Raw genomic sequence first — 72,089 nt, forward strand, 5'->3', positions numbered from 1 at the left:
AACGCGAACGCGGTAACAGATACGCTGATAGAAGACGCGATAACTATGACCGAGAGGAGAAACGCAGAGATAGCTACCCCCGGGACCGGTACGACCGAGACGAATCCCCGGAATACGAACGACGCAGAGAAGAGAGGCGACAAGGGAACCGAAATTTCCAACGGAATCAGAAGCGTGGATTTTTCCTAAGAGAGGAACGTCGGGAGGCAGCGAGGAATGACAACCCGGTATCGGTACCGGATAACCAAAAAACCGAAGACGACCGCCGAAGCATACCCACCCTCCAAACCGGGGACAAAGGAGAAACGAGCAACAGTCACAAGGTGTACTGTTATTACTGCCGTAAGGAAGGCCATTATAGTAACCAATGCCCAAGCAAAACCAATGACAAGCAGCCGGCAGTCAACATGGTTACAGCCGAAATAACAAAAGTACAGCAGGTCACAACCCGGTCAAAGGGAAAGACCGCCGAGTGGGAAGCCCAGGAGGCAATCAGAAAACAACTGGCGCAATGGGTCAAGGAGGCCAATGAACAGAATGCGGCAGAAGTAAGAGACCAAAATATGCCAAAAGACGAAGAAATCATCCAGCCAGGAGAAAACCCGACGTGGCAAGCGCTACAGGACTCTCAAATCGTGTTGTCGTTAGCATGGCTACTACAGTTGGTGCCACGGTTTACGGCAGACTTACAGGCATCCATGAGCAAACCGAAGCCAACGCCAGCACCGGCATTCTTCTCCAATCCGGAGGAAGGACCAGCGGTGGTCGATAGAAGCAGCCCGGCGATCACGGCAATCGTGAAAGGAAAGGAAATTGCTGGAACGATTATTGACGGAGGCTCCGGGGTAAATGTCATCAGCCGACAGACATGCGAGAACCTGGGCATCCGGGAATGGGAACCATGCCCCTTCTGGTTACGCATGGCGGATACCAGCTCAGTCCGACCGACCGGGCTTATCCGGGATTTGGAAGTAACGATCGGAGGCCACGTATTCCGGATATCGGCCGTAGTGCTACAGCTGAATGTACAAGGCGCGTACCCCCTACTGCTAGGACGACCATGGCTGCGAACGGCGCATATCAAGCAGAATTGGCAAAAGAACATGATCACATTCCGGCGAGGGAAAATAAAGGTACGAGTAACGACGCAACCACGGGTGATCACCAGTAAGGAAGCAACTCCATTGTATGCGGAAAGCATCAACATGTTGGAGGGATTACCGGACGAGGAAGTCGAGCGGTACCTCGAGGAACACCCACGAATAGTCCCACTATTTGAGGTGGATATCACGGCGGCAGTAGAACCGTACATTACGATGCCGGATGAACCGGACCAAGCAGCGATCCGGGAACTGCGACAAGCACAGGAATCCCTAGAGAGGGAAATGACGATATCCCAGAGGGTAAAAGCATCCCAACTAGAGGAGGTGGACCTCGGCACAACAGACAAGCCCCGACCGGTAAATGTCGCAAAGGAATTGCCGAAGGAAGAAAAGAAGGCAATGGTAGCATTATTAATAGACTTCAAGGATGTGTTCGCGTGGTCGTACGAAGACATGCGAGGGCTGGACCCCCAGCTCTATCAGCACCAAATTCACCTAAGTACGGACGCGAAACCGATCGCTCAACGCAGGTACCGGATGAATCCGAATTATGCGGCGAAGGTGAAGGAGGAAATTGATAAGCTCCTCCGGGTCGGATTTATCCGACCGGTCAAGCAGGCAACTTGGCTGAGTCCGATAGTGGTGGTCCCGAAAAAGAACGGCAAAATCCGGGTATGCGTGGACTATTGCAAACTAAATGCCGCAACAGTGACCGATGCGTTTCCACTACCATTTACGGATGGGGTGTTAGATGCGGTAGCCGGCCACGAAGTTTACAGCTTCCTGGATGGATTTAGCGGCTACAACCAAATACGAATGAACCCGGCCGACCAGGAGAAGACAGCGTTCGTTACGGAATGGGGAGTGTTCGTCGCAGTCGTGATGATGTTCGGACTAAAGACGGCTCCAGCGACCTTTCAAAGGATAATAATGGAAATTTTTGGGGAATATATCCCCGGTTTTATGCAGGTCTTCCTTGACGATTTCGCGGTCTACAGCCGGCACGAAGAGCATCTCGATCACCTCCGGCTGTGCTTGGAGAAGTGCCGCGAGTACCGGTTGAGTCTGAACCCGGCCAAGTGTGTCTTTGGAGTGGCAAGCGGCAACTTACTAGGGCACCCGCACCAAATAACGCGGTAGATCCGGATAAAGTCAAGGCGATTCTCGAGGCACCCGCACCAAATAACGCAAAGGCTTTAAGCCGGTTCCTGGGCCAAATAAGGTGGCATAGCCGGATGATACGGCACCTCGCAGACTTTGCTACACCATTACATACCGCCGTACACAGGGTACCCTTCCTATGGGCGGAGACGGAGGAGGAAGCCTACCAAGCGTTGAAGGTTATGCTGTCGCAAGCTCCGGTGGTGCAACCGCCGGATTGGGGTAAAAGCTTTCACGTCTTCGTCGACGCGTCGGACGTAGCAATCGGCAACGTTCTGATGCAACTCACGGAGCCGAAATGGTACCGACCGGTGTACTACGCAAGCCGGAAACTCTCAAAAGCCGAACGGAACTACTCCACGACGGAACGCGAGGCATTGGTAATGGTGTATAGTGTCACAAAGTACAGGCACTATCTGCTCGGAAGGAAGTTTTCCTTCCATGTCGACCATTCGGCACTACTCTACCTGGTCTCGAAGGCATCCTTGACGGGAAAAATTGCACGATGGACACTGCTGTTACAGGAATTTGAATTCGACATTTTCCACCGACCCGGGGCGCAGCATGCGGTAGCGGACTACCTAAGCAGACTCAAATCCGGAGAAGCAGGGGACGGCGTCCAGGATGAGTTCCCCAACGCCGAGTTGTTCCGGATCACGACAAAACCGGCAACGGATGCAACGGTAGCCGATGAAGACACGTGGCTAACTGAGATGCATCAGTTCCTGAGCACCGGAGTACCCCCGGAGAACATGGACCGCGATGAAAGGAAAAGGGTAGCAGTAAGAAGCAGACATTTCTGCTTGGTTGGAGACACCCTCTATCACAAGGGGGCAGATTGCATCTGGAGACGAGCAGTGCGGAGCGATGAGAAGGATTTAATCCTCAGGGAAGTCCACTGTGGAATTGCTGGCGGGCATTATGCCGGCGGGCATTATGCCGGCGACGCAACCGCTCGGAAAATATGGCAGAGAGGACTGTGGTGGCCCACCACCCTAAAAGATGCCGTGAAGTATAGCAGAGAATGCGATTTGTGTCAACGGCTGGGCCAACCCACGGAGCAGGCCCGGATGCCACACCACCCGGTTTTGCCTTTGGAACCGTTTCAAAAGTGGGGTTTGGACTTTGTCGGTCCCTTCAAGCCACCGGCAATGCGAACCGGAAATCGGTATGTCATAGTGGCGACCGACTATTGCACCAATTGGGTAGAAGCAAAGGCCTTACTGGACAACACGGCCGCGTCCACGACAAAGTTTCTGTACGAGTGCATATGGTGCCGGTATGGATGCCCGATCAAGCTTATAAGTGACCAAGGAGGACATTTTCTGGGGCAGGTAGTAGAAAGCCTGACGTCATTTTACGTGGTGGTACATAAAAGGAGTACTCCCTACTACCCTCAAGCCAATGGACTAGCGGAATCAACGAACAAAACTCTGCAGAACATCCTACGAAAAATCGTCAACGAGAACCGGACCGACTGGGATACGAAATTGCAAAGCGCGCTATGGGCGTACCGAACAACGTATAAAACCAGCATCCGGAGAACCCCGTTCCGACTAGCATTCGGTTTAGAAGCGGTCATGCCGGTAGAGTTCCAGATCCCCAGCTTACGGATCCAGGTAAAGGAGCGCTTAAGTGAGAAGGAGTCCGAACGAATCCGGCTGGCGACGTTGTTGGAATTAGAAGAAAACCGAATAGCCAGCTTACTACAACTCGAACTGGAGCAAAGGAGGAGAAAAACTTTCGTGGACCGACACCGGCATGGCAACGAAAAGGAGTTCGAAGTCGGGAAACCGGTGCTACTATTCCAGACACGGATGGGGAACATGCCGGGAAAGTTGCGGTTTCGGTGGACCGGACCGTTCTGGATCACCAAGGAGTACAATGGGTCGTATCAGCTCGGCACGTTGTCTGGAGATGTCATCGGTAAGTGGGCAAATGGGTTTCGGCTAAAGCCGTATAAGGGAAATATGCCAGCCAACCCGTTCAAGCAAAACCCGAAAATCCGGCAAGATGAGGAACCGACACCGATAGACGCTGCCGAAGATATCCGGACCGAGAAAGAACCGACACCGATACTACCAAAGACTATCCCGGAAAACCGACAAAAGGATCCGGTATTAGTGTGAACCGACCCGAACAAATCGGGGGGGACCAGAAAATGACGTGGTCCAAACAAAGAAAAAAAAAAAAGACGTGGGCAAAATCGACGCGAATCATAGTAGTGATGGGGAGATCACAAGAGGTGGGAGCGCCACCATGCAACGAAGAGGCGCCATGCAGTAAAGAAGGACGTGCGCGTACTTGCTATTTAAAGCAGGGAACGTGGGCACTCACACGCGGCAAGCAAGAAGGACATACTAATTATGGCGGGAGATGAACATGCGCGGGAAACGAAAGAGGGCGGCTCGAGGCAAAAGCCACTATATAAGACACAGGCCTGCGAAGGACTTAATTTTTACGAATTTTCCTACACACAGGCGCAGAAGCACAGAGGAGCGATCCGACGCACAGCGCACACACAGCCTGATCCCGAACAACAGACAACAGAAGAAGATTTCGAAACAATGGTACTGTCGGAGGAGGCACGCCAATGGATGAGGGAGAACGGGTTAAAAGGATTGTTGCGGATCGCCGACGCTCCACCACACGCAGAACCAGAGCAGGCGGCAGCATCGATTGATTTATCAGAAATCACGGAAGGAGCGGTGCAGGCGCTCACGGGGATAAAAGCAGGAGGACTTCAAACAATCGAAAACCCTTCAAGTGAAATCCTGTTCGAGTATTTCGGTGAGTATTCTATCAGCAGCAAGGCGTACCGAACACAGGGCGGAGAGAACCTGTTGTTCGGAGAAGTGGCCCGCGCCATGATGGAATACGGATTTGTGAATCCTCGTCCCCCGGCCATAGCCAGGTACCGGGCAGCGTTCTTAATTGCAGCGTACGAAGGATTACAAGTGGACTGGCACCATTTCATAACAGAAGGATTGAAGGAGGCCATCAAGAATCTTGTGGAAGGAAAAAAGCCATGGGCCGGGATAGCACAATGGCTAACGGTTTTAGTCCCACCGGTGCTCCCCATCAAACAAAAGAAAAGAGGTCGGCAGGAGACGACGCCAAAAAAGATCACAAAGCGCCGACAGATCCTGGAGAAACACACCCTCGGATAGACCCAACAAGAAGCAGAACAGCGGGGGGAAGGACCATCCCGACAGCAACAGGAACCGGCAACAAAGGCAAAACTGGCAGGAAAAGGCAAAGGGAAATCAGCCGAGGAGGAACCGGTAGCGCTCAAACCAATCAATATAACGCTGCGACGGCCGGAACCGGAACCAGAGGTCTTTATACAAAAGGTCTGTCTGGTAGCCGCACCGGAGGAGGAAGCTGAAACAGAAGACTCATCCGAACCACTAGTAAGACTCCCAGCAAGACAAGGTCGGGAGAGACGGGCGAAAGGACCGGCCCCACCACTTGACAAAACTCAGCAGAGGGCGAAAGGACCACCTCCAGTAGCCGAGGCGGAAGCAGTACCGGAACCCGTACCAAGGGAAGCAGCACCGACACCGGTTTTGCCGGACTTCAGAGAACCGATCATCCTAGAGAAGAGGAATGAACAAGCGCTGGAGCCAGAGAAAAGGCCAGAAAAACAGCCTGAGTTAAGGAGTAGAAGTGAGCAAGGCCACCTCGACACATGAAGCACCAAGCCACAATGGCTGAGATGGCTTTCGGAGCAGTTATCGGGAGTAGCGGACCAGTTAGAGGAAGAAGAAACGTGTAGGCAACAGCTGACGCATACAACAACTCAGGAGTTGGTCGCGCTCCGAACACAGATCGAGGAAATGCAAGGGGAGCTGTTGCAGGCAAGGGAAGGAATTCAACAAGCACAAGTTGTCACCGAGCCGGTCGGGACAACAAGGAAGCAATCAGAACCGGAACCGGAACCGGTACCCTTGCAAACCGGCCCTGAGACCGAAAAAATAATAGAAACCTTACGAGAGGAGTTAAAAGCTTAGGAGGCATTAAGGGAAAAAGAAAGGGAGCAGCGGAAAGCGGTGGAGGACGACAGACGAAAAATGGAAGAAGGCCTCCGGAAAGGCCGAGCCACTAATGACCGACTGCAAGAAGAAAAAGAGAAGCTGCAAAAGGAGAAGGACCGACTGCGTCGACATGCCGAGCAGGAGATAGAACGACTGCAGGAAGAACTCCGACAACAGAAGGACCAGGACGACCGGTTAAGAGCTCAGGCAAACCGACGCCTAAAGCAGAAGATGGAGGACTTCGACCGTCTCTACCGAGATGACAAGCAGGCCGAGTTGGACAACAAGAAACAGGCAGCAGACTACGACCGGCAAATAGAAAAGCTGAAAGAACAGCTCAAAGAGACCCGATTAGACCTGGCTAAGGCAATGGATGAGGTCAGTGCCAAAAAGGAAGCATTGTCGGCGGAAATAACCCAAGCAACGGAGAGAAGGAAGGAATTAGAGGCGCTAAGGCGGGAAAAGCTGGATCTGACTAAGATCAGGAATGAAGAAAAGGAAAGATCGACCTTCACGATCAACAAACTGCAAAGTACCTATGAAAAGCAGAAAGCGGATTACGAGGCCCAGGCTCAGATAATGGCTGACATTATAAAACGGGCAAGGAAGGAAAAGCAAGAAGCTTATGCGCATGCTAAGGCAGGGGTTGACCGGATCAAGCTCATCATGTCAGGTTGGAGTACCCGAGCTCAGGCAAGCATCAACGAAAGTACGGAAAAGCTATGGAAGGAGTGGTCACAACAGGCAGCCGAGCTGCAGACACTCCGAGCGGATGCCGAGAATCGGAGGAAGACCGGTGACAAGTTCTACAAGATGGATGAAGAAAGTATCTTCGCCATTCGGGAAGAATTGTCGGAGGATTTCTACGCTTTAGCGGAAGAACATCTCAAAGAAATCCGAGGGTTGGTAGAGAGGTTGGATGACGGGCAGCTCGCAACTCAGTTGGAGTTGGAGAAATACGAGCAGGACCGGTTACGACAGGAAGCCAAGGAAAGAACGACGCCAATCACTATAAGTGAGGGAGAACGACCGGCTGAAGTTGAACCAACCGACACCGAACAACCCCGACAAGGAATACTCGAAGAAGAACTTCCGTTCGAAGGAAATCAAGAAGAGCAGGAGCAGACCGATGCCGGAGAAGAAGAAGAGCTGAGACCGGAAGACACCAGAGCCGGAGAGGAAGGCGTACCGAGCCGACCAGTCGACACCGGAGAAAGCGACACTGGTAACAGAACAGAGCCTGGAACGGAGGGAGAACAGGAAGAACCCGGACGAAGCGGTGAGGAAGCACCGGCACCACAGAATCAAGTAGAGCCGGAGCAGCAAATTTTTACGGAACAGCCAACCCAACCGGAGGTCGGAGACCAGGCAGGCAAGGAACAGGAATTGGAGGAAGAAGCACCACTTGACACCATCGAGCAAAGTGTGCTTGATATTTTGGAGGAAGAATGAGGCCGGGAGTGGATTCGAAGTGCAAGGCACTTTCCCACGGGCGTGCCATGTGTTGGCCGGTCAGAAGAGCAAGGACAAGTGGGAAGGCGGAGTCGGATCGGATAATAGGAAGTAAATAATAGTAGAATTATTATTCGGAGGGACGGATCCGGTACAGTTGTACCGATCCAGATCCGGACCGATTCGGATGTCGGTTGCCTAAGCGCACCGATTGTAACCTTGTCGGGTGCCTATAAAAGGATCTGATGATTTGTAAAGGGTTTGACGGAAGTAATACAATAGTAATTATTGCGTGTTTATCTGTATCTTTGTATTGTTTACCGTCTGTGCTTAATTGTAATCATCTTACACGTGTAACCTAGCATCCAATCCTTACCACCCCTTTGGAGAAGTGTCGGATAGACACCTGTGTTGAGGCTAGTCCGGCCAGGCATACAACATTGTTGTTCTTTTCTCCGAATTATTTTGAATATAGTTTGGTGTTTCTGCTCTCTCTCTCTCTCCCTCCCTCCCTCCCTCTCTCTCTCCCTCCCTCTCTCTCTTTCTCTGTGATTTCTGTGATTTACCGAATTGTCGTACTTTCGAACCGTGTACTCTGTGTTCTTACGCATACGCTTCCGCACACGTATTATTTGACATGGTATCAGAGTGTGAGGGTTGAGACTTCTCTGCAGCTGACATAAAAGCTTGCGATAAAGACAGAGTTAAGTTATTGTCTTCAGAAAGGATAAGACAACAATATGGACAGAGGAATGGGAAGCTTGCTCCCGACTGAGAAGCTTGACAGGAGCAACTATGCATCTTGGTCATACAAGATGCACCAGTACCTGCTTGGCCATGGCTACTTGAGTTAATGATGCAACACCTGAATCAACACACAGAGACGTTTCGGCTTGGGAACAAGCAGCAAGTAGAGTTCTTTACTGCTTCGCGTCCTGTGTGAGCGATCAACTCTTGAGCTACATTCAGGATGCTAAGACGCCAAAGGACGCATGCGTGAATCTCAAGAGGATTTTCGCCGCTAGCACAACGACCAGGAAGCTACAGCTCAGGTAGGAGCTTAGCAATGTCTGACAGAAAGCTCTGTCTGTGGCCGATAACGCGACCCGAATAAAGGAGATTTGTGACTCTCTCATGTCCATCAACGTGAACGTCGAGGAGGACGAAATGGTGCAGGTTTGTCTTGGTGGGTTAGTGTCAAAGTTCGGAGTGTTCTGGATGGCGGTCTGCACAAGGGAGTTTACGCCTTCGTTCTTTGAGCTTCAATCGATGTGCTTGTGGAGGAAAATCGCGTGGGTGCATCAACGAGTATGCACACCAATAGCAAGATGTTGTACACAGAGGAAGATAGGCCCCGTAGTCGTGGTGGACGAGGTAGATCGGCGCGTAATGGAGGCGGCCGAAAAGAGCAAAACGTGCAGCAACACCAACTTCCATTCCCCAATGAGCGTAATTGTAGTCGAAATCCATTGGATTTAATCCATTCGGATGTGTGGGGACCGGCATAGAACGTGAGTCTCAGTGGAAGCCATTTCTTTGTAACCTTCATCGATGAGTTCACTCAGCATACCTAGGCGTGCTTGATCACGAAAAAGAGCGAACTCTTCACGTGGTTCCTAAAGGTGAAGAGCCTTGCGGAAAGGGAAACTGGACATAAGATCAAGTGCCTACAGTCTGATGGCGGGAAGGAGTACTTCTCCAACCAGTTCACGAGTTATCTACAAAAGGAGGGAATTTGATGGGAATTCTCGTGGAGATATCCGCAGGAGCAAAACGGCGTAGCCGAGCGGAAGAATCGGACAATCGAAGAAGCCGCCAGGGCAATGCTTGAAGAGAAGCATATGCCGAAGTTTTACTAGCCTGAAGCCGTAAGGACGGCGGTTTACTTACAGAATCAGACCTCTGCTAATGGAGGAGTGTTGCCACATGAGTTGTATTATGGCAAGAAGCCGAACTTGGCACACTTGAGGATTTTCGGCAACATTAAGTATGTGCATGTGCCAAAGGAGAAATGGAAGAAGTTGGATGCCAATGCCGATAAGTGTATCTTGGTCAGCTATTTAGACGAACAGAAGGGGTATAAGTCCTATAACCCCGGACAAAGGAAGTTCACGTAAGCCGAGATGTCGTGTTCGACAAGTCCGCTTCGTGGTACTTGCCTCTACCTCCAATACCTCATGATTCCATTTCGAATTCTGAAGAAGAGGTCAGCGAGGCTGAGATGCCTCTACGTGATGAGGATATCGGAGCTCTGACAAAGAGTCCAATCTCATTTCGGCTAAGTGGGCCGGGATAGCCAACCAAATGAAGAGTCGGCGAGTAGTGGACACTCAGCCGTGTTGTCCCCGCATAAAGAACCGAGGAGACGGTTTACGCGTCAAGAAAAATGGAAGAAGTAAATGCCGGAATACGATTTCGGCAGTGCCGAGTCAGATCAGAGCGAGTCAAATTTCGGCCCAATCGAAAAGGAATCTCTACGGAAGAAGTTGAAACCGGCCAAAAAGGTCGTGAAATCGAGTTATCACGAATTACGCCGTTCTACCAGCCTAACAAACCCCGTAAAGAGGAATACAATGAATACATGGCGCACCACTACGCATACATGACACAAGTGGTGGAAGTGCGTGAGCCAGAGAGCTACGTAGAAGTAGCGAGAGACGCAAATTGGCGTGTCGTGATGGAGGAAGAGATGCGCGCATTGACGGACAATGAGACTTGGGACCTGGTTGACGTACCGAAGGGTGTAAAGTTGATCGGATGTAGATGGGTGTATAAGGTGAAGTACAACACCGACGACTCCGTCAACCGATATAAGGCCCGTTTGGTTGCGAGAGGCTACGCACAAAAGCACGGCGTAGATCACGACGAGACCTTCGCCCCAGACGGCCATTACCTGTTGAATATGCTCTTCAAGTTCGGGATGGCAGATTGTAAGCCCATCTCAACCCCTTTGGATAGAAACGTAAAGCTTTGCCGAGATTCGGGAAAGGCATGCGACCCGACACGGTTTCGATAGATTGTCGGAAGCCTCGTCTACTTGATGATCACTCGGCCAGACCTTAGCTATCTGGTCGGAATGATCAGTCAATTTATGTAGCAGCCCATGACCAAACACCTTCAGTGCACGCAAAGGTGATTACGATATGTCAGCGGCAGGAAAGACATGGCGTTGTTGTATTGTGTAGGCGTAGCCAAACAGTTAGTCGGCTACACGGATGCCGATTGAACCGGAAATGCCCACAATCGTAGATCCACGTCTGGATACGCATTCTCATTGGGAAGTGCGGCGATCGCGTGGAGCAATAAGAAGCAACCGACAATAGCGTTGTCGAGCACGGAGGCCAAATATCGAGGGGCGACTATCACTACATGCGAAGTCATCTGGCTGAAACGACTATTACGGGATCTGCATGTGGAGGTGTCTGATCCAACGATGATCTATTGCGACAACCTCAACAACATCCACCTTGCGAAGAACCCCGCGTTCCACACCCGGACCAAGCACATTGAGGTGCATTATCATTTCGTCCGTGAGCGTGTCCTTTATGGTGAAGTTGAACTAGCGTATGTTCCGACGGGTCGACAGATTGCAGACATCTTCACCAAGCCCCTTGGTCTCGACAAGTTATGGCATTTCTCGGGTGAGCTGGGTTTTGTGGCACCTCGATATGCCGAACTTGAGGGGGAGACAAGAACGGGAACAGGAGCGTGAAAGGAGTGGTTGTAACTGCAATGCCGAATCGAATGAATTCGATTCCAGGTTGAATGAAGAAGCTAAAGAAGAGAACAGGGGTCATAATCGCAAGGAAGAGCCGAAGATAAATGAACAAAGGGGAAATATAGCCAAGAAGGGCATAAAGGCCAAGACCAAGACATGGTCTGATGCTGACAAGGGCCTGAAAACAAAAGACGAATTGGAGACAGCCAATTCGGGCAAAAGTGGAATTGAATCGGAAGCGTCTGATTTAATCGAAATGTTCGATTCGGATTCTACGATTCAACCGAGGGCCAAGCGGAGGAAAGGGCAGCGAAAGAGGTGCCAACACCACTAAAGCAAGGGAGCTGAGAAGGGCTGCATAAGCAGACAAGCCGACCGGAAGGGTCGAAGCGCGCGGAATCGAACAGGTTGAGGAGTGTGAGCGAGGCGTGAAGCCAGGAGAGGTCAGAGTGAAGATGCGGAAAAGCAGATAGAACCTCAAGTTGAGCTTGAGGGGGAGTGTTGAGAGACAAGCTCAATATTGGTTGCGTAAACGGGTACGTAACCCAATACGTAGCCTGGGTGTGTAAAACCATACGCAAAGTATGGTCATGGCGGTGTTTAAACCAAGAGGCCATTAGAACATTATTCATCGTAAGGAATAATTTTGGGAGTTAGTGTAGAAGGCTCATTTATGAGCGGTCAAGTACTAGTAGTACTTGTGTCAGCCCGATAGTCAGGGCTTGTATAAAAGGTGCTCTCTGAGCACGAAGTATATATACAGAGAACATACAGAGAATTATTTTTAATATAGTTTGGTGTTTTTGCTCTCTCTCTCTCTCTCTCTCTCTCTCTGCCTCTCCCTCTCTTTCTCTGTGATTTCTGTGTTTTATCGAACTATCGTACTTCCGAACCGTGTACTCTGTGTTCTTACGCATACACTTCTGCACACGTATTCTTTTACAGTTCTAAAGGTGATCTTGAGCCAATGTTGCACAAATGTATGGTCTTGGGAGAGGAGGAAATAATAGAGATTTAAGGAATAAGAGAGATAATTAGAATGGAAAGATGACAAGAATGAGAAAGAAGAGATTTTTTATAATGGTGGGGAGAGAGTTGACTCTTAGGGATGAAGGAGAATAACAACTAAAACATAGAAAACAGGGAGAAAGAGGGGAGCTATATCTAAATGTCAAAAATAAGAAATAACCCAAAAAAATGCATACAAGTACCCATGAATGCTCAAACCAACCAAGAGACCATGAAGCTAGACCAAGTACCCATGTTTAGAGCTATTGTACGCAAATTCAAGCATACGAAGACATTGTTACGATTTACTTGGACTGTTAGCTACATAAGTTAGAAGCATGTCCTCAATTATCCTCTTAACTCATTCGGTTTGTCTAGTTTATTGAGGGTGGTAAGATGAACTCATGATCGAAATTGGTTTCTAGGTTTTCAAAGACTGAAGTCCAAAATTTGTTAATAAACTTATAATCTCTATCACTAATTATATCCATTAGTAACCCTTAAATATGATATAGTTCATCAATGAATCGATATGCCAATTCCTAAGTTGTTAATATGGTTTTGGTAGGTAAAAGGCCTGATCTTTTTTTTTAGTCAATCAACAACCATGCAACTGACATCATTGTCTCTTTCCCATCTATCCTTGGGAATGTCCAATGGATGTAGAAGGCTTGTAGCATTTTTTCTATCAATCTTATTCACTTGACATTGTAAGCATTTTATTTCATAGGCTTAAATTTCATGGCACGTTTTTGGCCAATAAAAATGAGCAGAGACAATAACAACTCTGTTGCATATTGCAAGGTGCCCTATTAATTGTGTATCATGCATGACATTCCAAAAGAGTTTATTTTAAACTCGAAGCACATCTAGAACGCAAACCTTTCCATTATGAAAAATAATGGAAGGTGGGCTTTGAGGCATGTTGGTTTTATCGGTATATATGTATAGTTTTAAATATATGTATTCATGTCTTGATGCATGATTTATTTCCAAAGAGGTACATGTAAATATATATATATATATATATATATATATATATATATATATATATATATATATATATATAGGTGTCTATGTTTCACTTTATGCAAGTTATGTTTGTGCAAATTCATGTGTTAAGATAGAGGAATGTTTATATGTATTAGTTAGTAGTAGGCGTATTTAGGGAAATGGAAAAAAACTCTACCTTGTTTGGGTAGGTTTTTGTTTAAGTTAAAAGAAATGAATGGTTTGGGTGCAGGTGATGTGCACGAATGACATCCCCTACAAATGTCAACAATGGTTACAAGTATTGTGGTCGTACCAATGGCAACAACAACAACAATGGTGATGATGACGACAACAACAACAATGCCAGGTCGCAAACACATGCAAGGAGGAAAGCTTGAGGGAGAGCTTTCCTCAAGCCTTGGGAATGCTCAACCTAGAGCTTCCCTCGATTCAAGCGAAGGCTTGAGTCAACTTTCGTCGAGTACAACGGAAGCTTGACTTACAACCTTCCTCGATTCAAGGGTAAAGCTTTCCTTTAGAATTCAGGAATACAAAAAATAAATAGTTATTCCGAAATTGAGCTTTGCCCTTGAATATGGATTTGCTTTTAATCATGTCGAATTATGAAATTGGCCTTCCTCATTCAAGGAAAACTTAAACTTTCAAAACTATGAATGTAATATCGCTTTTTCAAACACCATCTGATGAATGGGATGTTGACTTCAAGTGATATCGTGGGTTCAACTCCGATCGTCCAAAAAATCTAAGATGGCTCATGTAAAGAAACGCGAGTGGCGTAGGTGATGTTGTGCAGAGGAAGTAAATTGTGTGTGTGTGTGTGTGTGTGTGTGTGTGTGTGTGTGTGTGTGTGTGTGTGTGTGTAAGAGAGAGAGAGAAGGAACGAGAGAGAGCTTTGAGGAAGAAGCTATATTACTGAAAAATAGACTTACATCCAGCTCATAAATGAACCTTCTACAAGCCCTGACTATTGGGTTGATACAAGTACTGACAGTGCTTAACCACTCATAAATGAACCTTCTACACTAACTCCCAAAATTATTCCTTACGTGGAATAACGTTCTAATGAGCTCTCGGTTTAAACACCGCCACGACCATATTTGGCGTATGGTTGTACGCACCCAGTCTACATACTGGATTACGCACCCGTTTATGCACCCAATGTTGAGCTTGTCTCTCAACACTCCCCCTCAAGCTCAACTTGAGGTTCCATATGCTTTTCCGGATCTTCGCTTCGGCCTCTCCTGGCTTCATGCCTCGCTCGCGCTCCTCAACCTGTTCGATTCCGCGCTCTTCGATCCTTCCGGTCGGCTTGTCTACTCATGCGGCCGTTCTCAGCTACCTTGTTGTCGTAGTGTTGGCGCCTCTTTCGCTGCCCTTTCCTCCGCTTGGACCTCAGTCGATTCGTAATGTCGGAATCGATCATTTCGATTAAATTGGACACTTCCGATTCAATTCCACTTTCGCCCGAATTGGCTATCTCCAATTCGTCTTCTGTCTTTACGCCCTTGACAACATCAGATCACGTCTTGGTTTTGGCCTTTACACCCTTCTTGGCTATATTTCCCTTTTGTTTGGCTGTCTTCGGTTCTTACTTGCGATTACAGCCCCTGTTCTATTCTTGTTCAGCTTCTTCAGCTTCTTCAACCGGCCCGAAATCGAATTCTTCATCCGATTCGCCATCGTGGTCACTACCGCTCCCTTCACGCTCTTGTTCCTGTTCTTGTCTCCCCCTCAAGGTCGGCGTGTCGAGGTGACGCAAACCCAACTCACGCGAGAAATGTTGTAACTCGTCGAGACCATGGGGCTTGGTGAAAATGTCGGCAATCTGCCGACCCGTCGGAACATACGCCACATCGACTTCACCAGAAAGGACACACTCATGGACGAAATGATAATTCAGCTCAATGTGCTTGGTCTAGGCGTGGAACACAGGGTTCTTCGCAAGGTGGATGTTGTTGAGGTTGTCGCAATAGATCATCGTTGGATCAGACACCTCCACATGCAGATCCCGTAATAGTCGTTCCAGCCAGATGACTTCGCACGTAGCGATAGTCGCCCCTCCATATTCGGCCTCCATGCTCGACAACGCTACAGTCGGCTGCTTCTTACTGCTCCACGTGATCACCACACTTCCCAATGAGAATGCATATCCGGATGCGGATCTACAGTCGTGGGCATTTCCGGCCCAATCGGCATCTGTGTAGGCAAGTAACTATTCGATTATGCCTGTGCGATACAACAACGACATGTCTTTCGTGTCGTTGACATACCGTAATATTGTTTGCGCGCACTGAAGGTGTTCAGTCATGGGCTACGACATGAATTGACTAATCATTCCGACCGAATAGTTGAGGTCTAGCGGAGTAATCGTCAAGTAGATGAGGCTTTCGACAGTCTGTCGAAACCATGTTGGGTCGCACGTCTTACCTGAATCTTGGCGATGCTTACGTTTCTATCCAGAGGGGTCGAGATGGGCTTCCAATCTGCCATCCCAAACTTGAAGAGCATATTTAGCACGTAATGGCGATGACTAAATCATCAACATAAAGTAAAAGGCTAACCGGTCCATGTTTACCTTGCCGAACAAATAATGAAGAGTCTGACATGAACATCATAAACCCCATTCGATACAATTGTTGTGTAATCTTCGCATTCCAAGCTCGCGGGGCTTCCTTACATCCATAACGCCTTCTTCAATCGACAGACTGCAGAAGTGTTCTATTCGGATAGAAAACTAGGGGGTTGTACCATGTACACTTGTTCCTCAAGATCAACTTCCAGGAATGCATTCTCTACATCCATTTGATGTAAATGCCACCCCTTCGCCACAGCTACGGCTAATAGAACTCACACAGTAGTCATCTTCACGACTGGTGCAAAGGTCTCGTCGTAATCTACGCCATGCTCTGTGCGTAGCCTTTCGCAACCAAACGGGCCTTATATCGGTTGACGGAGCCGTCAATGTTGTATTTTACCTTAAACACCCATCTACATCCGATTGGCTTTACACCCTTTGGTACGTCAACCAGATCCCAAGTCTCATTGTCCGTTAAAGTGTGCATCTCTTCCTCCATCGCGGCATGCCAATTTGTGTCTTTCGCCGCTTCTATGTAGCTCTCCGGCTCACGCACTTCTACCACCTGTGTCATGTACGCATGGTGCGCCATGTATTCATTGTACCCGTACCTGTTTACAGGGTTTTTTAGGCTGGTAGATCGGCGTAATTCGTGATAACCCGATTTCATCGACTTTTTGGCCGGTTTTGAATTCTTCGGTAGAGATTCCTTTTCGATTGGCCCGAAATCAGACTCGCTCCGATCTGACTCGGCACTATCGAAATCGTATTCCGACATTTACTTCTACCCTTTTTCTTCACGCGTAAACTGTCTCCTCGGTTCTTTACGCGGGGACAACACGGTGGAGTCTCCGCTACTCGCCGACTCTTCATTTTGTTGGCCATCCCGGCCCAACCCCTCATTCGGCCCACTTAGCTAAAATGAGATCGGACTCTCTATCAGAGCTCCGATATCCTTATCACGCAAAGGCATCTCAGCCTCGCTAACCTCTTCTTCAGAATTCAGAATAGAATCATGAGGTATTGGAGGTGGAGGCAAGTACCACGAAGCGGACTTGCTGAACACGACATCTCGACTTACGTGAACTTCCTTTATCCGGGGGTTATAGCACTTATACCCCTTCTCTTCATCTGAATAGCCGACCAAGATACACTTATCGGCTTTGGCATCCAGCCTCCTCCGTTTCTCCTTTGGCACATGCACATACTTAATGTTGCCGAAAATCCTCAAGTGTGCCAAGTTCGGCTTCTTGCCATAATACAACTCATGTGGCAACACTCCTCCATTAGCAGAGGTCTGATTCTGTAAGTAAACCGCCATCCTTACGGATTTCGCCTAGTAAAACGTCTCCACTACTCATCGACTCTTCATTTCGTTGGCCATCTTGGCTCAACCCCTCATTCAGCCCGCTTAGCCTAAATGAGGTCTGATTCTCTATCAGAGCTTTGATTTCCTCATCACACGGAGGCAGCTCGTCCTTGCTGACCTCTTCTTGAGAATTCGGAATGGAGTCATTAGGGATTGGAAGCAAAGGTAAGTACCACGAGGCGAACTCGTCGAAAACTACATCTCGGCTTATGCGAACTTCCTTCTTTTGGGGGTTGTAGGACTTATACCCCTTTTGTTCATCTGAATAACCGACTAAGATGCACTTTTTGGCATTGGCGTCAAGCTTCCTCCATTTCTCCTTCGGCAGATGCACGTATGCGATATTGCCGAAAACCCCAAGTATGCCAAGTTCGGCTTCTTACCGTAATACAGCTCATGTGGCGACACTTCTCCATTAGCAGAGGTCCAATTCTGCAAGTAAACAACCATCTTTACGGCTTCAGCCCAGTAAAACTTCGGCATATGCTTCTCTTCAAGCATTGCCCTAATCGCTTCTTCAATTTTCCAATTCTTCCGTTCCGCTACGCCGTTCTGCTCCGGCATATATCTACACGAGAATTCACGTCAAATTCCCTCCTTCTGTAGATAACTCGTGAACTAGTCTGAGAAGTACTCTTTCCCGCCATCGGACCGTAGGCACTTGATCTTTCGTCCAGTTTCCCTTTCCGCAAGGTTTTTCACCTTCAGGAACCACGCGACGACTTCGCTCTTTTTCGTGATCAAGCACACCCAAGTATGCCGAGTGAAGTCATCAATGACGGTTACGAAGTAACGGCTGCCACCGAGACTCACGTTCTATGTCGGTCCCCACACATCTGAATGGATTAAATACAACGATTTCAACTACGATTACGCTCATTTGGAAATGAAAGTCGGTGTTGCTTCCCTAGTTGGCAGGCTTCGCAGACTTGACCATTTCGACCCCGAAATTTGGGCAATCCGAAAGCAATATTCTTCGTCTACATTTCATGAAGTCGTGGGAAGTTAACGTGGCCAAACCACTTGCACCATAGGTCAATATCCGATTTGACCTTTTGTCCTTTCGTGAACAGTGCGGTTCCGACTTGATTGGTGTCGAGGATAAACATCCTCGCTTCACGGCGCCCCTACGCAATAACTTTGCCTTACTCTTCGATGTAGCACCCTAGGTGTGTGAATCGAACTTGCAACCCCTGGTCGACAATCTGTCCGACCGACACCAGGTTCTTGGTTATTGTCGAGACGTGCAACAAGTTCATAATTTTCCCTTCCTGCTCGATGTGGCTGAGAGGAACTTCTCCGATATGTTCAATGGTATGCGGAGTATCGTCTCCCATTTCGACCACTCCTTGTTTTTCCAGTTTCCCCAAGTACGAGAACCATTCCTCATGACTCGTCATATGATTCAACACTCCGGAATAAAATACCACACATCGCTCCATTTCGAGGTGTTCACGACCATCGAATTGGCCATGTGCTTCATTACAAAGGTTGGGCCCAATCAATTTACGGCTCGTTCAGACCCTTCGGCATAGTGCGATTTCTGACGCCTTCATACGTCTCCTCCGCTCAATCCGTCTTTGTCTGAATCGGCTCTCTTCTTCCAGCACTCACTCTCCATGTGGTCTTTCTTGCCACAGTACCAACATTCCCTCACGGCCTTCTTTTGCTGGATTCCGGCACCGCTATGACTCCCCCTGCTTCCGGAGGGTTCGGAATTGCTTCCGGCATTTCGATTATGCCGCACGTTCTATTCTTTTCGGCTGCCCCCATTGCGCGCCGGTCCGCCTCGTCCAGCATGACCACGGGGCCTATCTTCCTCCCTGTACAACATCTTGTTGTCGGTATGCATACTCGTCGACACACCTGCATGATTTTCCTCTACGAGCAACATTGATTGAAGCTCGAAGAACGAAGGTGTAATCTCCCTTGTGCAGACTGCGGTCTGGAACGCTCCGAACTTTGACGCTAACCCACCAAGACACACCTGCACCATTTCATCCTCCTCAACGTTCACATTGACGGAGGCAAGAGAGTCACAAATTTCCTTGATTCGGGTAGTGTAATCAGCCACAGACAGGTCTTTCTATTGGAAATTGCTGAGGTCTTGCCTGAGTTGTAGCTTCCTGGCCGTTGTGCTAGCGGCGAAAATCCTCTTGAGATTCGCCCACACGTCCTTTGGCGTCTTAGCATCCCGAATGTAGCTCAAGAGCTGATCGCTCACACAGGATGTGAAGCAATAAAGAACATTGCATGCCGCTTGTTCCCAAGCCGAAAAATCTCTGTGTGTCGATTCGGGCGTTGTATCATTAGCTCCTTCGACATAACTCTAGTAACCATGACCAAGTAGGTACTGGTGGATCTTGTACGACTAGTATGTGTAGTTGCTTTGATCGAGCTTCTCAGTTGGTTTCGAGCTCCCCATTCCTCTATCCATATTGTTGTCTTATCCTTTTCGAAAACAATAACTTAACTCTGTCTTTATTGCAAGCTTTTCTGTTGGCTATAGAGGAGTCTCAACCCTCGCACTCTAATACCATGTAAAATAATACATGTGCGGAAGCGTATGCGTAAGAACACAGAGTACACGGTTCGGTAGTACGACAGTTTGATAAAACACAGAAATCACAGAGAAAGAGGGGGAGAGACATAGAGAGCAGAAACAACAAACTATACTAAAAAATTCTCTGTATGTTTCTCTATACATATTTCGTGCTCAATGAGCACCTTTTATACAAGCCCCGACTATTGGGCTCACACAAGTACTGACAGTACTTAACCGCTCATAAATGAACCTTCTACACTAACTCCCAACACTATTCCTTGCGAGGAATAACGTTCTAACGACCTCTTGGTTTAAACACCGCCACAACCATATTTTGCATACAGTTGTACACCCAATGTTGAGCTTGTCTCTCAACAACAACTTCTAGATTGCTTGTCTGCTCAACACTCCCCCTCAAGCTCAACTTGAGGTCAGATCGTCATGTCTATGTCTACCAGTCCTCTTCTCCGGCTGTTAGGGATAGTACTAGAGGCAAGGAGAATTAGTACTAAAGATAGAGGAGAAGAAATTAATGAGGATTAGTACTAAGAAGGGAAAGAGTGCGTGAGAATCATGAGAGGAGAAGAGAGAGAGAGAGAGAGAGAGAGAGAGAGAGAGAAGAGAGATAATGATGACAACGAGAAGTATATTATATTATATGGAGAAAGTTACAAGAACAACTAGGAGGCTTAAGACTAGCATTGAACCAAATTGGTTCGGAATAATGCCTTATGCTTCTATTTATAGTGTTGTCAAGATTACTCTTGAAGTTTCTAGAATGTTCCAAAGTAATCTAGAATATACATGAATTTCCTATAGAAATAATAAATGAAACTAATATCTTTCATATTACAATTCATGGTTTAATGGCAAGGGTTCAACCCATGTAACACAATGTCATGGGTTTGAATCCTTTCGGAGCCATACCATGCCATATCATGACACAACCCTCCCCCCCCCCCCCCCCCCCCTTAAGACGACGAGTGTGACGAGTTGTCTTAGATGGAGGACCCGGTTTGTGGGGATATTGTCGATGGAAGTCCTGAATAAGAGCTTGAGCATTTGCAACATTCTCGATTGGTTCCCAAGTACGCTCGCTTGGACTATAACCTAGCCAATCAACCAAATAGTAGAGCTTGTTGCGAACAATCTGAGAATCGAGGATGGCGGAGGATGGCGGCAACTTCGTACTCCGGTTCTACTTCAAGCTCGATCAGGGGTGGAGGTGGTGTAATACGATTCGGAATAGTGTTATCTTAAAGTAAATCATCAACATAAAGTAAAAGGCTAACCGGTCCATGTTTATCTTGCCGAACAAATAATGAAGAGTCTGACTTGGACGTCGTAAACTCCATTCGACGCAACTGTTGCATAATCTTCGCATTCCAAGCTCGCGGACCTTGCTTAAGTCCATATAACCCCTTCTTCAATCGACAGATTGTCGAGGTGTTCTATTCGGATAGAAAACCGGGGGTTGTACCATGTATACCTGTTCCTCAAGATCACCTTGCATGAATGCATTCTTTACATCCATCTAATGTAAATGCCACCCCTTCGCCGCAGCTACGGCTAACAGAACTCGCACGGCAGTCATCTTCGCGACTAGTGTGAAGGTCTCGTCGTGCCTTTCGCAACCAAACGTGCCTTATATCGGTTGACGGAGTCGTCGGTGTTGTATTTCACCTTAAACACCCATCTACATCCAGTCGGCTTTACACCCTTCGGTACATCAACCAAGTCCCAAGTCTCATTGTCCATTAAAGCGTGCATCTATTCCTCCATCGCGGCATAAACCCTAAACCCTAAACGTACATGACAATTATTAAGGCATAGGCAGTGCTAAATTTTTGGGTGCCAAAATAGAGACAACACTCCAGTAGTAACGTTGAAGCGTGTATTAAAATTTTCATTTGATTGTCTACACATTAACACTAAATCAAGAAGTTAAACACATATATACAAATGGAGTACTAATAATCTATACAGTACACACATTGATAGCCCTCCATACATGCAGTCCAGACAACCATCAACCATAGAAACATGATTGTTGTTGTATAATCCCCTCCAATAAAGCAAATACTCCCCAATATCTACAAATGTCTCCTTCAGTCCCACTATAAGTTTTGGACATGTAGCTTATGTGGTTCTCTGATCTCCAAACGACGACGTCCTATATTCTCATCTAGAGGGGGGCGATGAATATGGGTTATCGAAAGGTTAAAAACTTGCCCCTTCCGCACAAGCTTTCTATGGATGATGGCCCTTCTTATTTTATTTTGTTCCGATGACAACACACTAGATCCAAGCTTTGCTCCTGGTGTAGATCAAGCCTCATCATCTTCTGTTGAACTTGATGACTCAAAATCTGACATTCTTGTCACCTTCTTTTTTTGAGGCCTGAACTACACACCCGATTTCTTTATTGGTGCTTTAACAGGCGATAAATCAAATTATTAAACATAGCCTTGAATGTATAGCCTCAGTGTTGTTATCAGGTTGGTACTTGTCTCAACAACATTCCGGAAGGATTCTGGCCCGCATGAATCCTTCAACAAGTAGCCTTCAGAGACGATCATCTTACGGACTCCTTTTGTACAGTTGACTAACACAATCAAATTAGTTGAGTCCGCGTCTTCATAGTCAAGTCGTAAAATTTTGCCATAGCTAAATGGCCGATCTTGGGCAAGCATCCCACGTCCAGCCAGTCTAGAAACTAAGAGTACTACCTTCTTTTTCGAGTTGACATATTGCAATGCCCACTTGTGTCCAGTTAAGTCTCTGTCCAGCTGGTATTCACCTCCTCCAGTCATGACAGATGTCTTCTAACTAACTTTGTCAGACGGCTACCTCACAACTTCATCCTCAAACACAAGTTTCTTTCCCTTTTGCAGATACGTGACAACAGGGATCTTTGTTGTCTCTGGAGGAGAGCTTTGATACTTAATCCGGATTCTTTTGAGTGGCCTCTCCTCCATAGGATCAGTCGACCTACATGAAATAATAGAACAGTGAACCTAAACCTACATTCTTTCAAATGATAATGTATTGTAAGATGGTAAGGTTTGGAAAATGAGAATTCAAAAAATAGTTTGGCCTCATTAAGCTCTTGCCTAACAACTTGTGTAAGGGACCTACTTAAAGGGTGTAGTAATAAGGTCAAAAACCTAGTAAGAGGCACTGGAAAGGGAGTTCAGATAACGGAATAGTGAAACCTAAACCTATATCCTCCTAACTGGCAATGGTAGTAAGGTAGTAAGGTGGTATGGTAATGTTTTGGCCTGTCTTCAGTCTTACAATATGCACATTCCTAGTAAATGAAGGTGGTATGGTGTGCCAAATTAGCAATCCAATAATGTTTTGGCCTCATTTTAGTGTTACAATAAGCACATTCCTAGTAAGTCGTGTAAAGGACTTGTAGGATGGGGGAAACAGGGTTAGAAACCTAGGAACTTGATTACAGGGCAAGATAAATGTATATCTAACATCTCTGAGTTCTCTAAACCCTCAAATTACTAGAATTTTGACATCCCCATCAGTGTCCAGATCTCAAATTGCAGGCCAAATTCTACTGTATTTTGACCTTAATTCAAAATGTCTAAACATGTTTTTACTTCTTATTTTTAGCCTAATGTTTGCTTTCGTGTTTCTGATGGTGTAATGTACATTAATAGTGTGTTCTAACTGCCCCAGTGGCTCTGTGACCCTCAACTTGATACGGCGTATCGAGTTGTGGCCTTAGGAGCCTCAACTTGATACGGCGTATCGAGTTGTGGCCTTAGGAGCCTCAACTCGATACGATGTATCGGTTTTGGCGTTAGGAGCTAAATAAGAACTTGATAGGGCGTACAGAGACAGTGATAGAGAAGGAGCTAAATAAGAAATTGTTACAAGATCACCGAGATGCCCAAGCATTAGAGCGAAAAGTAACTATGCACCATAGGGAAAAGTCGATAAACAATCCAACTAACTACATGTGTTTAATGATAGATGGAATGGACCAAAAGACGACATGTCTACCTCATCTTAAACGCCTTCCTAAAGATGTCAACGATGATTGTCTCGTGCAAATGCACTTGGTGGGTTGTTTAGCATATAATGGAAGTGTTAAGCCTCATGTCTTCGTTACCTACCCGAATGTCCACAATGACCCTAATTTAACAGTCATTGTGATTCAAAAAGTTTTTATGTCTTGGGGGCAGTCTTTGCCGCCGGTTTTATATATTCAACTAGAGAATATTGCTCGTGGAAATAAAAATTCTACGGTCTTTGGTTATCTAAGTATGTTGGTGAACCAAGGAATTTTTAGGAAAGTGAAAGTTAACTTTTTATTGGTTGGTCACACACATGACCATATCGATCAAATGCTTAGTAACTTCTCTAGGCAGTTATCACGATATGATGCTTTCACGTTAGCTAAGTTGTTCGACATCATTCGTGATGCATATACGCCACGCCCAATCGTGGAACACTTGAAGGAGATATATGATTTCAAGAGATACATCTCAGATGGTGGTGAGCGAAATGCCAAAGTGTTAGTGCCATTAAATAATATAAGTTTCAACCACGTATTCTTAATAAATAAAAATGATCATAGTGGCTATACGTTATTATATGCAAAGTAGTATTCATCCTCCCCCAAATGGGAGCCTGAAGGCGGGTGTCAGTTTCTACTTCATATGCCTTCTACTTTTGCTTATGGTGCAAGACAAATGCCGATTGAGACTAAAAAAGTGGTCACCAATGTACTAGCTGATAATCAAAAGGATGTTTGGATGTAAGCGCTACAAGACAAACTCAAGCACATTGAGAATGCGAAGAAGTATGCTGGGGAACAAGACACGTCATGGTGGGATGTGCTCTTTACAGATCAAGAACAAATTGTTGACAATTGTGTCCTTGGTACTTCGACCGTGCAAATCCCCTTCACATGGAATATACAACAATGTCGTAATTCTCAGACTTCTCCTCTCGCACCTAATGCAATTAATGATAGCTTGCTCCATCCACCAGAAAGGGACATATATGTTGGACCCATGCTAACGAAAATAGCGGAAACGAGGTGGCAAGGAAACTTGCAAGAATTGAAGGTGGGTATGTTAATTGTTACACCTGCTGATGATAATGAGCTGGGACATCAATTTTGGATTGGTAAGTGATAGGGTGTATAAGACAGATGATAGTCGTACAAAATATGGGGGCTTGACCAAATCGATTAGATAGAGTTGTGAATTATAATAGATTATATAGATCTAGGTAACTACGATTTAGAGAGGAAAACTCAAGAAATTAAGATAAAAGGTAGGGAAGATGAGAAAGAGATAAGAATGTTATAATATCCCACTTCAAGTCAATACAAAGAGGATAAACTCCACAATGAACTTAAAAACCAAAGACCTTCTTACTACCCATCACTCAAACCCACTACTAAGAACCATCTTTTACCATTAAGATACCTCTTCCTAAGACTCCCCTCCTCTATTAGGACCCCTTCTCTATTATAATTTTCTTCTTCCTCCTCGTTCACGCTATTTTTAGAAGCCTTCGAACATCGCCATCAGAAGTGCCCTGATGCAATGCACACCCCCGAATTGGTATAGGCCCGTGTACTACGCCAACCGACGGCTCTCAACCGCGGAAAAGAATTACTCCGCCACCGAGAGGGAGGCCCTCGATATGATTTATAGCATCAATAAATTCCGGCATTACCTCTTGGGCCGAAAATTTACCTTTGACGTGGATCACTCGGCCCTTCTTTATTTGGTCAATAAACAAGCCCTCACCGGACGGTTGGCTCGGTGGATGCTCCTACTCCAAGAGTTTGATTTCCAGATTCAGCATCGACCCGGGGTACAACATGTTGTCGCCGACTACTTGAGCCGTCTTGAGTCAGGGGAACCGGCGAAAACAACGTACGACGAGCTACCGGACGCCAGCCTATTTAACCTGACCACGATGCCAGACGATAACGAAGATGAATGGATCACGGAGATGACCCATTTTCTCACTACCGGTTTACCTCCTGAGCACATGCCCCTTGACACGAGAAAACGCCTAGCAGTGCATAGCCGGAATTTTTGCCTCGTCTCGGACATTCTCTACCACAAAGGCTCGGATGGCATATGGCGTCGAGCGATTCGGCAATTCAAGAAGAACGCCGTTCTTCAGGAGGCCCACCAGGGAGTAGCTGGGGGGCAGTACGCCGGGGATTCCACGGCAAGGAAAGTTTGGCAAAGTGGATTGTGGTGGCCGACAACGAAGAGAGATGCTCACGAGTTTTGCCGGCAGTGCGATTTGTGCCAACGACTGGGGCAACCAATGGAACAGTCACGCATGCCACACCAGCCATATCTTCCATTGGACCCATTTCAAAAATGGGGTTTGGATTTTGTAGGCCCTTTCAAACCACCTGCGGCCCGCACAGGGAATAGGTATATTATCGTTGCCACGGATTACTGCACCAAATAGGTCGAGGCTAAGGCACTCCGAGACAACACGGCGGCATCCACGGCTAAATTCGTGTACGAGCACCTCTAGTGCCGTTACGGATGCCCAATCGAGCTCGTTAGTGACCAAGGTGGGCACTTCATCAATCGTATAATACGTGAGCTTACACACCACTACGCGGTGGTGCACAAGAAAAGCACACCATACTACCCGCAGGCGAACGGCTTGGCGGAATCAACCAATAAAATCCTCCAAACCATACTGAAGAAGATCATCAATGAAAACAGGACCGATTGGGATGACAAACTCCAGAGCGCGTTGTGGGCGTATCGTACGACTTTCAAAACAAGCATCCAATCAACCCCCTTTCGAATGGCGTTCGGGTTAGAAGCCGTAATGCCCGTCGAGTTCCAAGTCCCGAGCCTCCGAGTTCAAATCAAAGCACGGCTCCCCGAGGCCCAATCCGAGCAATACCGGCTGGAACAACTCCTCAAACTCGGCGAAGAAAGGATAGAGAGTATGGCCCAGCTCGAACAACACCAACGACAACGCAAGGCTTTCGTGGATCAACATCGACACGGGCTGGAAAAGGAGCTCACCATCGGCAAACCGGTTCTTCTTTTTCAAACACGACTCGGGTCTATGCCGGGAAAATTAAGATTTCGGTGGACCGGTCCATTCTGGATTATCGACGAGTTCAACGGGACGTTCCAGCTCGGCACACTCGCCGGCGACATTGTCAAAAGCTGGGCCAATGGTTTCCGACTTCGACCATATCGAGGCACTACACCACCCAACCTGTTTCGGGAAACCACCACAGAGGAGGCCACGTGTCCCCCTGAATAAGGACTCACCCACCTTCTTGAAATTAATAAAAGTAGTAGTAGGTAGGATTAACCATAGTTTAGCCACCGATTAGCTACACCTACACCACCCACCTAGGCACCCACAAATTTAGGAGCACCCCTCGCCACCACTCATTTAGTACCTATTTAAGCACATGCAAAGCACTAGAAGCACCCCACTCACCTTCAGGACACGTGGTGCTAGTCACTTATTATGGCACCCACGACTCAGAATCTTCAGGATTCGCTTCAGGCACAAAACCCTAGGAGTAAGTTACTAAAACCGTTTCCAAAACGCAGCACAGACACAGAAGTTCATTATCGCTCCCAATCTCCATCGCTCTCAAGCTCAGAAACCCCGTCTCGCTCTCATCGCTCTAAACGCTCTTGCTCTCAAGCCCTCTCTCGCTCTCATAGCCCCTCTGTTGAACTTCCCCTTCCTGCTGTTCCTACTCTGTCTCGCCCTCGCCTCATCACTCTTCTTCATTCTTCCACACAGTCAAACCCCGTCTCCATCTCCACCATGCCTCTTACTGCTTCAACAGAAACCCGCGCCTGGCTCCAGGAATGAGGAATGGGCGGTTACCTGAAGATCATCAATGCCCCCCCGCACCCAGATGCCCAAGGTGTGGCTAAACGTATGTGTCCCGAAGCCATCACCAACAACGTGCTTCGGGCTGTTTTGGACCTGCAACGGGGAGGGGACCATGAGGTCGACATACCCCCGGCATCGAAGATGAAAGAGTACTTCGGTGAGTACTCAGCCTCAGGGAAGGCATATTGCACGTATGGCGGTCCCAACAAAGCTTTCGGGGAGATTGCTCGTATATTGATGGAGTATGCGTTCGTGCATACGAACCCGACGAGCATGCCGCAGAACAAGGCAGCCATCATCATCATCGCGTATGAAGGAAACAGAATCGATTGGGGAATCATCACAGGCGAAGGACTCCGCGCCGCCTTAGCTTCATTCTAGTCCGGTAAGAAGATGTTGTCTATTCTTACCCACTTTTTGATGGTTCTATACCCACCCTCTTCTCTTCCTTCCCCTCGCACACTCACATCCCCACCACCACCACGAAGGCAAAGAGAGAAATTCGTTGCCATCAGCCACGAAGCATGGGAGGAGCCCACATCGCCTTCACCTCCTGCCGCCGACAAAAACCTGGCATCTGCATCACCACCCACCCAACCCCAACAAAAAAGGGCAGTTTCCGAGACCTGCCAAGAATGGGAGGAGGAGATAGTTGCGGAGGACAACACGGCAGATGATGTCACCATTCGACAGCCAACGTCGCGCCCCTCGGTAACTTCCCCGGGGCCTAGCCCACGCCCCAACACACAGCAGGCAGCACCACCACGACCCCAGAAAAGGAAACAGGCGGAGGAAACGACACTACCGGCCCAAGAACCCCAAACACAGCCGAGCAAGGGAAGACGACTCAACCGCGAGTCCTCGGCAGAACAGAAAGAGCCACAACAGGAGCAAGCCTTAGTTGTCAGATGGAGCAACCTGGCCATCATCCCTGAGGAGGCATCGCTGAACCAGGGAAAGATCGAGCATGGGCAGACAACGCAAATCTCAGAGGATGAAGTCCTCGGGTATAAAGACCTCCCCACGGAGGCTTACGAATTTAGTGCGCTCCTACGCCTCGGTACCACATTCGAGCTGGTTGACTTCCTCGCTAGAGCCCAAGTCACGGCAGCCGCTCGAATGGCGGAAGAGCACGCCGAAACAAAAATGATTCAATGCGCGCTATTAGGTGAAATTGAGCCCCAGGACGACAGGGCTTTACAAAAAATAGGGAGAAAGAAGCAGGCAAAATAGGGAGAAAGATGCAGGCAAAATAGGCCGCTCTCCTCATGGAGGTCCCCGAGTTGAACACGGCCCTTATCAAGGCATATAGGGACCTGGATCGCACTACTCGGGCAGCCAAAGACATGGCCCGAAAGATAAAAATAGCCCAAAAACAAGCTAAGATGGCTACGGAATTATGGCACGCTGCAAAACAAAAGCTGGCAGCCTGGGAGCAAAACCGGCTGGAACAACAACCCTTGAGCCTTCCGGCCACGACCACCGAGGCCCTCCCAGCCCCTCCACACATAACAATGATGGATGAAAGCACAGTCACAAATTCAATCCTGACGATTCAGGCTAGCACACAAACGGACTCGTTACAAATGGTCGATGCTTGCACAACAACCGAGGCGGCCACGCCCATGGAGAAGACCGAGATACCACCCCCTCGTCCACCCAAGGAGGTGGCAACCCAAACAGAACCCCCGCTCCGGGATTACCGAGCGGAGCTTAAAGAAGAACAACGACGAACCGAGAGACACGAACAACGGCATCAGGAGGCGATGGCTCGCCTAAAAGAAGAAGCTTCCAAGCCGATGGCCGAGATTAGAGCCCAGGCCGACCAAAGGATACACGAGCAAAATGAAGCACTGGGCCGGGTACAAGCGCAAGCTGCGGGCAAAGAAGCCGAACTCAAAAGCAAGCTGGAGGAATACGCAGCCACAATGGCAAAGAAAGAGAAGGAGGTCCTAGACCTACAGGCCGCGCTCGACAATGCGAAAGACTGGAACCACCGGCTGGAGGAAAGAAATCGCCAACGAGAGGAGAGAATGATCGCGGAGAATGCCGAGCTGCAGAGTCAGCGTACGACCCTTAAAGAAATGGCTGACGAGTTTTTCATCAAATGCAAGCTACTTTCGGAGCAAAAAGACGAATTATCTGATTCCTACTTCGCCCTACAAGAAGAGAGAATCGTCGAACAGGAACAAGTCTGGGCCGCGTGTCAAAAAGAATGGGAGAAAGCTACCGAAGAACTCACCAAGCATTACGAGCAGTCTATCCAGCTCATAACCGCGGATGCAAAGAACACTCAAGCCACCTATGAACTACTAGCAAAGAAGCTTTAGGCCGAGGTCGATGGCTTAAAACAGGAATTAGCAGCCATCCGAGCACAGCCCGGCCTGGATGAGACACGCATCAAAATACTGATCGAGAAACAACGCCAACACCTTACCAAAAAGGTCGAGGAAACATTAAGTCGCGCAGGAGACGAATGGGCAGCCCAAGCTGCCGAATTGCATATTTTACGCGCCGACACCGAGAACCGACGGAAGGAGGGCCGCGGCTTTTACAAAATGGACGAAGCCAGCATACAAAACCTACGTGCAGATTTAACCGAGGATTACCAGTCCTTGGCAAAATCTCACACCGCGGCAATCGAGCAAATACTGGAGGACTTCAATGACGGTTAGATGTTGTTTCGCTTGGAAGCCGAAGCCTTCGAACGAGAACGACTCGCAGCCATCCCAACCAGCCCTCCAACGGCCACAGAGCAAAAAGTGACAGGAACCCGTCGTTCCTTATGCGCGACGCTCGGCCACAACCGAGCGTAGAATGATACACAGAAAAACGGGAAATTAAAACACGACACAAAGGAGAGGAAGATACACAGGAGGTTTACGTGGAAAACCCAAAGAGGGAAAAACCACGGCAGCCCACAGGCTGCAAACTGTCACTATGTGAGAATGTACAACAGTGAGTTCACTGAGGCAACGACCTCGTGCTCACAGATCTTCGCCACACGTGGCGGTTACAACAGAAGCAACAACCTCTTTCTCTCTCTCTCTCTCTGTACACTATTACGAGCTCACTCTTCTTCTTGCACCAACAAGGAAGAATAACACACGCAAAAAGTTTGCCCTAAGTCATATTTATACTAATATGACTTTTCGGCTATTTACAAATATAGCCTCGATGGGCTCTCAGAAACATATTTACGAATATGTCTCTTCCTCCGGTTCTCACCGGTTCTGTACCATCCGGCTCTCCGTAGCCGGGTACTCCTCATCCGGTTCACACCGGGCCTACACCATCCGGCTCTCCATAGCCGGGTACTCCTCATCCGGTCTTCATCGGGCCTGCACCATCCGGCTCTCTGTAGCCGGGTACTCCTCATCCGGTCTTCACCGGGTCTGTATCATCCGGCTCTCCGTAGCCGGGTTCTCCGCATACCGTTTCGGCCTCGGCCGAGTTTGTTCGTCGGCACTGTTCTTCTCCCTTCCCATCCGGAGAGACCTGTCTCCCAACAGAAAGAAGAACCTTCCAGCGAGGGGATCACGGACACGGCACAGGAGGAACTTGCCCCGGCCAACAGACATCCCATGGACGCCCACACAGTACCAGACCTAGTCGAAGTAGAGGTCAACGCCCTCGAACCCACACCCCCACCAGAAGAATCGGCCGCACCTGAGGCGGATGCCCGAGAAGATATTACACCCCCGGACCAAACTCAACCCCCCGCACCGACAGTCCAACCAGACCACCCTGCCACCACCCCAGACCCCGAAAACATCCTCGACATCTTAAAAGAGGAATGAAACGAGGATCACGCCTAAAAGGCAATTTTTGTAATATTGTTAGTATTTTTGTAAGTCGTGGGTCCGACGGACAAGGTCTAGTCCCACAGGCGTGCCAGGTGTTGTCCAGAGGATAGAAATGTAAAATTAGGAAATTAGCAAACGTTGAGTCCGAGTATCACGGGCCACTAACGGCTCGGTTGTGTATTAGGGGAAACGTTATTTAAACGAGGACCAGTACTTCAGAGAGAGAGAAGAAAAATATAGGCGGAAGCACTAGCTAAGTCCCTCGTAACTAGATAATCTTGTAAGGTCACCGACCGTATGCTGTGTTCTATAATCCTTTTTCTGTCGCAGTAATATATCTTATTTGTGCCCAGTTTGCTCCATGTGTCTGTGCTTTGATTCATACCTATGATTTCAGCGCCGCCCACGCCTATCAAGATCTCGCTAGTGTTTTATCTCTGAGCATTGTCTCTCTCACGACGCCTCTGTTACGAGCCTTCACGTACCATGCCCTTGAATACCGATAGTCGCAAATCTATCGAAGGTGTTCACCCACAGGAACGGGTAACACGTACTTTGACGCCATGCCCTCAAGATAGACCTACACCCTCTCATCTTCCTCAACGGTCACGTTGATAGAGGCAAGTGAATCACATATGTCTTTAATCCGGGCTGTGTAGTCAGCCACCGACATGTCCTTCTATTGGACATTGCTCAACTCATATCGGAGTTGCAGCTTCTAGGCCGTGGTGCTTGCGGCGAAGACCTTTTTCAGGTTTCCCCAAGCTTCCTTTGGCGCCTTGGCATCCCGGATATGGCTAAGCAACTGATCATCGGCGTAGTCAGCCACCGACATGTCCTTCTATTGGACATTGCTCAACTCATATCGGAGTTGCAGCTTCTAGGCCGTGGTGCTTGCGGCGAAGACCTTTTTCAGGTTTCCCCAAGCTTCCTTTGGCGCCTTGGCATCCCGGATATGGCTAAGCAACTGATCATCGGCATTGGACACAAAGCAGTACATTACCCTGCTTGTTGCTTGTTCCCAAGCCGGAAAGTTCTTATGTGTCGCATTCGGTGTTGTATCATTCGCTCCGTCAACATAACTCCAATAGTCATGCCCAAGCAGGTACTGGTACATCTTGTACGACCAAGATGTGTAGTTGGATCTGTCGAGCTTCTCCATTGGGAGCGAGCTAGCCATTCCTCGGTCCATTCTCTCCTTGTTTGTTTCTTTGACCGGAAATTAGGTTTTCGCCTACCTAACGGTTTCTGTTAGCGGTAGAGGATTTCTAACCCTCACGATCTGATACCATGTGAAAATGGTAGTGTGCAGAAGCTAAGACAATCGGCTCGTTTGGATAGAACATACCATAGAAAAACAAAGATGAAGGTTTAATGGAAACCTTAAACACACATACGTGGGAGAGACATAGAGAGTAGAAAGCAAAACCTTAATTTCAAAATAATACTTTGTACATAAGAATGTGCTTAGAGAGCGCTTTTGTACAAGCCCTTACACGAATTGACACAAGTACTATAAGTACTTGGATGCTCATAAATGAGCCTCTACACTAAGTCCAAGGAATATGCCTACATACTAGGCTCAAATTGTAGGCCTCTAACGGCCTATTGGTTCACACTATTCCAAAGTATGATCCGGTTCTCCGGTTCTTCGGTTTCCGGATACCGATCCGAATATGATCCAACTCTGGCTTATTCAGCTAATCCGGATCCGGTTGAGTTTGTCTGTTCAACAGTATGCAACTAAAGTTATCTTCTTAGGGCACATGGTGTGAACAAAATGTCAAGCCATTCACATTTCCTTCATTTGAACCATTGAAATGCACATAATACCTCAACATGATTATATAACAATATATATTGCATAATAAATATAACAATTAACTTCCTAAATTATGCAATATATATTATTAATCCCAAGTTTTAACTTTGAACCCTAACCATTTTCTTTAAATATTAGTTTCCTTTTGAGTTTAAAAAACTAATCCTTTTTTAAAATGTTGGAAATTGAGTACACAATTGCCAATAATTTAATTTGAGCTTGAAAATTCTTTAAATGGTTTGGATTGAAGGGCTTTGGTTTAAAGTTTTATGACTTACTTTGGTGCAATTTGAGTTTCCAAATTTTTAAACAATTGGTTTGAGAATCCCAAACTGAAGTGAACTCAATTATTGCCGATTGCTACATCAACAACTCATGCATTTTCTACAATAAACCATCCCATCTAGATTATCAAGTGTAATTGTCCTTACAACATGAACAAAGGAATCATATGAGGTTGACGTTCAATACTAAAAAAATATTTATTTTATTTTATTTTTCCAAAAAAAAACTCATTCCAATAATAGAATTATTATGATCATTTTATTCCTTGTGGTATAAATGCTGGAAACTCTGTTGAGAGACAAGCTCAACATTCAGTGCGTAATCGGGTGTGTAACCCAGTGCGTAAACTAGGTGCGTAAAACCGTGCGCGCAATAGGCCATAGCGATGCGGAAACCGCGAGGCCGTTAGAAAGATATTCCTCGAAAGGAATAATTTTGGGAGTGAGTGTAGCGGCTCATTTATGAGCGTCAAGTATTGTCAGTACTTGTGTCAGCCCGATTGTCAGGGCTTGTATAAAAGGAGCTCACTGAGCATGGTGTATGTACACAGAACAGAGTGTCATTATTTTCAATCTAAGTTTTTTGTTGTCTGCTCTCTCTCTCTTCATCTCCATCTCTATCTCTGCGTTTTTTGTGTTTTACTGAATTGTCTTATTCCTCCGAATTGTGTACTCTGTGTTTTCGCACACACTTCCACACAACGTATTCTTTTACAATCTCCTAAGATAAGCAGATATGGTTTTTTTTATGTGCATATGCATTCCTTTTTCTTGTACTTGTGCATGTTTTTTTTGTTAGGTTTCTAAAGTTATGAAAGTTAAGGTCATTTGTGATGCATTGAGTGTCTTGTTTTTAAGGAGAAATTGCATGTTTACATCTAATGGATAAGGTAAAACATGACGGACTTGGCAAATCTACAAAATATTTTCTATGAGTCCATACTGAAGGCTAGGGCTTTCTGGTCAACTGTTAAAAATTAGATCCCTGTTGTAAACCATGCGTAAGAAATTCATCATCAACAAAAATTGTGCATCGTGTTAAACATGTCCATAAGAAGTGCTTTTGTGTGCATGTAATGTATGGATGCATATTAGTTTAGCGTAACACACTACACATGTATCTATGTGGGTGCATTAATTCAAAATATACACTATAAAGACAATGTTTGACATTTGAGTTGAAAATTAATTGAAAACAACCTCCAATATTAAGATTTGTTTGTGAAAGCACACAATATAGATAGTGAGGCTTCCTCTCTTTAAGTGCTAAAAATAAATTGAATATCCAAGACATTTCATGATGTTTTCCATCATCGAAGCTTCTTATTGAAGGAATAAACTATTCAAATGCTCAAGGGAATGAGTGAGAGACTCTAAGGCCAAGTCCATAAAGGGCAAACGTACATAAGTTAGCTCAAAAAGTTGATTATTCAAAACATCGTCATTGAATATGGTCAAGTTTGAATTGAAGCAAAATTGCTTGACACACAAAGAAAACTTTCATTCAAGGGAAGTGATAGCATATTTAGTCCAATCACGTTATTGGAACAACCACCCAAACTTTTAGCTGATAAAATGTGGTGCAACTTAATCACACATTATTCTACTTTTATTTTGACATTGTAAACACATTGTGGTTATGACGTCATAAACTCGTTATTTTGCACACTTTACTTTGGACTCTTCTATCTTCTACATAAGAAGAGCATTGCCTGCAACATTTTCTGTAAAAATAATTAGTATGTTGTGTTTTTAGTCACATTTTTGTTTGTTTGTTGATTGGATAAGAGCCTCCCTTTTATACAGGAGGCCGTACAAACCATTCTTTTTAGGTTTCACTTAAACCTCTCAATATATGTTTGTAACACCATACAAGTGTGTGGTTAAGCTTAATCACACTCATGAACCTATCTTTTGTGGAGATCTTAAATAAACCATTCCTTTTTTCTAGCTTTAGTTGTAGTGATTCTTGTAAATCATTTGCCTCTTTATCACACGCATCCAATTGTCATCGACCAATGTCCTTGCCTCTCCAATCGATAATTAAGCTCATGAATCAGCGACCGTTAAACTCGATTATCCCTACTCAACTCATGGTCAGGTGCACGTTATCTGATGTAAGGCACATCCAAATAAGAGACATGAGCTAATATATATATGCCAAAGGAGCCGAAGGAACAAATCCATGGGCCTCAAGCAGATCACATTAGTATTTTGAATGGATCTTCGAGGTATGCACGCAAGGGAGAAGAAGTGTACGGGGTATGTGTTTTTTTTTGTGTGTGTGTGTGTGTGTCTCGATTCTCGATAATTGGCATGGAAAAACATGAACAAAAGAAATAAATATCTAAAGTGGAAGGGAAGCTTTGGAGGGAGTGACTTTGACATGGAGAGGGAGGTCTCGAGTTCGAATCTCGATTGTCTCCTTGTGTTGTCCCAAAGAAAAAGCCAAAAAAAAATCCATTTGTTTTTATTTTAATGAAACACGACTCTTTCTTCTCTAAGAAAACAGAGCGTTTCTTATTGTCTTCCTCTCTCTCTCTCTCTCTCTCTCTCTCTCTCTCTTGATCACAGTCAAATCTGTGAATAGATAGACCAGAAATGAGAGACGATCTTACCCAATAAGGGAGAACAGAGCACTTCCTCTGTTTGAAGAATCATTGTTTTCTCTCTCACCCCCCCCCCCCCCCCCCACCCCCCCTTTCTTTTGTTCTAGCTATGGCGAGACCGAGAACTTCAAATGGAATTCTGCGTTATTTGCATCCTTCATATTACTTAAAGAGACCTGCCCGTCTCGCTTATTTCTTCATTCTTCTTGTTTTGTTGACATTTGCAGTGTGGGATAGACAAATCATGTTGAGAGAACACGAGGTACAGAATGCTAAATCTTTTGATCTATAATTTTGTTTCATTCCAAATATTTTTGCAAATTCTGATGTTTTGATGTAAAAATTCCTCCAAAACCTTATATAAACATCGTTCCAAGTTTATGATAGAAGTTCTCGTTTACAATATGTTCCAAAATATTGTTGAAAATGAGATGCTATGATATGATTATCTAGTCTAAATCTTGCTGATCCTATGACAATAATTATTCATTGTAAATCTTGTAGAATTTTAATGTTATGATAGAGTCATAAATCTACAGTCAAGGTCATGCAATGCCAAATGTTTTTTGATCTAAAATTCGTTGCAGTTGAGGTCTTGTTGAGAATTTGTTTTTTATGCCAAAATTATTTTCAGTCTAGAAGCTTGTTGAAATTGGTTGCGATGATAGTAATCTTTCAAACCTCTAATCCATCATTCTAAATCTTGATTGAAATTTGATATAATATTTTGAGTCTTAATCTTGTTGAACTTTGAATAAGAGTTTGTTACCTATGTTATGGAATCTTGAACAGGTTGTATAATTAGGTTTGTAGGATATGCTCAAATTTATATAGCGACAGAGTTCTTAGACGGTTTATTTTATATCTTGTTGAAAATTTGAATACAAGATGGTTATTTATGTTATGGCATCTTGAACAAGTTGTGTAACTAGGGCAGAAGAACATGCTCAAATTTATGTAGAGACTGGACTTATAGATCCTTCATTCTAAATCATTTTGAAACTTTGATATAGTATTTTGAGTCTAAATCTTGTTGAGTTTGAATACAAGCTGGTTATTTAAGTCAATGCATCATGAACAGGTTGTATGATTTGGCAAGTAGGATATGCAAATTGAATTAGAGGCAGGGCTCATAAAAATGTATATATGTGCATCTAGGAAATGTGTTTTCAAAGATGTATTTAGCATCAATGTATCCACCTGCTTAGGGAAAGTTGTGCACCTTTTCTGAATCAAGGTAGTACCATAGACGTACAGTACTCATCATTATTCAAGGAATCATCATATAGAGAGAAGAACATGATCAAGGTTTCCCCATAGATTTTGGATTAACAGTTATCACATGAGTGAATCAGATGACTTTAAGTGAGCACTATTTCTTCCCTTTAATAAACATACCTCTATCACGTGAATCATAAAGGTTAGATGATTGGTATCAAAGGGCTAGATGATTGGCATTGATGGGTTTCGATTTTAGTCACTACCTCCACTATAGCACCAGATGTCTTGCAGTAACATTGATTAAATTATAAGCAGTCGATTCATTTGGGAATCTTTTTTGCAGGAAGAAATTGCAAAATTAAATGGGATCAATGAAGACCTAAACGAGAAGGTAAATCCATGCATATAAATACATTTCCCGTTCTGACATAGAAATTAGAATAGATACCTTTCAAATTTCGTAATTTATGTTATTTTGCAGCTAGATGGAATGAGGAAGCTTTTGGGTGATCTAGGGCGACCAATTTTTGGAGACACACCAAAAGTATTGACTCGTAGGGTTACACAAGGAAAAGATTTTGAGGATAGTGACCCAGAGACAAGAGAAAGAAGAGACAAAGTTGAGGCTGCAATGGTTCATGCATGGAGTTCCTATGAAAAATATGCATGGGGTATGGATGAACTTCTGGTATGGAGTTTTTGTTTTTGAATTGGATATGTTTTTTTTCTCATCAGTTTGAATCTCTTCTGTTTTGTTCTGAGTTGCAACCACCCTTACAGCATACTCTTTCCATGTATGCAGCCACAGTCACGGTCAGGATCAAATGATTTTGGGGGACTTGGGGCAACTATTGTAGACTCTTTGGATACGTTATATATCATGGGCTTGAACGACCAATTTAAGAAAGCTAAAGAGTAAGTATTCACCTATTTTCTAATACTATAGTGAATGGATATCTAAACTTTTAAAGTTGAGCCTCAAATTCTTAAATTAACTGACAGATAGTAAGTCGACACACTCAACCATATGACATTAGAGAATTTAAACTTGAACAGAAGAAACCCTTCAAATGGAAGGTTAATGAAGATTGATACTATCCATCTTTAAGGACCCAAATAAAGAGTAAATAAGGTCTAAGATTGAAGTGCATTTCTGGGAAGCCGAGACACAATTTTTTGTTGGAAGATTTTTTCTTGTCTTTCACTTTTGCTGTGACAGATTTCTCATTCTCTTCTTGTTTGCTGGATTGTTCTCTTCATGGTTTTGTATGGTGTGTTTCTATTCTAGAAGATAAAACGTTGTTTTAGTATATTACTACTTCTTGGAAGGGCGCACTTGCAGGATGCCATTGAGAAAACTTAGAAGATGAGAAATTATTGGTGCCAAGTGTAGTTTTTTGCAGGATCATCACATCTATTCAGATCTATGACATCTGAATTTCAAAAAAGTACTTTATTTCTTTTTTACAAATATCTTGAAGCATGAATATTTTGATAAAGAATTAGCAATTTTTGTTGGATGTATTACTGAACAACAACTTTATCAAGCTCAAAGCTTCTAGTCTACAATAGCATGAAGTAATTGACAGTGTCTGTGTTTTTATGTAGTATAGATTTGCACTAACCTTATCTGCATATTTGTAGATCTTAAGAATTTGTAATTTACGGAATTCATGCCAAAATGCAACTCCTCAATTTGTTATGCCTCTAAATGTTGCAGATGGGTAGAGGTTCATATGACTTTTGACAAGCATTATGATGCCAGCGTGTTTGAAACAACCATCAGGCAAGTATTTTCAGGTTTGTATTCCAAATCTCATAATAATCACAAGACTGCTTATTTTTTATTTGCTTTTGGTATAGAGTGCTTGGAGGCCTCCTTAGTGCATATGACCTTTCTGGAGACGGCATGTTTCTTGACAAAGCAAAGGATTTGGCGGATAGATTGTTACCTGCATGGAACACACCAACAGGAATACCATATACAACAATAAACTTAGCAACTGGTCTTGCACATAATCTAGGCTGGACAGGGGTATGTAAGCTGTTTTTGTGCATGTATTTCCATTTGGTCGATATAGTTATTTCAGATTTCCTTACAAAAACTTTGCTTCGCAGGGATCAAGTGTATTGGCAGATTTGGGAACTGAACAAGTAGAACTAATTGCACTTTCACAACGGACAGGGAACCCCAAGTACATGGAAAAGGTCTGCTAATAAAATCCCCCCACTTGAAAATGTGATATTTTTCATTTAAGGGAACTAACTGTGAGAAAAGCTGTTAATAGCAGCAGCGGAACAGTTGTTAGAACAAAATAGACACAGCCAAGTTGTGAGAAGGCTGTTAGACAGCAGTAGAAAAAATGGTTGCAAAGAGTAGAGACATAGCCAAAGAGTAGAGCTTGTTTTTAAGTAGCAACAAAGATAAAAGTCTTTACAAAAGAGGCTGGTATAGCCTATTTATACAAAATTGGGGAAAGTGGGTGAAATTGTTGTTTGGTAGTTAAGTGACTCTTGTACTACCAAACAAGTACAATAAACTAAGAATAAGAGGGAATATCTTGGAAAAATTGGAAGAGAGAAAAGGCATTTAAAGCATTGCAAATTCTAGAGAGAGAAGAATCTAGGAAGAGAGAGAATGTAGAACAGAGATAATAAAGATGAAAGAGAGTGCATGTCTAGAGTTGTCACTCTCCAATACCTTCTCTCAGCTCCAGAACGACGGTCCAACATTGAATTGACCGAGGAGCTAATCAATGGCTTGCCTTGGAAGTGGCTTAGTAAATAAATCAGGCACACTTTCTTCAGTAGTACAATATGCCAAGTTGATGACTTGTGATTTCACTAATTCACGAACAAAATGTTAGTGCACTTCGATATTTTTTGTTCTACTATGAAATGTTGAGCTATGTGCCAAGGCACAAGCACTTTGGTTGTCGGTGAAAACTGCAATAGGAGAGTCTTGCAAAACACCAATGTGAGAAAACAATTGCATTAACCATAGCAACTCACAACAAGTATCCAAGTAAGCTTGATATTCAGCTTCTGTCGATGATGTAGAAATTGAGTTTTGCTTCTTCGATTTCCAAGAAATCAAGCATGAACCTAACATAAAACAATAGCCAGATGTGGACTATCTAGAATCAATATCACCTGCCCAATCAACGTCTGAGTAGCCAACAAGCTCAATGCAGCCTATAAAAAAGAGACCATAGTTGTGTGTGTTGGCCAAATACCTAAGAACTTGAATAACTGCTTGCCAATGACTTTGTCTCGGAGCACTTGAGAATTGGCTGAGAATACTCACTCTATAGGACAAATCAGGCCTGGTATAACTTAAGTGAAGAAGAATACTCACTCTATCTTCAAATATGGGAGAATCATCTTCACGAGATAGCTTTGAGTTAGGATCCATTGGACAAAAGAGTGGCTTGCAATTTGACATGACATAGGTGTCAAGGAGTTGCCTGAGATACTTATGTTGGCTGAGGAAGATACCGCCATGTGATTGATAGACCTCCATACCTATGAAGTAATGGAGAAGTCCTAGATCAGTCATTTCGAATGTGGTTTTGAGGTTAGCACAAAGCTCCTTGATTTTAGAAGCAAGAGACCCTGTAATTAGAAGGTCATCAACATATAACATGATCAAGCATAGTAGATTTTCTTGGGAAAAGACATAGAGATTGCTGTCAGCATGACAATGCTTAAACCCAAGTGAGAGAAAGAAGGTATCAAATTTGTCATGCCAAGCTTTGGGAGCTTGCTTTAAGCCATACAAGGCTTTGTGTAACCTGTAGACCATGTTGTTCTGCTCTGAAATCTCGAAGCCTGGAGGCTGTTCAACATAAACCTCCTCTTTCAAGTCACCATTAAGGAAGGCTGACTTGACATCCATTTGAAAGATGGGCCATTTGTTGTGAGCAGCAAGTGTGAGCGCATCAAATAGAGGTGTACCTTGCTGTTGGAGCAAAAGTTTCCTCGTAATCCACTCCTTCGATTTGTGAGTAGCCTTTTGCAACTAAACGTGCCTTGTGCTTATCTGAAGTACCATCAGCATGGTACTTGGTCTTGAAATGCAAGGCACGTGTAGCACATCTTGAAGAACGACAGGTTTGTCATTTGACGAAGTGTTAAGAAACACATTACCCACACACGAAGCCTCAATGCTTGAGGCATCTCCTATGGAGATTTGGGAGGAGCTAGGCTTCACATCATGCAAAATGGATTTGTCATAAGTCATGTGTGCAGTGGCACCACTGTCTACTAACCATTCATCGATGATTGAGGTAGTTGTTCCAGCCAAATGTGAAGAATGTTCCTCAATGCCAAGGAAAACTGTTTCTTTGGCTGAGTGGACCAAGTTTGATTTTGATGTAGGTTGACTTTCGGTAGAAGATTTCTTGGCATTGTCCCTTTTCTTTTTTCGGTAGTCGGGCTGAATGTGACCTTTGTAGCCACAATAATGACAAGTGAGCTCCTTGTAGGCTGGGTTGTTTGGTGGTCTTGGATTCGGTTTGTTGTAGGAGTTGCCATTTTGCTTCTACTTGCCTTTACTCTTCTCATGTAGAAGCGTCTCATTGGAAGTTTGAGCACTTTTCTTCCTTGTTTCCTTGTCTTGTAGCATGGCAAGAAATATATTCATATCAGGTGTGTTGGGATGAAGAGAAATTGTGTCACAAAAGGCTGAGATTGACTCAGGCAACTTTATCATTAGACGATGCACAAACTCAACTTTAGTTAACTTGCTTCCCAAAGAAACTAGTTCCTTTTGGAGAGTAACAAATTGTGTTATTTGATCCATGACGTTGGGAGTGTCATGAATCTTGAGATTTGCTAGTTGGCTCTCAATAGCTATCATTTGAGCATGATTAGCTCGATGATAGCTCTTTTTGATGGCTGCCCATAGTTCATTGGCTGTCTCTTCATCTGTATCTTGAAATTGACGAGCAATGCTCGGTTTAATGTTAAACATGAGGAAAGCATGAGCACAAGAATCCTTATCTAGCCAAGCGTCAATCTCAGCGTTAGATGAGCCAACAACTGATTTGGTTGAAGAGGATGAAGTTACCGGTGGTTTCTTGTCACTACCATTGACCACATTCCATAGACGATGGTGCTGTAGCAAGGTCTTTATTTGCAGTTTCCAATCCAAGTAATTGTGAAACAATGGTGGCATGTGAGGCCATGGATATCCTCCTCTTAAGCTACAACTGGACAATTTGCAGCGGCTGTAAGTAGATGCTCAGGGTCTTTCTACTCCTCCCTAGATGCTAGGCGAGGCTCAGATGAGGGGAAAAGAAAAAAGAACCTCTATAGGGTTGGGAGGGAGGGATAAAAGAAGATAGGTCTGTGTGCTCTTTGGCAAAAGAAATCAGGCTGAGGATATGGAGACCTCACTGCTCTGATACCATGTGAGAAAAGCTGTTAATAGCAGCAGCGGAACAGTTGTTAGAACAAAATAGACACAGCCAAGCTGTGAGAAGGCTGTTAGACAGCAGTAGAAAAAAAAGTTGCAAAGAGTAGAGACACAGCCAAAGAGTAGAGCTTGTTTTTAAGAAGCAACAAAGATAAAAGTCTTTACAAAAGAGGCTGGTATAGCCTATTTATACAAAATTGGGGAAAGTGGGTGAAATGGTTGTTTGGTAGTTAAGTGACGCTTGTACTACCAAACAGGTACAATAAACTAGGAATAAGAGGGAATATCTTGGAAAAAGTGGAAGAGAGAAAAGGCATTTAAAGCGTTGCAGATTCTAGAGAGAGAAGACATTTAAAGAGTTGCAGATTCTAGAAGAAAGAAAGAAAGAAAGATATATTAACGTCTTTTAAGAGGCCAAAATGGCCTATAAGACCAAATAAGAGATTACATCTTGAGTGTTGTCTTGTCTTTGAGAACAAATCAAAATAAAATAAATATTACATAGTAAATATAAAAGTAAATAAGATGATGAAAAGAAAGAAAGATATATTAACGTCTTTTAAGAGGCCAAAATGGCCTATAAGACCAAATAAGAGATTACATCTTGAGTGTTTTCTTGTCTTTGAGAACAAATCAAAATAAAATAAATATTACACAGTAATTATAAAAGTAAATAAAATGAAAAGAGAAGAAACGAGGGAATGTGGTTTTTGGCACATGTGAGATTCTCAAGTTAGGTATATTGTAGCTTTTGTCTCCGAAAGATCTCTAGCATAGGTCGATCTAGAATGGAAATGTCTCCGAAACGAGGGAAGCACCTACGAGGGCAGGAGATAATGACTTTTATCTAGGAAGAATCTAGGAAGAGAGAGAATGTAGAACAGAGATAATAAAGATGAAAGAGAGTGCAGATCTGGAGCTGCCACCCTCCAACACTAACAAGGTTATTCCCCTAGAAGGAATAAGTAAGATGTCTTTCTTTGAAATCTTGAATATGAGAACAAAATTGGCCTATGAGACGAACCATGTTATGCATCAGTTATACAAGTCTGCATGTTTAGTGTGGATATAACACATGAAGTAATGTGGTATGAAGAGCCCCTGTGGTACTATCTTTGTATCAGAAAGGATGAGACCTGATGTATCATCAATGTGATGATTATGATGAGTTTGAATCTTCCTGATGTCAAAGAAAATGAAGGGTCAGAAACATAAAATGGGATCTGGCTGGCATTTCGTAACTGTGGACTGGCCAAATCAGAGTAACAGAATTTGTGAACCATCTCCATCAGTTGGGAATTATATGTTTCCAATGCATCATGATGTACATCCACAATCCACATGAGGAAGTATCTTCAAAACAATTGAGCCTCAAAACTGCAGTTAGTAACTGTTCTTTGAATGTTTTTTTTAGAATGAAGTGGGCAACCTTTCAGGCCCTAGCAAGAGATGTCCACTTACGCCTGCGCACACCGCTTTTTAGATAGGTCACATTGGTGTATTGTCTTTGAGCCTTCTCCCATCAATTCCATTTAATGTATACAAATTAATGGTGCAATAGTAGTTCCTTGTGCCTCCCATAATTGCCACATAAATGTTTCGTTAGGACATTTTTGCCCCTAGAACTAAGCCAGAATGTAAGTTGATTGAACACTGCTAGTTCATATTACCACTCTTAAGTCTTCTATTATATTCTGGGGCTTTCCAAGATATGCTGATTATTAGTATCTTTTGCTCAGAGGTTGGTCATCTCAGCTTCACTTTCAATAATTGCTACTGATCAAGCATTCTAAGCAAACCCATCAAAATGATGTGTCCATAATACAATAGTTTCCTCTTTATTCCTAAGTATGTAGTTTTGGTTAGCGGTTTCTTCCCCTTTTCCGTTTTCTTCATACCCTATGATAAGCTCTGTAAAGTTGTGCTGTAAATATACCTTTTTTAGTTCATCAAGGTGCATTTATGAGTTTAGCTGGAAATATTAATAAGATTTTATCTTTTTAGTTCATCAAGACCATTTGAATATAATTTATGAGTTAACTAGAAATATTACTAACATCTTATCTTTTTCAGGCCGAAAATGTAATAAATAAGCTCAGGGAGGTTTTTCCATCTGATGGACTGCTACCCATGTTCATTAGCCCAGATAGTGGGAGGCCTACTACGTCAAAGGTTACATTTGGTGCAATGGGTGACAGGTGAATATACTTACAGGAAAGCAGTGTATTTGTCATTGCTGAATCATTATATGCATTTATATGTGCAGATTGTAGGTTAAAACTAAGTATTGATGCTATTATTAAATGTAATCAATTAATATGTGAAGCATGATGGAATATACTCATCAGCTGAAGATTTATTCCACAACTTGATAGATGATTCAGCCACCAATGTCAGAATATATCAATGATAAAGAAATTGCTCAAATTTTCCTTTTTGACCAAAATTTTCCCTACTTCTCATGCTGTGACTTGAAGACTTCCATCAATTCTTATTTTGGCCAAAACTATGGGTGAAGACAGGAGTGTAGGCGAATTACCTTCCTAAAATCCAGTCATTGTATTCTATATTCATTTATAGTCATTATTTTTATATTATGGAAGAAATTTCAGAGTTATTGCATCTGTTAGAGTGATTGATTATCTTTGTGTCTTTGCAGTTTCTTCGAATATCTTCTGAAAGTTTGGGTCCTAGGAAACAAGACAGCACCCGTAAAACATTACAGGTTCAAGTCTTGAGCATTTTTCTTGATTTTGTTCGAGTCTTCTGTCTCATTCTCTTTGTCATTTAATTCTAGGGATATGTGGGAACAATCAATGGAAGGTCTTATGACTTTGACAAGGAGGTCAACCCCATCCAATTTCTTATACATCACTGAACGTTCTGGTGACTCATATATAGATAAGGTATGGCTGACTATTAGGTTTTGTGTTAAGTGTCATAGTAAAGGTGCAATAGCTATATATTGCATGAATTGCAGGCTTTATCTTATGTGGAACCACCTCTGAGTTTATCTTTATCTCCCCAAATCCCGTTCATTTTTTGTTATTTCTCCTGATGCCCGTAGAGAACCCTAGAAAAAGAAAAAAAGGGATGAATAGATAATGTAATTGATCAAATAGTTCATATAATTGAGGAAAGGGGGATGGATTGACCATATATTTACCCAAATAGCAAAAGATAATTGCTTGTGGAGAAGTTGACCAGGGTCCTGTGGGGGTATTTTGGGGAAATAAAGGCAAATTGGGTGGTATTTCATACCTAGGCTGTATTTTATATGGAACAACCCTTGAGTTTTTTTGTTATCTCCCTACATTTTTTATTTGCCCAGATGCCCCTGATCAACCATAGATAGATAGAAAGAAGGAAAGAGAAGGGGGATGAATCAATAGTATAATTGATCAAATAGCAAAGGGGGATGGATTGATCATGTAATTACCCAAATAGGAAAAGGTAATTAATTGCAAAGGAGTTGACCAAGTTCCTGTGGGTATTTTGGAGAAATAAAGAAAAATATGGGTGATATTTTATAGCTACATGATTACCATATCTGCTTTATTGCAGATGGACGAGCTTGCTTGTTTTGTACCTGGGATGCTTGCACTTGGCTCAATGGGTGCTAGTCCTGAGAAGAAATCAAAATATCTCGATGCTGCGAAAGAGGTATTGAATCTGTCAGCATCTTGAGATAGAGTAGAAGTGTTAAATGTTTTAGTTACCAAAAGATTATTTGATTGAAACCAGAGGACAGAAGTATTGAACCTTTTGGCATCTCTAAGTGGTATAGAAGAGTTAACTTTTCTATCTGCCAAAATATTATTTTCTTCTTTTTAATAGTTTCAAAGTTTATGGTATTTCCTTTCAGTATCAAAACCACACATGCAATGTCTCTTTGTATTTGTAACTTTGTAGTTAGTGTGTATTGCACTTATTAGCTCCAATTTTTTGTAGTAGATGCAGATATGTAATTCTAAATTTCTGTAGCTATACAGCCTTGCATCTGATTGCATTGTTACAAGCTATGTGCAAACATACAATTATGTTTTTGTACTCGTATGTTATTCCACATTCCTAGAAACTTGCATGATTTTTTGTTATGATATATCTTCACTTGAATATGCAAATGTTCTCTATGAATTCCCCTTTTTTACTCCACATAAGGTGAGAAATGCATTGATAGGCTACAATTTGGAAAGGCCCAAGATCATGATGAATTGGTAGCAAGCATTTTATCTATATCCGTGACACATTGGTCTCGTTTTCTTGCATACATCTTTAATAGAGCTGTGTGCCATATTCAAGAGTGGAGAGCCTGATAACTATATGGTTTGATCCTTGAGTCAGAATGGAGTGTATGGACAGAGAAATGGCTGCTGTTCAGCTGGACTGGCAGGTTTTGGAATGGGGCTTACACCTTGGATCACATATTGACCATCCCAGCCCTCATCAAGCAGAAGAAGAAAGAAAGAAAGATATATTAACGTCTTTTAAGAGGCCAAAATGGCCTATAAGACCAAATAAGAGATTACATCTTGAGTGTTGTCTCGTCTTTGAGAACAAATCAAAATAAAATAAGAAGAAACTATAAAATGAGAACCTATTGTTGCTTTGTGGATTTCAGGAAAGTTTATGACACTATACCGTCTGCTTGAATCGTGCAGCGACGAGAAGCTTTTGGTGTCCGAATAGATATGGAATGGGCAATCTATGCACTCCATGAATCATCGTCAAAAAAATTGCGCACTCCTAATGGCTTATCAGAGATCATGGCTAGCGAAGGATGCTCATTATCATCTGATCTCTTTTGTCTTTATATAGATGAGATATTATTTATGTAAAGAGGTTGGGTGGTTCAGGACCATGCTTAGCAGTTAGTAGCCAGACCGATGCTACTATATGCTGATGACATCTTGTTGATCTCTGACTTTCAGAGGACAATGACGACATTTAAATGCTATATAATCATTTTATATAGATAAAGATTTATCAATCAACCTTGATAAGGCCAAAGTGATGGTGTTTACTACCACTCAAGAATGAGTAACAAGATCAGAATTGCATTTCTTAAAGGTCACATACACATGATCCTACACATATCTAGAAGTAATCTTTGTTGGGCCTTACTTCTTGTGCTTCGATTTCCTTGTGGATATGCAACCCTTGGTGACCTTGAAAGACAATGTGCTCATCCAGTTCTGAGAACTACAAACTAAATTGTGGTGGTTTGATACATTGGCAACACCAACACTTCTCTATAGAGTAGAAATTTGTGGATTGAGCCTTCATAGGGCGCATAACTGGACAAATTTGGAGAGACCATTTAGTCGATGATTGCATGCATGATAAGGAAGGAGCTAAGCGCCCCATGATATAATCAGGGCAGAGATGGGAGCAGCCCCAATAGTGACTGATGCTTTATTTTGATTAGTGACTGGTATCCAACGTATTTGGGATCTCCCTAAGCAAAGGGGTTCAAGGCAGGCACTTGCACCATCAAAACAACTTACTGAACCTGGAATAAACGTGACTAAAGTGGAAAAGACCAGGATGATCTTAGCTGATATCATTAAATTGGATAATGAACAAACATGGATGAGCTCCACAAAATCTCTTATAAGGCACTCTTTTTACATATGTCGCAAGATGGATTTATTATGAAGCCTTCCATTCCATAGTGTGATAGGGCAGCTCAGGACCATATTAGTTTGAGATAGGCAGATATGCACACAAATCTATGGAAGAATGAATATACTGATTGTGGCATTGGGAGGTGGAAGAATGTGTTTGCCATTGTGATCAGTTGTGCCATTTTTTCTATTAAGTAGATATCGTTGCCTCTTTAAAGAAGGCATTGACTCACTATACACGGTAATGGAATACAAAGACCAATAGTGCTTGGAATTGCCCTTGCCAGATATCAAGAGACAGAGAACTTTTTGGAGGACAACAAAAGAGCAAAGAACATTCATGACTTCCTTTCCTTCTCATGCTACATGTCAATCAAGAACTACAAAAGTGGGTCTCTACCAGGACACTTGAAAAGGATTACAATAGGTCAGGCAATGGCAATGTGCCGTGCATGTTGCCACTGACCATAGGGACCATGGCCTCATCACCTGTCTTGACAAATTAAGGCCATTATCACCCAGCACCGAAGGTGATGCCCTCACTTTGAAGATCTTGATTCCCTCCATCTTGGAACGGTTCATGTTGGAGATTTTTCGAAGGCAAAAGTCTCAGTCATCTAAGTGCAGAATCTTGAGTTCTTACATATCTTGATTCTTTACTCCATGCTTAATTGTATTTATTTTGATCTGTTTTTCTCAAAGATGAGAGAACATTTTAAGAAGTAATCTCTTATTTGGTCTTATAGGCCATTTTGTCATCTTAAAACATGCCAATATAGCTCCATCTTGATTCCCTCCATCTTGGAACGGCCCATGTTGGAGATTTTTCGAAGGCAAAAGTCTCAGTCATCTAAGTGCAGAGTCTTGAGTTCTTACATATCGTGATTCTGTACTCCATGCTTAATTGTATTTATTTTGATCTGTTTTTCTCAAAGATGAGAGAACATTTTAAGAAGTAATCTCTTATTTGGTCTTATAGGCCATTTTGTCATCTTAAAACATGCCAACATAGCTCTCTTTCATTATTTCGGTTGTTTGATTGGCATAACATTTGGTCTTTTCTGACACAGATTGCAAAAACATGCTACAATTTCTATCAACGAACACCAACTAAACTTGCAGGAGAAAACTATTTATTCAGAGAAGGCCAGGTATTAGTCTGGATATTTCTTTGGCCACTTTACAATTTTTCTGGGATTGTTGCACACACATAAATATTTTTCTAACTAAAATTGAACAGGATATGATGGTGGGCACATCATGGAACATCTTAAGACCAGAAACAGTGGAGTCATTGATGTACCTATGGCGCACAACTGGAGATAAGGTTTATCGAGATTGGGGTTGGGATATTTTTCAAGCTTTTGAGAAGCAATCACGCATTGATTCTGGATATGTGGGTCTACGAGATGTAAGTGATCTGTTGCATAATGTTTCGATATGGTAATATATGTTCCTTTTTAGTATGACTCTCACCGAGTCACTGTTTGCTTCCTGAAAGATTGTAAATACATTTGTCAATCATGTGTTCAGGAACAAAATCAAGCAGAAAATAATATAAAATTTTTACGATATTCTGATCAATTTTGTCACATTTTTACATAAGTTCATTTCATTTTATGTGATGAAAAGATCAAAAAGAAAGAAAGAAAGAAAGAAAGATTGTTTTTTGTGGTTGAGCAGGTGAACTCTGGTATAAAGGATGACAAAATGCAGTCCTTTTTCTTGGCTGAAACGCTGAAATATCTCTATCTTTTGTTTTCGCCATCGGATGTGATCTCTCTGGATCAATGGGTTTTCAACACCGAAGCTCATCCTATCAGAATAGTAAGTAGAGATCCAAAAGAAGAATCTGATAACCAACAAAAGGGGGAAAGCACATACACCATACCACGTCGAAAGATTGGAGAATCACAGAATGCCCAAGGTGCTAAACTTGATAAAATCAAGAACGTTCTTCTGGGGACAAGGCATAACAACAATCTTTATGGCAGGAGAGAAGGGAGAGAACACTTCTGAACCATGTAATATTAGTGATCTCTCCTTGTAGTAATAGATTTTTAACTTACATTAAAATTACTAGCTTTATAAGGTCTATACTACTTATTAGTATATACCTTTGATTTTTGTTTTTCCTACCAAGAAGATAAAAACGAGATGTTAAAAAATGTTAAATACTCGGGAAGGATAAAGTCAGGGACAATTTAATGGGCAAACTGATTGTTGTCTCCCCCACTTCCTCGATCTTGTTCAAACGTGCATGTATTCGAGAGACCCTTCATGATCCTGACATTATTACGGTTTTCAAATTTGATTGGAACAAGGTGTGGTGTACACAGTAAATATTTGACCTTGTTATTTAATTCAGAAGTTGTTTCCTAGTTTAAAGTGAGATATGCACAATTAGTTATTTCTAGAAAAAATGAGGATTGCCAATTCTTTCCAAGAAAATGGCTTCAATTGCATCTCGGCAACAACGAGCTCTCTAACAACATTTTCATGTTTATTTGTATAATCTGATAAAATATCAAACCAACAATTACATTTCCTTTGCAAAAAGTACCCTTCTCCGTGTCCTTCAATTTTATTCAAAACATAGTTCTGCAAGTATTTAGTCTGAAGTTTCCGAACATAAATACTCTTTGCAAAATTTGATGCAGGAATATCATAGTACTCAGAGAAAATAATTATCATACTGTAAATTGGATGATTGTTGTAAACGATGTGTTCCATATTGATTCTATGATTGTTTAAAGATTTCAAGATGATACAGAACACCGTAGCTATTGTAAGTTTTTGGAAAACTGAAGTTTTGACAACAAATACAGTCGTGATGATTTGAGCGGTTCTTCGCCAGAGCCTCAGCTATAGATTTCATCAAAGGAATCTGGCAAGACAAATTCAATCATGATAAATTCTAGCACTCATTTTAAACTGCGAGCTAGTATTCATTCTTTTGGGGGGAGTGGGGCTTGTTGGTTTTGCAGTGTTGGAGAATGTTCTTAAAATTTTGGTCAGTATGAATATGCTATATTTGAGAAGCGAGAGATAATGTTTCCAAATATAGACCCAAGACTATCAAATTTCATGCCAAAATTGGAGTCCTAATAAGCTTTTTGGTCTTGTTTTGGATACCATTGATTTGCATTTTCTTGTACAAAATGCTTCTCACAAAATGATTTCCATAGAAGAAACCGATTCTTCTAGAGAACAGAAGGAAAAACCTTCCCCTAACCCTAATCCGATTCAACTCTATGTCGTTGCTTATACCCTTAAAAAGCATGAAACTCTTCATGCCAAGTTGCCCTGAAAGCTTTATTTTGAGTTGAAATAACTTATTTCTCTCAAGTGATAAATACAGCTCACAGTTACTAGCCATGGATCCTCCATCATCATATCAGCACAATCTCTCTCTTATTGAGAGTGCATCAAAGTCTGGAGAGGATTTCTGGCTACGTAGACAAGAGTCAAAAGAAGAAACAGAGGAAGAGATAGAGAAGAAATATGCAGCATATTTAAGGAAAGATGCATATGGAGCTATGGGGAGAGGAGAGATTTGTATGAAAGAGAAAATCCTTCTCGGGCTTGCTCTATTCACCATCGTTCCTCTCAAAGTGGTTCTACTCTTTGCAACTGTTATACCATATTACCTTTTATGCATTCTGTTAACACTATTCCATAGCCATAAATCTACATCAAGGCATGGTGTCACTACTAAGTACAGGTGGTGTTGTCACCATAATGGTGTCTTTGGTCATAGAGATGGTGGTGGAATGACCCATAATATATCTTTTGAGAAAGAAAATAAGGAAAACATTCTACAGAATTATACTGATGATGCTGATGCAAATGGAACGTATGTGAATTTGCATGGATTTTGTCGGTGGCTGGTTGTAACTATGGGGCGTTATGTGTCACGAGTAGTGCTTTTCATTTTAGGGTTTTATCGGATCAAAGTTATATTCCGTGGTGGCGTTTCTAGAACATCTGAGGTATTTTGATAACAAAATGAAAACGCTTAACACGAATTCTTTATGCATTGTAAGTTGTGTTCATAAAGACTGGTTTTTATCTGTTGTTTAGGACGTGATCAATTATCTATAGAGATGTTGAAGAAATTCGAAACAAAATTGTGAAGATCTTCTTTTGCTTCTTCATTTAGGTCTTGATAAAATCCAGAATCGGATGATGAAAGAAATCATACATTGAGAGTTATATGCTTCCTTATTTGTGTAATCAATTCAGTAAAAACACAAGTCTTTATGCGTTCAAAGTGTTCATAATACGGTTTATTTTGTCTTGTTTAGGTTTTATAAGTTCAGTATTGAGATGGATGAGTCTGAATATGATGGAAGAAACCCAAGCCTTTATGCATGGAGAGTGGTCATAATATGGTTCCTCGTCTTTATGCATTCTAAGTGATAGTATGAAGATCCTTTTTCTCTTATTTAGACTTGAACAATTCGGTAAAAAAAACCTAATCTTTATGCCTTTATGCATTGAGAGTGGTCATAATATGGTTCCTCAGTAAACATCAAGGTCTTTATGCATTCTATAGTATGAAGATCCTTTTTCTCTTATTTAGACTTGAACAATTCGGTAAAAAAAACCTAATCTTTATGCATTGGAAGTACTTTTTCGTCTCCCATATTCAAAAACCATCCATCTCTTTACTGAATTTTTTCCCTCACAGTCAAAACCAGTAAATCTTCTTATTGAATTGATCAAGGTAGGATGACTTCGAATATCAGGAGTCTCAACAGATCACTAAAAGAGATGAAAAACAACAAATTGATCAATAGACAGATTGATTGAATTTTGAATGTAGGAAAAACGAGTTCCCAGTGAAATGAACCTGCGACCACTTGTTATAGTCTCGAATCATGTATCTTACGTGGATATTCTTTACCACATGTGGGTTTCATTCCCGGGTTTCGTTGCTAAGGTAAGTAAAGCACCTTAAAAAATAGATTAAGTTTCCATGTTTGTTGATTATCTCAGCACTCTTTACTTATTCCATTATTATGCTGATATGGAATTCTGATTTCTTTTCTATTGATTACTGGCTTTGGTGCTATTGATGATATAAAGAAATCTGTTGCTCATCTACCCATTGTGGGTTTAATCAGGTTGGTTTACCTAATCCATCCATCCCCTTCTTGCGGAAAAATGTAGCGGGAAATTTGTTTCTTATGTACAAGTTTATTCTTTTTTCAGTCAATTGTTAGGATGTGTGTATGTGGAACGGGAAGACAAATTGGTCGATGTCAAAGGTGTATCGGGTATGTATGGAATTCAAAGTTTTAAGATGCATTGAATTTTTGTTGAAAATGAATTTTAAGTGATTGCTTGCTTATAAAACCCTCATAAACAATAGATTTGACAAAATTTGTGACATGCATACCATTGATTGATTTAACCAAGATTTAGCCATCCTACAAAAGGAGAGAACATTTCGTAATGCATGGGCTAGTTATGTTTGGGATATGCAAATGTTAACTCTTATGGTGTTTCTTTGGACATGCTTAGCTTTTGATGGTATGTCCTCCAGGTATTATTCTTGAGAGAGTGCAGACAGGACAATGCGACAAGAATGCATCACCGATGCTTCTTTTTCCAGGTAATCTAAATTAGGTATATATATCATCGAAATTTCTTGTGCACGATGCAAAACCTGATCTTTTCTCATGATGGATAGATTTCTCATGAATTGTCTGTTTTTTTTTTGGTTTTTGTTGCTTGTGACTGATAAGTTTTATGCATCATTAATATAATTTTTGCTTTTGATGGATGAAATTTTGCAATATCATGATTTTCTTTCGATTATGATGTGTGCAGAAGGAACGACCACGAATGGTAGCTATTTGCTACCATTCAAAACTGGAGCATTTCTTGCTCGAATACCAGTGCAACCGATCATTCTAAAGTATCGTTACAGACGGTTGAGTCCAGCCTGGGACACCATATCAGGAGTAAGTATTTTTTTTCTTTTGCTATTATATATCTGCATATCTTTGTGCATCTATAATACATATACATGTGCATGTATGTGTGTGTATTTGTGTATACATGTGTACTTTTGCTATTATATGTCTACATATCTTTGTGCATCTATACATATACATATACATGTGCATGCATGTGTATGTGTATTTGTGTGTACATGTGTATGTGTTGGGCGTACTCGGGCATACATGTCCATTGATGTGTACATGCATCTAGACAAACACATATAGCTACTTTCACATAGATTTAATCATTATCACAAATAGGAAATTCATAGTTCAATTGAAGTTTTGGCAGGTTCGGCATGTTATTTTGCTCCTTTGTCAATTCATTAACCATTTGGAGGTTGAGTGGCTTCCTTTATATATTCCGTCGGAAGCAGAGAAACGTGATGCAAAGTTGTATGCTAATAATGTTCGGAGGTTCATGGCCAAAGAGGTGTTTTTTTTTTTCTTGCATACATTTACAAGCTTAATGCAAGTTGTATGCTCATAATTTTCAGAAGTTCACTGTGAAAGACATGAAATTTGTTTTTGTGCATACCTTTTAAGTTTCTCGCCACATATCACACTCATTTTGTTTGATGCTTTTGTTCTGCCCCTTTTTATAGAAGAAGTGGGAATGCCTAAAAAATCTTGAGAGCCAATCAATCTAATGTTTGATATCCATGTGGCTTAACAGGCAGGATTGGTTTTGTCTGACATAGGACTACATGAGAAAAGGATCTATCATACATTTTTGAATGGTAGCTTCCTTAACATTGAGAACATTTACAATTGTTTAAGAAAATATAATTTAGCTTCCAAAACATTAAGAAGATTTGTAATTTTGTTTAAGAATATATATATATGTTTTTTTTTATGCTAGATATGAAGACTTCCGGAGTTGGCTTTGGACAAAACGGTGTGAAAGCATGCAAATCTATGTAAAACGGTTCAAGAAAAATCATGTATAAAAAAAAAGCTCTCCTCTTTACGGATGCTAGCTGGTTCCGAGTTTCTATGCATCTTTCAAAAAACGGGTTTGTATAAGAGATGTGAGTTGTTTAACACATGTTCACAAAGCAAATTGTATATATACAGACTTCTGAAACTTTTAACACATTTTCATAAAAGAATTGTATATAAGAGTTTTGAATCTAATACAATGTGCTAAAAAGTGAAACGAAAAACAATGATTTGAGTTGATGTTTAAGTAAAGAGTGGTTAATGGGGTTTTTTATATTATATAGCCCTATATTTCTTCTCATGTTGAATAAAAAGTGAAATGAAAAACAATGATTTGAGTTTATGTTAAGTAAAAAATGGTTAATGAGGTTTTTTATATTATATATAGCCCTATATGTCTTATGTTGAATCACGGTAAGGATTGCAGAGGTGTTCTTAGGGATCTCGTGGGTGTCTATTTAATGTATTATTGATTCTTTCTTTCGTAAATTCTTCAATGGTTGGGCAAGTAGTTGTATGTTTGATTGGTGCAATCATACATTGGCTTGCATACATGATCGATATTATTGAAAATAAAGAAATAAATAAGTGACAAGATCCCTAAACCCCAATGACATGCTATACTACTACGTATGATCTAGAGATGTACCTTGGATTAGATTAGATGTAGATGAACGATAGTGTGTAACATCAACTTTGCCAAACCACCAAAGTCTCATAGTTTCACAGGGAACTCATAAAAGAAGGTAGCTAGTCCCATATTATAATAATATCTTAAGCCAAAGGCCCCTTGATTGCCACAGAGGTTCCTATGTATTGTTGACCATACTACGGTTCCTCAAATCCTAGGATAATTATCTTTCCTCTATTTATATATTAATGAAAAATAGGCATCCGATCCGAACCTAAAGCTATGTCCATAACATTGCGAGTATGGATTGTAGGCCAAGCTTGAAAAGTGTCGTCGGCATTGAACCTCATCAATTTATATTGGGATTCTATTTTTGTTAGGTGATCTCATGGGCCTAAAACAAGGGGTTTTATAAGAACAATCCTAGGGAGCCTAAGAATATGGATGTCCCAAGACTTAAGTCTCAAACAAGGAAGAAGGTATTGTTTGAAGAGAAATTCTATTGAACTTTTGACAAAAAATGGCTTCATGATTGATTAATGACAATGAGTCAAAAATAGTTTGGTTTTAGACCTAATGCATCCTTAAATTAAATTTACAATGGTGTATTTCTACCTTCAAGTAGGTCTATATGTATATGGTATAATCTTGGAAAGTGCATTGGAATTTGGTGTCACCCCTCTTATCTTGAATTTGATTGTATGATGCCTCATGGAACCAAAATCCAATCTAAACATTACTATTTTGTTATAAGCTTCCCTCATTTACATGTCTTCATTCAAATTCAAAGCCACATCTGCCAAGGTTTGAAATCGCATAAATCACGAGAGACATGTTGTTCAAAATTTAGGTTGCAACTTCCCAGATTCAATAAAATGAGAGGACATTATTCATACTCATGACCAATAACCACCTGGGTTACATCATAAACATGGGTTCACATTGTAATAATCAAGATGCTACACAAAAAAACAGAGTGCAGACATGCGTGATACACATGCATAGATTGATATAAACATATTTACATGTATAATTATCCATTGTAGGTTGGGGTTGGACATTCTTGCATTTGGCTTGGGTTATAATGTTATATAGGCCACAAAGAAACATCACAAGTTTGGACCATGGAAACCCCAAGGTTATGGTTTAGTTTGAAAGGTAAAAGGTATGAATGTTAAGTGGGAGCAACATGGATCAGATTATATATGTAATTACAGAGTTATGGCTGGATAGGAGATGAATTGATTGTACAAAGTCCCAAGCATAAGTTGTTAGAAGCACAAATCATGACACAAATACAGAGGTTTAATAACTGTTTTATACAGTTGTATCGGCGGCAGCCACGCCACCATCATGAACTTCGCCATTGGCACCACCATTACAGCAACACAAGTTATAAAGCAGAGAGAAGATGCCTTCAACAAAGAACCTAAGCAAACAGTAGAGGATACTAGTCCCTATGAAGATCAAAATTGAAATCAACACTTTGAGAAAAGTTTCCATCTTCTACATACAATGAATTGAACTGAGATCCTTTCTTTCCTTCCCCAGTGCTTCATAAATTCAAGCCATTAAAGTATTATCCTAAGACATGGCCCCCACCGTCCCGTGTTTGGCGACTATGATTTTCTATGAGTTCTCGTGGATTGCTCTCGAACTCATGTTTTTGACTTCTCGATTGCTCTCTATCTCATGCTTTGACCTTCTCGTTTGCTCTCGATCTCAGGTTTTGACTTCTCGGTTGCGCTCGATCTCATGTTTTGACTTGGCAGCATACACTTTCGATTTTATATTAAATTTGAAACCAGGCAGATCAGATTAAGAGAAAATGTGATTTTACATAATTGAAGGAATTTAGAGTATACAGATGGATCGGCACCATGGCGATTTAAAAATGTGCGGGTTTGGTGAAATTCATTAACAAAGCATGAATGCAGACTAGCCCAATGCAACAACACATTGTTTTATTTGGTATCACTAATATTATAAAGCAACTAGCATACATACAGTATATTATGTATATATAGATTGACTTGACTGACAAACATACAGAGAATCTAGGCAGTGTTTGGATATAGATGAATTTTTCTATCATGGTTTTAAATAAAGGCAAAGAGTTCTTGAATTGAAGGATTCTGATTTTACTCTCCAAATTGATTCAGTGAGAATATTCTATCCTTCTCGATTTCCTCTCTTACATTGTCCTCCTCAAAATGCTACTCTTTTCTCTCCTCTTACTCACCCTATGCCCCATCTTAGCAAAGGCAATAAAAATGCATTGATTCCCTAATTCTTCATTACTATCTCAGATGAAGTAAAGTGCTTTCTTTCTCATGGGAGGGTGTTATCATCCAAGGAGAGACACTATCAACGAGTTTTGCCCGCCTAGCAGAGTGATCTAAATGACACAATTGTAAAATTAGTTAGACTTTATGACTACTTTAATAGGAAAAGGGTCCCTAGCTCTCACATTGCCCAACAATGAGGCCATTAAGATGAAACATGGGGGATAACAACTTGCCATCTAAACCTATTTACGTGCAACAATGACTTTAGAGAGGGATAATTGTTATACTATGTAATATAGAAGAAGAATTCCTACATGGCAAAACCTAAAAACAGAACACAGTCGGCTCAGCCGGACAACAACAGAGAAAACACACAGAGAGTATAAAGAAAGATACACAGTAAGAGAAGGCGAGATAGAGAAAGTAGAAGACTAAAAACCTCAATTCAAAAAACTAATATGCTCTCTCTCTACATATGACTGTGCTCATTGAGCAATTTTATACAAGCCCTAACAAAGGGTTAACACAAGTTTTGTCAGTGCTTTAATGCTCACATAAAAACGCTACTCCTAAGACTATTCCTACCTACTAAAGTAGGAGTGTAGGCTTCTAATGGCCTGCCAGATCCCAACCGATCCAGTTCTCGGCTTATTCAGTCCGCACAATTTGGCATGTTGAGCTTGTTTCTCAACACCCACCCTCAAGCTCAACTTGAGGTTCCTCTTGCTTTGCCGGTTCTTCGCCTCGGCTCCTTTTGCCAGCTCATCTCTTGGCATGTGCTCCTGGACCCATCTGGTCCCACGCTCTTCGACTTCTTCGGTCGGCTCGTCTACTCCTTAGGCCTACGTTGGCCTTCTTCTCTCCATTTCCATTACCTGAACCGGTTGTCTTCAATTCGTCTTCTTCTCCGACTCTCCTCTTCTCTTTGGTTGGTTCTTGTTCTGACTCAACATCACAACCGTTGCTCCTCGATGCTGTTCTCCCCCTGAAGCGCGACATGTCGAGGTGTTGAATCCCAAGCATATCTGAGAAGTGTTGCAACTTGTCCATTCCAAGGGCCTTGGTGAAAATATCGACAACCTGCAGATCGGTTCGAACATACCGTATTTCAACCTCACTACTCAGGACCTGCTCGCGCCCAAAGTGATAGTATACTTCTATGTGCTTGGTGTGAGCATGGAACACATGGTTCTTTGCCAACTGCATGCTAATGATGTTGTCACAATAGATCAAGATCGGATCGACAACTTCGACCCGTAAGTCCCGCAACAATCACTTGAGCCATATTGCCTCGCATGTAGCAACGATGGCTCCTCGGTACTCAGTCTCGATGCTTGACAGGGCCACTATCTGCTGCTTCCTACTGCTCCACGATAGAGAGAACATGAACCCTGATGTCGACCGACGATTCGTGGCGTCTCCAGCCTAGTCGACCAATTGTTCGGCAATGCCATGCCGATACAACAGTCCATGACCTTCGTGACACTTGCATATCGCAATATTCGATGCACACACTGAAGATGCTCCGTTGACGGTTGCGACATGAATTGGGTGATCAGTCTGACGGGATAGCTGAGGTCCGTTCGAGTGATAGTCAAGTATATTAGGCAGAACAAAACCACATTCCACTCGAGACCACCAAGGAGAAGAGAGGCAACATTGGAACTAGTACACATAGATGTGTGCTACATGGATGCTCCATCGCATCGTGGTGGATAATACTTCGTAACGTTCATTGATGACTACAATCGAAAGTTGTGGGCTTTCATACTAAAGTCGAAGGATCAAGTACTGTCAGTATTCAAAGAGTTCCAGGCAATGGCAGAAAGGGAGTCGGGTTGGAAGTTGAAGGCTGTTCGAATGACAACGGTGGCGAGTACAGAGGACAGTTTGAAGAATACTACAAGGCCTAGGGTATTCGAGTCAAATATACAGTGCCAAAGACCCATGAGTTGAACGGGCTTGCAGAGAGGATGAATCAGACGATCATGGAAAGAGTGAGGAGCATGTTGTCGCATGCAAAGCTGCCGAAATCATATTGGGCTGAGGTGATGTACACAACTATTTATCCGATGAACATGTCTCCCTCAATGCCCCTGAAAGGTGATGTCCCACAGAGAGTGTGGATAGGTAAAAATGTCTCTTATCAACACCTGAGAGTGTTCGGATATCTGGTATATATGCATGTAGCTAAGGACCAAAGGTCGAAGCTCGACAACAAGTCGAAACCATGCATATTCCTAGGGTACTTGGAGGATGAATTCGGCTACAAGCTGTGGGACCTTCTTGATAAGAAGATTATGAGGAGTCGAGACATAGTGTTTATGGAAGACAAGACAATCGAAGACCGGAAACAACAGCAGTCGGGGTTGTCTTCTCGGCTGACTCTAAATGCAAGATTAGCCGACATGACACAATCGACTATAAGAAGAGAGCCAATTGGAACAACTGAATCCGAGATAGTCGACTCAGAGCAACTGAATGATACATATGAGTTAGAGTTAGCAGAACTCCAGCAACCGACCAACATGCATGAACCCAGGCCAAATGAAGAGTCGGCAGAGACATCTGAATCTGAGCTGAAAATGGGAGGCAGGAGATATCCACTTAAAGAAAGGAGTACACCCATTCGATATGCCAGTCAATATGTCCTCTTGACGGATGAAGTTGAGCCGGAATGCTATGATGAAGCCATAGCCGATGAGCACAAAGAGAAATGGCTGAGTGCAATGCAAGGTTAAATGGACTCCTTGCATGAAAATTACACCTTCGACCTGGTTGAGCTACCAAAAGGTAAGAGAGCACTCAGGAATAAATAGTTCTACAAGGTGAAGACTAGAGAAGTCGACAATCACCAAGATATAAAGCCGACATTGTGGTGAAGGGATTTCAACAGAAAAAGGGTGTCAACTTTGACGAGATATTCGCTCTAGTTGTGAAGATGACATCCATCCGAACTGTTTTGAGCATAATTGCCAGCATGGATCTGGAGATTGAACAATTAGATGTCAAGACAACATTCCTGCATGGAGAATTAGATGAAGAAATTTATATGCAGCAGCCCGAAGGCTTTGTAGAGAAAGGAAAAGAGAACCTGGTCTGTCGATTGCAGAAAAGCTTGTATGGTTTGAAACAAGCTCCACACCAATGGGACAAGAAGTTTGAATCCTTCATGTTGGAACATGGGTTCCATAAAACACAAGCTGATCACTGTATGTTTGTAAAAAGGTATGACTTAGCCTCAATACGGCAAAATGCGCGTTTGGCGTTACAAGTGACGCACTTCTTGGGCACATAGTAAGTAGCGAAGGCATTGCAATCGACCTGGGAAAAATCAAGGAAATTATCGAAGCACTGGCCCAAAAAAATGCCAAGGCCCTAAGTCGCTTCTTCAGATAGATCTGATGGCATAGTCGGATGACACCTCTACACGTAGCAGTACATTGGATGCCATTCCAGTGGATGGAGACGGAGGATAAGGTATATAGGGCCCGAAAGGTCATGCCAACACAAGCACCAGATGCCCATTTGTAGGATTGGACGCGACTGTTCCATGTGTTTGTCGATGCATCAAACACCGCAATCGACAAAGCTCTCATGCAACTGACCGAGCCGAACTGGTATCGGCTAGTCTACTATTCGAACCGAAAACTTTTGAGTGCAGAATGGAATTATTCAACGACCGAACGAGAAGCCTTGGGTATGATCTATAGTATCAACAAATTTTGACACTACCTATTGGGCTAGAAGTTGATTGTCATGAAGGATTCCAACCACCGAGAGAAAGAGGGGTTGGAAGCGGTTGAACGGAGATCTCGGACACGAGGAAGATGATAGGTTTGTGAGTGTGTGAACGGGGTGTGCACGGATGCACATGAAACCGTTTTGATGTACCAATATGTGTGTATAGTGTTAGTTTAAGTGTTGATGAATACTAGGTAGGGGTGATTCGATAGGTACTTTTATGACCACACGAGTAGAGGAATAAACGGGATTGATGGGAGGAAACCTAGGAGAGAATGGGGGGTTGAAAGTGACTATCTTAATAGCCTGATGTAACGATCTCTCCCTCCTTGAGCTATAAAAGGAGGGAGAGATGATTGAGAGAGGAATCTGTTGGGAAACCGGTCCCTCCGGATGGGATCCGGATGAGAACCGGATGACCCAAATCAGACGAGTCGAAGGAAGGAATTGGGCCGAATGGATCCGGATGAGATCCCGAGCACTCCTATTCCGCACAATCTGGTATCAGAGAAAAGTTCTAAACTTCAAACAAAGAAAAGGAAGACCCATTTGGCAACATGTTCAAACTCACCGGCTCCAACTACCCAGTGTGGAAGTCGAAGATGAGGGACATGTTGGTGGTTAAAGATCTCTGGATGCCGGTACAGTTTGGAGACAAAAGACCAGACAAGATCGATGCCATGACCTGAGAGGTGATGCATTTGAAGAAGATGGCTTACATCCGATGCTTCATTGACATGAGCCTATACAACAACTTCAATGAAGAAAGTAAGGTTCATGTGCTCTAGGAGAAAATTAGTACCATGTTGGAGAGTAAGAATTATGTGAATCGAGTCTCAGTATCCCAGAAGTTAGTGAGACTCTGATACCAAGATTGATCGAGTATGGTGGAGCACATGAATGCCTTCTAGGGGCTGATAAACCAAACAACCTCGTTGGAAGTACCTCTGGCCGACAAGGTACTTGCGCTGCTGCTGCTCGGGGGTTCCCTCTTAGATAGTTGGGAGACGATAGTTGTCACTCTGGCAACGCCAGGCCGGAAGGAGAACACCTTTTCTTAGCAAGGGTAAAATCAAGCTTGTTGGATGAAGAAGCTCTTCTGAAGGACTGGGAGTCCGGAACCGATCCGAAGGCCTTGGTTACGGAAGACGACCATAACCGGGGAAGAGACTGTTAGGAATATGTCCCTCCAGTGGGAGGAGTCGACTGCTCAGAAAGAGCCGACTTAGAGAGGGTTGATTGAGATCGAAGACACGACCGACTAATCGGTCCAACCGGATGGTCGATGACCAGGTCGACTAATCGGACCGACCCGATAGTTGACGAATAAGTCGGCTGATTAATAAGACTACTACTATTATTATTAGATAATAATAATGGCCAGATTTGTAAATAGCCCATACAGGGTGTAAGTATAAACACAATTAAGGCAAGTAGTAGATAATGAATGTGAGAACAGTGAGTGAGCCTCTGTGTTGTAGCTAACGATAGAGAAGAGTGAGAACGAGAAGAGAGACTGAGCGAGCGGCGCCATAGTTGTGTTCTGTAACAACATACGCCAAGAGCCCTGTGCGGCTAATACACTCAGTGTAGAGAGTGTTGTACTCTAATCTTGTCATTGTATATCCACTGTATAGTGAAGCTCCGTTCTCCATGGTTTTCTTCTGCTTTAGGGTTTCACGTTGTTGAGAAACAAGCTCAACATCGGCCGGATCGGTTGAGCAAGCCGAGGACTAGATCAGTTCTAGGACCGATCGGCGAGGCCGGACCGGTGCGTAAACCGGGTGCGTAAACCGTTGCACAACGAGAAGCCGTAGCGGTGTGTAAACCGCGAGGCCGTTGGAAAGATATTCAACGTAGGAATATATTTTGGGAGTTAGTGTAGAGCTCATTTATGAGCATTGAAGTACGTGTTAGTACTTCTGTCAGTCCGTATGGACTTACATAAAAGTGCTCACTGAGCACATCCTATGTACAGATTGAGTATTTGTTACCGGCCGACAAAGGAGTCAAGAGTGTGAAACGGGGAGTTATTTAATTAGTAGGAATGGTTGTAAGTAAGCTATGAGTGTGGACGGACGGACCGGAAACGGTATGCCGTTCCGGATCCGGACCGATCCCGAACAGGTGCGAATGGCACTGTTTTGTAATACAGACCGGAAACCTATTTAAAGGCTCGGATACAATGTAATGAACAACGGTTAATTAATAAAGCTCAGTGTTATCTCTCTATGTTAATTGCCGTTCTGCATTCATTGTTATATCTTACGCGTGTGATTATTAAAGACGATCATGCTAAGTAACCTAATTAAGTCGAATTAATTGTTGAGTCTAATCCTGTTGCCATAACACCCCTTTGGTGAAGTGTCTTCCGTAGACACCCTGTGTTAGGCCATTGTCTGGCCCTAAGAGTTAACAATATTATTTTGAATTGATTTTCTGTGTGTCTTCTCTCTCTCTCTCTCTCTCTCTCTCTATCTCTCCTGCGTACTATGTATATTCAAGCTCTCCATTAAACCTGCGTATTGTCTGTGTTTGGTTTTCTACTTGCTTCCGCATACTATTCTTTACATGGTATTAGAGTGCAAGGGTTGAGAACCTCTGCAGCCGACATAGCTTGAAAGGAAAACCAACCAAGAAGAACAGGTAAAACCGATGGATAGAGGCATGGCTAGCTCGCTTCCGACAGAGAAGCTCGACAGAAACAACTACGCGTCTTGGTCCTACAAGATGCACTAGTACCTGCTTGGGCACAGTTACTGGAGCTATGTCGACGGAGCAAATGATACAGTACCCGAAATGACACACAGAGATTTCCCGGCGTGGGAACAGTCGGCGAACAGAGTACTGTACTGCTTCGCGTCTTGTGTCGGTGAACAACTCCTAAGCTAAATTCGGGATGCAGAAACACTGAAAGATGCTTGGGGAAATCTGAAGAAGATTTTCGCCGCAAGCACTACAGCCAGGAAGCTTCAACTGTGACAGGAGCTGAGCAACCTACGACAATGCGACTTGTCGGTAGCAGACTACACCTCCAAAATCAAGGACATTTGCAGCTCTCTGGCCTCCATCGATGTGAATATCAAACAAGCCGATATGGTGCAAATCTGTCTCAGAGGTTTGGCGTCAAAATTCTGAGCGTTCCGAACTGCTGTGTGTACACAGGAGAATACACCGTCCTTTTTCGACCTACAATCGATGCTCCTTATAGAATAGAACCACGCGGGTGCGTCAACGAGCACGCACATCGACAACAGGATGTTGTACACGGAGGGAGATAGGTCCTGTGGACGTGTCGGACGAGGCGAGTCGGTGCGCAATGGAGGCGGCCGACGGGAGCAAGGAAGAAGGCACCGAAGTGATGCCGATAGCAACTCCGGACCCTCCGGAAAGAGGGGGAGTCGAGGTGATGAGAACCGGAAAGGGAAATCCACCATGGAATGCTGTTATTGTGGCAAGAAAGGCCACAGGGATAGCGAGTGCTGGAAAAACGGCTCCGATTCGGAGAAAACTGGGTCTGGATCAGGTTCTGGAAAATTTGGAAGAGGGTCAACCTTCGTGACGAGACACGAAGCAAACTCGATGAAGAAGATCACCCCAAAGTCGGACGAGGTGTGGTACGTCAACTCCGGCGCGTCAAACCACATGACATGCCCCAAGGAGTGGTTCTCATACCTGGAAAAACCGATGCAACCGGGAGTAGTCACAACCAGAGATGACACTCCGCATCCAATCGCGAATGTCGGTGAAGTTCCCTTGAACCATGTCGGGCAGAAAGGGAAACTCATGAACGTGTTACACGTTCCAACAATCACGAAGAACCTGGTGTCGGTCAGACAGATCGTCGACTAGGGGATGCAGGTTCGGTTCACGCATCTCGGGTGCTTCATCGAGGAAGAAGGCCGAGTTATTGCGCAAGGGCGCAGAGATGGGAGGATGTTTATCCTCAACTCTAGTGACAATGGCACCGCAATGTTCGCGAAAGGACAAAAAGTCGAGTCGGATATCGACTTATGGCACAAGCGGACAGGCCACGTCAACTATCAACGACTTGAGGACCTCCAATCGAAATAGGTGGTGTTCGGATTGCCCAAATTTAGTGGCTGGAAGGCACGAATTTGTGAAGCATGCCAGCTAGGGAAGCAACACCGACTTCCTTTCCCTAACGAGCGTAACCGGAGCCGGAACAAGCTCGACTTGATACATTCCAATGTATGGGGGCTGACACAAAACGTTAGTCTTGGCGGTAGTCGATATTTCGTCTCCTTCATCGATGACTATACACGACATGCGTGGATCTACCTCATTGAGAAGAAGAGTGAAGTCTTTGACTGTTTCCAGGACCTCAAGAGTTTCATCGAAAGGGAAATAGGAAGAAAGATCAAGTGCCTGCGATCGGATGGTGGAAAAGAGTACTTTTCCGGTCAATTCAACGGGTATCTACAATAGATGGGAATTTGACGCGAATTCAGTTGCAGATATACGCCAGAGCAAAACGGCGCGGCCGAAAGGAAAAATCAGTCGGTTGTGGAAGCGGCACGAGCAATGGTGGAGGAGAAGAGCTTGCCCAGGTTCTACTAGGCCAAAGCGATTCGGACCGCGAACTACATCCAGAACCGGATCGGAGTAAAAGTGTCGGCGCATGAGCTATACTTCGAAACGAAGCCGAATTTGCGACACTTAAGAGTTTTCGGTAGCATTGCATATGTGCATGTACCAAAGGGGAAGGGGAGGAAGCTGGACGCGAAAGCCGAGAAGTGTATCTTGGTCGGCTATTCAGACGAGCAGAAGGGTTATAAATGTTATAACCCTCGCACCAAACAAGTGCGTGTAAGCCGCGACATTGTGTTTGACGAGTCCGCGTCTTGGTACTTGCCTCCGACTCCAGACCTCACCTCCAATCCAAGTTCAGACGATGAGGTCAGCGAGACCGAGATGCCTCCGGATGAGCCTGAAATTGGGACCCACGAAGAGAGTCCAATTTCGTTTTGGTTAAGCGGACCGAATGGACGACTGAGTTGGTTCGACCAGTCCGATGAACAACCGGCAAGTAGTGGAGACTCGGCCGTGCATTCTCCGCACAGGAAGCCGAGGAGACGGCTTACGGACAAGGAAAAAGGGAAGGAGAAGGTGTCGGATTACGGCATGGATAGGAACGAGTCGGATCGACGCCTTGAGTCCGACTCCGAGGGAAGTGATGACGGGTCTTCAAAAGTGAAGTCCGCGTCGGCTAAGAAAGCCTCAACATCGGCTAATGAACAATTACGCCGATCTACCCGCCAAAAGAATCCTGTTGTGTGGTTCGGATACAACGAGTACATGGCGCATCACTATGCGTACATGACCCATGTAGCGGAAGTGCGTGAGCCGGAGAGCTACGCAGAAGTGGCGAAGAACGCGAATTGGCGTGCCACAATGGAGGAAGAGATGTGCGCATTGGCTGAAAATGAAACCTGGGACCTAGTTGACGCACCGAAAGGTATGAAACCGATCGGATGTAGGTGGGTGTGCAAGGTCAAATACAACACTGACGGCTCGGTCAACCGATACAAGGCCCGGTTAGTAGCGAAAGGTTACGCGCAACAACATGGCATTGACTACGATGAGACGTTTGCACCGGTCGCGAAGATGACGACCGTCCGTGTTTTGCTCGTGGTAGCTGCGGCAAAGGGGTGGCACTTACATCAGATGGATGTAAAGATTTCATTCTTGCAAGGTGAGCTTGAGGAACAGGTGTACATGGTACAACCCCCCAGATTTCACTCCGGAACGAACACTTCGGCGGTGTGCCGATTGAAGAAGTCCCTTTACGGACTAAAGCAAGCCCTGCATGCCTGGAGAGCGAAGATCACGCAACAACTACGTCGGATGGGCTTTGTGATGTCGAAATCAGACTCACTGTTCATCCGGAAAGGTTGACTCGGGCCGGTTAGTATTTTACTTTATGTTGATACTTGGTCATCACCGGCGCCGACCTAAGTGAAATCGACCGCGTGAAGCTTCAACTTGTGACATCATTCAACATGAAGGTTCTGGGGGACCTTCGTTACTTCCTCAGGATTGAAGTGATCCGCACTCCCGAAGGCATTCTGATCAGCCAACGACATTACGTGCTGAGTATGCTCTTCAAATTCGGGATGGCCGACTGTAAGTCCGTCTGGACTCCTCTAGATAGAACAGTCAAGCTTCGCCCCGATTCCGGAAAGGTATGTGACCCGATGAGGTTCCGACAGATAGTCGGAAACCTCATATACTTGACAATCACCCGACCCGACCTCACTTAGCCGGTCGGGGTGATTAGTTAGTTCATGGCGTGATCGACTAAGGGGCACGTTTAGTGTGCGCAACGCGTACTTTAGTACGTCAGCGGCACTAAGGACCGGGGGCTACTATATTGGACCGGTACAACCGTGCAGTTGGTCGGCTACACCGATGCTGATTGGGCCGGCAAGGCCACCGATCGCCAATCCATGTCTGGATACACGTTCTCTCTTGGGAATGCCGCGATCGCATGGAGTAGCAAGAAGCAGCCAATAGTTGCACTGTGGAGCACCAAAGCCGAGTATAGAGGAGTGTCTGTCGCGACATGTGAAGCCATATTGTTGAAGCAACTACTAAAGGATCTACAGGTTGATGTATCCGATCCAACGACAATCTACTGCGACAACCTCAGCAGCATCCAGCTAGCAAAGAACCCTGTCTTCGACGCCCGGACTAAGCACATTGATGTGCACTACCATTTTGTCTATGAGCGTGTTCTCTTCGGTGAAGTCGAACTTCAATATGTTACGACGGATCGGCAGGCTGCCGACATCTTCACCAAGCCTCTTGGTCTGGACAAGTCGCAAAAATTCTTGGGTGCGCTTGGGGTGCGTCACCTCAACATGCCGAACTTGAGGGGGAGAGATGTCCCGAATGACCACACGAGGGGGAGAGACGTCCCAAAGAGGAGAGAAGCTCCGAAAGACTACGAAGCCGAACCGAATTGGCTGAAGAAGCCGAGGGTGGATCCGCGGAAGATTCCGAAAGCGGATAGAAGGGGAGCAGTCGAAAGAAAGAGCCTAAGCCAACCAAGTGTGGGGGAGACGAAGCCATCAAGGGTGAGAAGACCGAAGACGAGTTGGAGACAGCCAACTCAGACGAGAGCGAAAACCGATCGGAGGAAGCCGAATCTTTCATTTTCCATGAAAGATCTTGGACCAGCTAAAAAGATCCTAGGGATGCACATAATTCAAGATAGAAGTAAGAAAGTGTTGTGGTTGTCACAAGAGAAATACGTGACTAAGATCCTATAAAGATTCAACTTCTCAGAAGCAAAGCCGATCGGCTCTGTGTTGCTGACTAACTGCAAGTTAAGTGCAAACCAATGCCCGAGAGGGGAGAAAGAAAAGGCTGAGATGAGGAAAGTACCATATGCATTACTTGTCGGCAGTTTAATGTACACTATGGTCTTTATGAGACCAGAAATAACATTTGTTGTGGGAATAGTAAGCCGATACATGAGTAATCCAGGACGAGAACACTGGGCATCGGTGAAATGGATACTAAGGTACATAAAAGGCACCTCGAGTGTGTGTCTTGGTGTCGGAAAACCCATGCTTGAAGGGTTTACCGACTTAGACATGTCAGGGGATGTGGACTCAAGCTGATCCACGTTAGGGTACGTGATGACCTATGCCGGGGGAGCAATGTCGTGGCAGTCACGATTGTAGAAGTCTGTGGCCTTGTCGTACACAAAGGCAGAGTACATGGTAGCAGTAGAGCCCGGTAAGGAGTTGATTTGGATGAGAAACTTTCTCAGCGAGTTGGGGATGAAGCAAAAGGATTTCTTGCTTCATTGGGACAGCTAGAGTACCATACATCTAGCCAAGAATGTTGCATACCACTCCCGGACCAAGCACATATAGAGAAGGTATCACTGGTTGTGGGAGAAAGTTGAAGGAGAGTTTACCCTCATGAAGATCCATACCGACGACAATGGATCCGACATGCTGAGAAAGAACCTACCGATGGACCGACTTAGAGTCTGTCGATAAAGGACAAGAATAATGGATTCCTCCCCAGAGGAGTGAAGGGGGAGTTTGTTAGGAATATGTCCCTCCAGTGGGAGGAGCCGACTGCTCAGAGAGAGCCGACAATCGAAGACAGGGAGCAACCAACTGATTGAATGAGAGCTGACTGTTGAGGAGTCGACTCAGAGAGAGTTGATCGAGGTCGAAGACATGACCGGCTAGTTGGGCCGACCCGACAGTCGATGAATGAGTCGGCTGATTAGTAAGACTATTAGTATTATTATTGGATAATAATAATGGCCACATTTGTAAATAGCCCATACAGGGTATAAGTATAAATACACTTAGGGAAAGTAGTAGATAATGAATGTGAGAATAGTGCGTGAGCCTCTGTGTTGTAGCTAACGATAGAGAAGAGTGAGAACGAGAAGAGAGACTGAGCGAGCGACGCCATAACTGTGTTCTGTAACAACATACGCCAAGAGCCCTGCACGATTGATACACTTAGTGTAGAGAGTGTTGTACTCTAATCTCTTCATTGTATATCCACTGTATAGTGAAGCTCTGTTCTCCGTGGTTTTCTTCCACTTTAGGGTTTCCATGTAAAATCTGTGTACACTATTTTTCTATGTTTTCGAACTGTGTATTTCAGTGCATTCCTTCTTGTGGATTGACGATCTGTTTCTCGACAGAGGCCCAAATCGGAGTCCCCAGAACCAAGACAAATCGGGGATGAGGTCGAAATCAAGGAGGAGACCCACGCCTTCTACTATGGGAAGCGGGGACATTTCCAGAAGAATTGCCGACAGTTTCGAAAGCCAAAGGGGGAGCTGACATTTCAGAATCAAAGAATATCTCAGAAAGAAAAGGAATGTCAACAATTGTGACAAGTGAAGAGGAACTGTTGCTAATCACTAAGGGGAGTGAGCTGCATCATGTTAGCGACGAAACAACATGAGTTGTCGACTCTAGTGTGTCATTCCAACAAAGCCACGACCGGAAGTGTTTCTCATCTTACAGAGCCGAAGATCACGGTTGTGTCCAGATGGGAAATGAAGGAGCATGTCGAATTGTTGGCATAGGTGATCTGTGTTTGACTACATTAATCGGGCGGAAACTGTTGTTGAAAGATGTCCGACACATTCCGGAGGTTCAGTTGAACCTGATATCAATCAGTCAGCTGGATGATGAGGGCTACACTAGTAGCATCCGGAACGGAGTAATGAAGTTTTGCAAAGGGACCCTGATCGTGGCTCGAGCCCGGAAGATCAACACATTGTACCTGTTGCATGCTCGGATATGCCGGGAAGAAGTGAACATGGTATCCGACACTACTGGTGAGCTATGGCACAAGAGGTTGTGCCACATGAGCTTGAAGGGGATGCGGAGACTTGCCGAGGATAACCTCATTCTGAAGGTGAAAGATGTGTAACTTGAGAAGTGCACCGACTGTTTGTTCGGCAAGCACAACCGAACCTCTTTCCAAACTTGACCACCGACAAGACGGAAAGAACTATTGGATCTTGTACATACAGATGTATGCCAAGTGGACATGAAGTCACATGCCGGATCGTAGTACTTTGTGACATTCATAGATGACCACAACTGGAAGCTGTGGGTCTCACCGCTGAAGACGAAGGACCAGGTACTATCTGTCCTCGAGGAATTCCACATGAGAGTGGAAAGAGAAACCGACCAGACGCTCAAGGCAGTTCAGGCCGACAACGGTGGAGAGTATCGGGGGCAGTTTGAGGAATTTTGCCGATCAAAAGGGATCCGGATTGAATTCACCATGCAAAAGTCA

The 72,089-nt window shown here is 43.7% G+C and overlaps 2 protein-coding genes and 1 long non-coding RNA gene across 4 annotated transcripts; all 3 read left to right on the forward strand.

Moving 5' to 3' along the window:
- Nucleotides 1–36,317: 36,317 nt before the first annotated feature.
- On the forward strand, nt 36,318–51,045 carry LOC147867291 (mannosyl-oligosaccharide 1,2-alpha-mannosidase MNS1-like). The gene is given in 15 exon segments (XM_087315088.1): nt 36,318–36,652; nt 37,955–38,002; nt 38,093–38,299; nt 38,414–38,526; nt 39,332–39,397; nt 39,399–39,470; nt 39,472–39,646; nt 39,730–39,819; nt 45,104–45,228; nt 45,690–45,755; nt 45,828–45,936; nt 46,595–46,693; nt 49,728–49,808; nt 49,898–50,068; nt 50,341–51,045. Coding segments are annotated over 15 exon segments (1,911 nt in total). The 5' UTR covers nt 36,318–36,499; the 3' UTR covers nt 50,677–51,045.
- On the forward strand, nt 41,691–43,192 carry LOC147867292 (uncharacterized). Its single transcript, XR_015529340.1, has 2 exons — nt 41,691–42,040; nt 42,953–43,192. It is a non-coding gene; the product is annotated as an uncharacterized LOC147867292 (long non-coding RNA).
- A 795-nt stretch (nt 51,046–51,840) lies between the features above and the next one.
- LOC147867293 (lysophospholipid acyltransferase LPEAT1-like) lies at nt 51,841–55,815 on the forward strand. Of its 2 annotated transcripts, none has more exons than XM_087315089.1 (9): nt 51,841–52,649; nt 53,486–53,602; nt 53,749–53,786; nt 53,875–53,939; nt 54,209–54,277; nt 54,496–54,629; nt 54,952–55,101; nt 55,345–55,408; nt 55,531–55,815. In XM_087315089.1, the coding sequence occupies exons 1-9, from the start codon at nt 52,035–52,037 to the stop codon at nt 55,590–55,592; spliced, it is 1,314 nt and encodes a 437-aa protein (XP_087171215.1). In that variant the 5' UTR covers nt 51,841–52,034; the 3' UTR covers nt 55,593–55,815. The 2 variants fall into 2 exon arrangements, with proteins under 2 accessions (XP_087171215.1, XP_087171216.1); XM_087315090.1 differs by having other exon boundaries at nt 51,843–52,649; nt 54,961–55,101.
- Nucleotides 55,816–72,089: the final 16,274 nt, after the last annotated feature.

This window comes from Azolla caroliniana, unplaced genomic scaffold (assembly GCF_043228905.1).
Source record: "Azolla caroliniana isolate FFs.n. ecotype wild unplaced genomic scaffold, voAzoCaro1.0.p SCAF_2, whole genome shotgun sequence".
NCBI classification, from domain to species: domain Eukaryota; kingdom Viridiplantae; phylum Streptophyta; class Polypodiopsida; order Salviniales; family Salviniaceae; genus Azolla; species Azolla caroliniana.

Coding starts and splice junctions, on each gene's coding strand:
- LOC147867293 (XM_087315089.1), top strand. CDS start 52,035: ATGGATCCTCCATCATCATATCAGCACAATCTCTCTCTTATTGAGAGT. Junction 53,603..53,748: donor TCCCGGGTTTCGTTGCTAAG/GTAAGTAAAGCA, acceptor GATGATATAAAG/AAATCTGTTGCTCATCTACC. Junction 53,940..54,208: donor CGATGTCAAAGGTGTATCGG/GTATGTATGGAA, acceptor TATGTCCTCCAG/GTATTATTCTTGAGAGAGTG.